The following is a 60948-nucleotide window of genomic DNA, read 5'->3' as shown; positions in this document are numbered from 1 at the left end:
CCTAGTACAGTGCCTGGTATATCATAGGTATCCAAGAAATAGTTCTTGAATAATTGAGAGGATGAAAAGCAGCCTTCTTCAATTTTATTGTATGTGAATATGCTAGTTAGACAATATACAAGTAATAAACATATTTTAAATGTTACATAAACATATTTCCCTTTGGCTTTATTTTGAAAAGAAAAAATATCTTCCTCAAAATTTCAAATTCTGCCCCAAGTGATTAGATTTAGGCAAAAGCTAGAACAAATGACCAATAACCATGAGAGAAATTCTCCTTTAAATTTAACAAAGGGTGGCCAGTTGGCTCAGTTGGTTAGAGCACAGTGCTCATAATACCAAGGTCGCCAGTTCGATTCCCACATGGACCAGGGAGCTGCACCCTCCACTAGATTGAAAATGACTTGACTTGGAGCTGAGCTGCGCCCTCTACAACTAGATTGAAAACGACGACTTAACTTGGAGCTGATGGGTCCTGGAAAAACACACTGTTCCCTAATATTCCCCAATTAAAAAAAAATTTAACAAAGACTTTGTGTTGATGAAGAATGTTATTACTGGGACTACATGAATTTCTCTGAAGAATATGTGATACTTTAATTAATGGATTATGTTGGCTGGATAGAGTGTTTAAAGGGGTCTAAGACTAAATGTATCAAAGTATGGTAAACAATGGTAATTTTCTAAAACTTTTTTTGGTGGTGTAGCTATTCCTAAATCTTTTGATTCAACTACGTCCTGAGAAAGTGAAAAAAAACAACTGATGAAGCTTAGGTAAAAAAGCAACCAACCCCTAAATTTAATCACATAAAATTGAGGGATGAACAATCAGGTTGTACACATAAGTGATTTTGATTTAAGGATTATGGTGGGATCCCAATTCAACAAACTAGCTAAAGACATTTGTAAGCCAACTTGAAGAATTTGGTTATGAACCAGATGTAAGACAATACCAAATAATTATTGTTCATTTTTTTTAGATGTGACAATGGCATCATGTCCATTTTTTTAACATGTACAGTCATGGGCCGCTTAACAACAGAGATATATTCTGAAAAATGTGCGGTTAGATGATTTTGTGGATGTGCGAACATCACAGAGTGCACTTACACAAACATAGAATAGCCTGCTACAAACCTAGGCTGTATAGTTTAGCCTATTGCTCTTAGGTTACAAACCTATAAAGCATCTTACTGTACAAAAAACATGAGATTAAATCAAGCACAAGAGAAAATGATGCAATCAAGAGATGCAGTGCACATGAGATGTATGACGCTGCTGCCAGCATAACACGGCATACTGTTTTACAGTAAACTTGTTTTTTTTAATAAGTAGAAAATGCCAGGAATGTTCATCACAAGATGTACAAAAATTTTTGGTAAAAAAGTCTGTACATACATTAATTCAATAAATATTTATTGAGGGCTTTCATGTATCAATATAAATTTCCAGTAAGTGACACTTATAGAATCCAGGTTTTATGGATAATTTGTCAGACTTAAAAAACTACACAATTTCTTAAGTGATTATTACCATTTGTACCTTATGTGGACAAGATCCAGTACATTTTTAGTCCATTTTCAATTATTTTTCACCAGTCAAAATACAACAAGTTCAAATTTTATTTTAAAATAAAATTTATTGAATACCATAGTGAATTCAATACATTAAAAATTGTTTTTCTTGTCAGTATTGGCACATGATAAAGAGTTTTAAAGCACTGCTAAATTAACACTTCAAAAATTTTTAAATCATGTTCCATAAAAAAAAATAAAGCCTAATAGTGTTATAAAGTATTAATTTACACTTACATATCAAAGTATTAAAAAAAGAATTCCACACTCAAACCAATCATCTAAGAAGTAAAAATTCAATCATATGTAGTTTTAAAAAGGATCTCATTTAAACAAAATATAACAAAAGGTATGAATAGGCAAAAAGTACCAAATTTACATTGACAAGTTTTACTGCAAAATCCTGCAGGTTAACCAGATAAACTTTGGAGAATATATATATATATATATATATATATATATATATATATATATATATATATATATATATATATATATATAATTTAAATCTATCTTCCAAAGGAATAGAAGTTGTTTACAATACTTTTTATGCCTAATCAAAGAAACCAATGCTGACATGCTCCACTTTTTTCTTTCAGTTGCCCCTTAATTGGCAATAACATGGGACTGTTTCAAAATTCTAGTTTAAGAAATAACTGTTCCCCCAATAACATTTTCATAGATACAAAGGATGTCCTTAAGCACAGAAACATTAAACAAGGAAGTTCATGTACCTGGTCTTCACTATAACATGCCCTGTACTCTCTCAAGCAGTTTCTTAACTCTGAAAATTCAGTAATCCAAATCATTAATACTACACAATTTCTTTCAAATTCCAAAAGGTTGAGTAATTTGATTTAGATCTCTTGAAGTTACATAGTATCTTCCTCCCAGGAGCATAAAGTGATTTATATTCAGTATTTTTATTTCGTTTGCATTACTCTCTCAAACTGTTTAGAATTATCCTCTGAGATAATAGATAACTGAAAATATGTTTTTAAACTGTAGATTGGTTATTTGGCATCCCCTTCAATAAACTGAATTCTTTTCCTTGTTAATAGAAAAATAAAGCCTTTCAGACCAGTACACTAGTACGTTCCACCAGCCTGAAATGCAATTACTGTGTTTTCAAAATCTCATTGGTTGAGATCAGGCTGAAATTTTAGAGACCAAGCTTAAATAAATTAGTTCAAATACTTTTTTGTCAAATGTGAAAATGTTTGTTTACACATAAGGCAAAAATTGAAAGAGCAAAAAAAACTAGAAAGTTCATTTGTATTTACTATAAATGTACCATTTCACCAAAATCTCTATGGATATTTAACTAAAATCTATGAATACCAACAGCAGATGGGTTAAATTTTTCTCCTTTCAAAAGAGAAATAAATTTCAGATTCTATTAATAAGGTACTGTTAATCTAAAGAAAAATACAAGCTAGAAGAATATAAAATGTATTAGGATAGCAAGGTCTTTCTTTCCCCACAAATCTCCTATTTATCTTTGCTAAATTAAACTGAAGGAAAAAAAATCACCTATATTACAATTTGAGATATTTAGTGATTTGTTTGATAAGCTACAAAAATGTTCATAGAGAATTTCTAAGTAATAATTTTTGTCAATAAGTAGTAATAAAATATCTTATTGTTTTAAAGACATGTTTAGGTAAAAAACAACTTCTCTTCACCTCAAAGTTATTGGTGGTAGGAGGGCAAGAGGAAGAAATGATGTTGCCTTTTAAAGCCAAATTTCCATCTCCCCTACCCTCTGTTCATTTTGATTCCCAAAATAAACTATTTCTGTACTTTATTGTAATTTTTCCTAAATATTTTCAGCTGGGTTCGTAGAAGGATTAAGTAAAATGGAAAGTTGACATTAAGGATGGAGAAACTTAAGGAATTTCAGTTTTTATTTCTTATTTCTATTTAGTCAATAAAATTTAAATGGCAAACTAGAACAAGGTTTTACCTCCTTGATAACAATGGTTGGATAAAGAATTTGTATCAAAGCACTAAAATTTCAGATTTCTAGATGTAAAATTTTCTTAAACATTCGTCTTAAAACATGGTTGAGGCTTTTGAATATCAGAAAGCTGGGATGAGAATGCAGATAATTTTACTAAAAAAGCTGTATTTTGGCAAACATTTTATTGATATTACAAATAAAATATAGTTGGAGCTTTAAAATGGCACTTAATCTGTTCTTCTTCAGAGTCTTCCAAATAAATTATATTTTTTGGAAAAAATTCAAACTTGATATTATGGGGGTAAAATTAAGATTAACCCTTACTTACCAGATACTTGTCATTTACCAAAAGACCCAGAAAAAGTGGAAAAAGGGCTGTCAAGGAGCTTCTCTTTCTTTAACTTATTCAGCAAGTTAACAATTAATCAAAAGCATCTAATTCCCTCAACCGCTAAATTTAGTTCAAACATCAAAGCTCTGATCCATTTTAAAAGGCATTAATTTTACCTTTTAATCAGTTGAACTGGCTTTAGAATAAAAGATCATGATTTGTTCACATATCTCATACATTATTTACAGAAAAATGCAAATTTCTGCTGCCTTTGTAATCATGTGTCAGTTGGAAATTTCTTAGAGAAAATAGAAATATAATTTGATTATATTTTTAGCAGAATGCTGCCCAGCAGAATGTTCGAGGTTACATCTGTGATTTAGCAAAGAACAAGAAAGATTTTTTCAAGCTGGAAGGTACAAGAGCGACTAATTGGTCTAACCTACTCATTCTGCAGATTAGAAAACTGAGATACAAGTGTCTTGAGCTAAGACAATTTACTCAAAATCTTGTAATGTAATTACATTGAGACTAACACCCTGTCTCCAGTCTTTTGTCTCCAATTCTTTCCTCTGAAGCACACTTTATATATTTGTAAACCACCAAAATATTAAAAGGTTAAGAGGTTTCCTTTGAGGAAAGGAGTGGGAATCAGGAAAAAAACATGTTGGGGCAGGGAGGAATTGTTAGGGATATTACACTCAAACAATGAGCCATATGTATTAATATATAATTTGATAAAAAAATAATTTATACAAAATATCAAGCCTTAGCATCAACAGAACCAAACTTCAGAGATCAGAAATAGCATAGTGAAATTGAATATTAATGTAGAAATTTAAGCTACATTTTCAAGGAAACATCGGACCACAGAAAACTGTGGATTTGTTTTTGTGTCCTTTCAATGATTAGTTCTATATATTATGTTTCTCTATACCTGGAAAAATATTCTAATATAATACATATGCAATTTGAAGCAATTTAGGTTCTCAAGTTTAAAAAAGGACTGGGAATTTTTTTAAACGTATGCTATAAAAATATGCATCTATACATTCCCAAATTATATTTTTCTAAGCTCTGCAGTGATAAAGTCCAAAATTTCATTGTTGAACTGCTTTCTTGCATGGTCTTAAATAGTTATTTCTATAGCGCATAAAATTTGCATAATTCTTTATAGTAAAATCTGTTCAGAAACTCATTTAGGATAGAAATACTTTTATCTATCATTAGAGTTGAAACAGATTTCAGGAAGAAAAGTACAGGGGTGGATCAAGACTTTTTTTAGAAAAATATACTGTATATAATACATTTTGAAAACTACACAGATCATATCCTTTTATTTAATGTGAAGGCACAACTTTAACACAGGTTAAAAGCAAATGTATTTTGATTATTTATGATGTAACTGTCAGTACCAGCTCTTAAAAATATGTATTTGCAAGCATATCATTGAAGATTCTTTCAGATTGTCGATTCAAAAGTCAATTTAAAAAGTTGAACTCTATTTGTCGAAAATCAACTGACACATTATGGCAAGTCCACATAATATTATTGTTGGACATCCTGTTCACCAGCAGTCACAGGGTTTTCTTCATTTGTTGCATAGTCTGGCTGGTCCATCATCTAGGCATAAAAAAAGATGTTAGGAAATGCAAATTTTTAACTTGCTCTCAATATTCACTAATTTGGCAAAAGGATCCCCAATTTTTCAAAATGACACAGAGTGCTCAATGGAACTGAGCACTCCTTTTGGTTCGACATCCACGCTCCTAAAGACATGGTAAAGGTGACACTGAACAATTCAGCAAGCCGAATCATTGGATTCAAGGTCAATTTGATAAATGCTTTCTCTGGATCTTCCACTATTTCCATTTCTCTATATGAATACTGCCCTTCATGGCAGTGGGAACTCCACTACAAAAAGGAAGATATTCCTGATGCTTATTCCAGGACACCATTCTAGGCAGTGTCCACTCCTAGAAGTAGAAAAACTAAAAATGGCCCTACAACTCATTGTGAGAATACCTGCTGGTTTGGGGACAGTATAATCTGGTTAACACCTTGAACTGACCTTAATTTGAAAATGATACGTGAAATTTTGGAAATATTGCATGACAAAAATTTCTACTAAAAACAAATAATTTGAAGGTATTTAAAGGTCAAATGATATCTAAAAACAAAATCACGAACACATTTGCTATAGACTATTTTAGAAGAATTAATTACCAGTTAAACTTTTCCCAAATGATCACTTCAGCTCTGCCCATATTCCCATAAAAATCTTTCCATATTTGGGAATGAAGGAAGAAGAAAGAGCTTAAACATTCTGTGTTTTTACCCTGTTCTTCAGATAAAATTCCTTAAGAATAAAAAAACAGTACTTGATGTCTTTGTGAATATTGTCAAACATTTTAAGATTAGTGATTAAATTTCAGTATTGTGATACACTTTTGTCCTCCTCCTTTATGAAGACTTAGAAGAAAAGACCAACAAGACAAATGTTCCTATCTTTGTAAACTGATTCTAAGAGCTTTAGTGTTTCTTGGAAGAGGAAGGAGAGAGAGGAATCACTTCCAAACAGGGTCTCAGGACTTGCCAGACAAGAATACGACGTGAACTGAGGCTTTCAGCTGACAACTGTCTTAAGTAATGGAGACAGCTTATACAACCCAAACCTGCTGATACTCTATGAATCACCTCAAGTTCCCAAACAATCAGTTTTGAGGCCCTCTGTTTGCCAAAGATATCCCCTATATGAAGGTAATTACATGTTCGTAGCATTTCAAGGGAAAAAAAGCCAAGTCAAGATAGGTAACATATTAAGCATTTTACCACATGAAACTTAAGGTACAATTGTTGAAAGTTGATTTTAGGTACAATTTAAATGAAAGCGGGAAAGGAGAAGCATGTAAGGTATATTTAGTCCCCTTTCTTCTAACAATTTAGAAGCCCTGGGTGTAAGAGGTTGGAGCTGTGGGGAGAGAGAACGGAAGCAGCCTCAGCAGAATGGATGGTGGGGAAATCCTCTTTCTTCCCCAAGACTGTTTACCCTGGCAACTGTAGCCTAATGAAATAATATCCTACATACCCTAAATATAACATGTCTCTTCTTTCCTAACGTTGAGGTACCTCACTGGCAACGTAATCTAATTCCTGAATATAGAAATGTATTAGTGTTTTAAAAGAACACTTTCAAAATCATCTTATTGAGAAGCATCTCTACTCTGTATGTACTTTTTTTTACTGACTTTTCAATGAAAACAATATAGAAACATCATTTGCTGATAGCTCTGCTTATTTATAATTGAACCAATCTCCAGAAACATTCTAATAAAACAATCATTAATGTGGGGTAACTAGAGAGTTGTTGATACTAAAGCAGAGTTGTTCTAAGTATCTCTACTCTGACTTGTCAGTGACAGCTTGTGACTTCTAAAAATAATTAGAAGTACTAGTGACATTTAACAGAGACAAAACCACTGTGTACTGGATATCAACAATTAAAAACTTACTTCTCACCCAGAGTAAAACTGCCCATTGGAGGTGGCTGCATAAATCTAACTCCACTGATTTAGGATTAGAAACAAACAAATAAAAATCCCCTAAAATAATGATTTCTCTTAATTGTTCTACATGCCAAAGTAATTATGCTAGTGCTTGATTTTTCTCCTTAGAGAAAATACACCTTTATTTACTCTACACTAATTAGAACTAATTTTCAGTAAAATCAAATATATGGAACCAAACACTACTCTTAAAGCATTCTAGAAAAAAAAAATTCATAGAAAATATAGTGTTAAGTAGCTTTGAGCTATAACAAAGAATATACAATTAAGATTTCCAAATTAGTGTTATTTTAGTGAAATCTTATAGAAACACTACTTCTTTTGATCAGAGAAATTCATGGAAAGAGCTGGAAGACTCCAAGTAAAATACTAAAGTATTTCTGTGAAGTCTCTTAAGTTTTAGCAACAAATGAGGTATAACTTGCTCTTTGAAAACAACATAGAAAGGCTGTTGGGACTACCCATAACATTTAGAAGTCTCCATGGAAAGTCCTGCTTTTTACCACTACTATTTTACACTCCACTCTAATGTCGGGCATCAGAATGAACCAAATGATTAACAGCATACATGAACATTCATTCCATCACCTGAAATTCTGACTTTTCTTTTATATTACTTGCTTTATACTTGATTATTTCAAAACAGTTGCAAAAACTTTTGGTACCTGCAAAAAATGATTGTGTATAAAGATTACAGACATAGAAGTTTAGTTTAATGCTTTAAAAGTGCCTCACTTTTCAATACCTTGTAACAATTTTGTTAATTTTATGAGGGCTGCTAAAACACAATCAGGAAGCTTATACACACACAAAAGTGACTAAAGGTCAGTGGATTAAGGACTGAACATAATAGTTACTTTGCATGAAGAATTTTAATAACACTGAGAATTTACATTGTATGAAACACTGTTATCAGCACATAGGAGCTAGTATCTTAATGAGGGAGGCATACATATGAGACTACGAGGCAGATGTTAATAAGTATTTAAAGTACAAAGTCTACAAAAAAATATGGGGTAAGGTGAACCTAATTTCAATTAGAGAACTCTTGAATATCTGCTTTGAGAAGGCCGATTTTGAGTTGAGAGTGACCTAAGGGACATTCCGGAAACAGAGACTGGCAATGCTATAAAGATAATGGAGGGAGAGGGAGAGGAGGGAAAAGATTATTATACTGTTAATTTAAGAGACGAACCAGTAACTGCCCGAAGGTTGTCTGCAGGGCTGATCCTCAGGCTTATCCTCATACAGTGCATACGCTGGGTCCATACCTAGTCCCCCTCCATTTTATCAGGTTTGTTGAGGTTCCCTGTTCTACTTTCCAAGCATCTGCCTAGCCCTATCCGACTTCAACATCCACCTGCCTCACCAAGTCTTAGGCTAACTCACCACTATGGATTACACATTTTCTTACCTGCCTGTAGATCCAACCTCATTTTTAGGACGAGGAGATTTAAGAGATTAACTGATTTGTCAAAACCGATGCCAAAGCCAATAATATACTCTCTCTATATAACCTATAATATAATACAAGTGACAACATTCAAGCTAAATTAATTTTGACTTTCAAGGTTAGACAAAAGCAATGAGAGATTTTTCTTTTTCACATTAACGGGAATAATTTTGTGAAGGTATTATATTCTGTAACTTTCAAAAAGGCCTGTTTTCTGGAAAAACATATCCTCTCTTAGCAGCAGTTTATAAGATTCTGCAACTAGCTTGCCTAAAATTTCAGCAAATATCCATTCTTCATATTTTACAATCTAGTGCCCAGTAGGAAAATGACTGTGTTTGACAGAATGTTTTCTCTGAGGCTTGTGATGGCTGTCAATCCTTTCACAAATAAGTTAAAGGAACTAGTTTTAACAAAGACCCAAGGTTTTAATTACGAAACCAGGAAAATGGAAATCTAGTTAATGAATTGAAAATAACAGCCAAACCAACAAATAAACCAAAACATAAAACCCCAATTCCTACAAATAATAATAGCAAATACATGTATAGTGCTTGTGTTGTGCCAGGCACTAGTCTAAGCCTTTTACATATATAACAACCCTACTTGTTACATATATAACAAGTAGGATGATTATTATCCTATTGGAGGAAACTGAGACACCAAGAAACTAAGTAACTTGCCTAAGGTCACATAGCTAATAATTAACAAAATCGGAGTTCAAACGTAGTCTAGCAGCAGATTCCATGCTTTTTATTACTATGTGTTGTTTTATATTCTGAATGTCTTTACCTTTTAAAAGTGAGAAGTGTATAACCAAAGTTCTTCTATCTTTTTTTCAGACACTTTTAAATGGATTTTCCTACCATCAATTGTCTTATTTAGCTACTATGTCACGGGACAGAAAGCCCTTGAGTCGTCACTTCTGGGGCCATTCATGACGGCTTTGTGTCCAGCTGCAATGATCTTTCCCTTTATAGTTAGCTGCCGTGAAGCAGATTATAGTTTTGTTTAAGATAACAATTTTTAAGAATGAAACTTGGATGGTCCAGGGCACAGCATTTGTTCATAGGGAATAAAAACGCATCCCATGGTTGAATTCCTTCTTTACCTATCATCCCCTTTCTCCTCAATAAACATGGAGAGAGAAAAGAGGAAAGGTGCTACAATAAACCCAAGAAAAAAATGAGCTGTAGGATATTTTCAGGACACAATGTTATTACATCTACATATATAAGATCTCTAATATTCAACTATTTTTAGTATGAGTTGGCATAAAAAAGATCTGGAAGTGCTACACAAACTGTTCAAAGTAGCTGCCCCTTCCGGCTAGAGGTGGGGGATAGAGAAAAGTTAGAAAAGGGCCTTCTATGTTTAGACACTTTGGTATTGCTTGTTTAAAAAATACAAACATGCATTACTTTGTAATTAAAATACCAAAAGAAAAATAATCAAAGAAAAAGCAAGGTTAGGGTCTATGTAAAAATTTTAGTTCATTAACTGCCAATAACATTAGCCTGTAAGTTGTTATAATGCAAAAATGACCAGAAGTAGTCTACTGAACATGTTTTCACATCAATTTTGCCCAAATTTTAAATTATTTTCGGGATAATTCACTGGAGAGAAAGTACTGTGTCAACGGAAATGGTAAAATAAAGTATGGTACGTACATATGAGAGAATATTATACAGCCATTAAAATGATTTTTTACAAGGCATTTACAATGAAATAACACAAACATGCTGTGGAGAAACAAGATAGAGTACTATTTAGAGTATAGTACCATCTACTCACCTATCCATTTACCTCAAAGAGCATACAAGGAGACTAACTCACTTAAATCTTAAGAGTGGCTCTCTCCAGGTGGTGGGATTATGGGTGGACTTAATTTTCTTATACTTTTCTACATTTTCAAAACTTTGTGTAACAAGCACATATTTTTATAATAAAATACTTTAAAAGTTATATTAAAGGGGAAGGAAAATTTTATAAGTAAAAATAAAATGCTGGTGATGAAAATAACAAGAAATACTGTATTTAATTCTGTAAGATAGCACATGTGCTCTCACAAACAGTCCCAAATTTAAATTCTAACCTAAGTCAAGACTTAATGCCAACCCTGAACAAAATTTCCCCTATGGCTCATCTTCCTTGCCCTTACGTCATAATGCTAATCAGGTAAGTGCCCTAACAGTAGAAATCTCCTGCTCACAGTTCTTCTGAGTCTTCTCTTCTCCCTCTACGTTCTCACTCACTCACCAAATATGCTGACACTCCCAAATTTCTCTCTCTAGCTAGGTCTGTTTCCTGCACATCAGGAGACATGTATTCAACTGCCTATTATCCCTCTCTTCTTGGTGGTCCTATAGGTACTTTGAAAAGCTCAAAATTGAGTTCATATCTGATATTTAACATGTCCAACACTGAATTCATCATCTTCTTCCTCAAACCTGTTGCCCTTCTTTATCTCAGTCAACAGTATCACCATCCACCCACTCAATTACCCAAGCCAGAAACCTTGGACTCCACGTTCTTCTTTTCTCCCTACACAGAATCTATTACCACATCGCATTAATAAAGTCTCTAAATTTCTCTTGACTTTGTCCACTTGTCTCAGTCTCACTATCTTCCTAATTCTGGCTACTATCGCTTCTCATTGTAATAGCTGCTTCAAGTTCTGTTCCCTCCTTCAATCTATTTTCTAAATTTCTTAAAAGCCTTAAACGGTACCCAGTGCTCTTAGGATAGAATCCAAACTCTTTAACATAGCTTACAAGACCCTACAGGCTTTTATCTGCGCTTCCTTCTCGAGTTTTCATTTCCCACAACTCCCTTACTCTTATTCAGCATTATAGTCATCCTTGACTTCTTTCGGTTCCTAGAATGTGCCATACTGTCTTCCTGCTGAGCCTTTGAAGACATGGTTCCCTCAATATAGAACACATGGCTCAGTTAAAGTCTCAACATAAATTCAATAGTCTTTAAAAAGCCTTCCCCAAATCACCTCTGACTCTGTCATGAAACCATAAGCACTGAGTGTCCCAACTCTAGGAACTCTACCCTTGTACATTTCATGTCACTCTACCCTAATACGTTTATCACACATTATTGTTAGTGACTCTATCTGCATCCCTCATTACACTCCAACTTTCAAGGGGCTGTGAGAGGAGGCCTATTTCTAACTTGTTCATCTTTTATCACCAGCACCAAAAATAGTACCTGGGTCATAGAATTGTTCAATAAACCTTTGCTAAATGAAGAAATAAGAAACCATTTTTTTTAAAATGATGATGAAAAGCACTTTTTGGGATATGGCTTTCAAAGGTTAGTAGTAGAGTGTGTGTTGTAGGACATACTTTATTTTTTAAAATCTATAAAAATAAAAAAACTCTATGTGGGTGTCCTCTTAATGGAAAAGTTATAAACTATCTTACTATTTTAGTCAAGGACCTTGTGATCATAAACTAATTATATGTGTATAAGTACATGTTGAGACAATGGCATTGTGAGGTAGGCAAGGCAGGTATTGTTATTTTAACCAAGTCTCAGAGAAATGACAAGATTTACACAAAACAATTCTATACCAGTGCTTTTTTGAATTACAGTAGTCTAATGATGTGTTAATCATCTCTTGTTTAATAAAGTTGATACTACAGACCAACCACAAGATGGATATGAACTTTGAACTGTTTACCTAACAGAATTGCAGGCATCCACCCAAAGTATCTCTATTTTGTTCGAGTCACCACTGACACGCATGCAGGAGAGTGAATGGAGGGCAGTTTGTTGTAATAGGGCAAAGCAGAGGTAACTGTCACGTGAAGGAATCAATGCCATGACCCTGAACTCAAAGGCTAGGGTTTCCCAACCCTCTTTAATTTCAATGCAAACAAACTTTACTGGAATACCAAGAATATTCATGAAAAGAAGAAAGGGGTTTAACTTCAATGAAGAAACAACTCAAACAACAGATTCTGGTATCAAGATTTTCTCTGTCCTGGAATTTTACAGAAAGGTCAATCTTGATCTATTTAAATCTGAAGTGAGTGCCCTATTTCATGTAGAGGCTCATTTAGATGCTGAAGAGAGTACACTTTTTACCTTCAAAACCTTAGAACGCTTACTGTAAATAGCTAATGTCAGTCTCAAAATTCAGTACTTAACATAGAGTGTTATCTTTCATGAAGTCTTCTATTGTGTGGATTTTGAAAACTCATGTTGAAATGCTGTTTTGGTTTTCCTTGATGCCCTCCTCCTACTCCTTCCTGGTTGTTTTATCTTGAGTCACCAGGATTTTGGCATCAGATTGAGTGGGGACGAGAACTGATGATGTAGTAGGTGGAAAGGAAGGGGGCAGCAGTGGAAAAAACTCAGGACATCCTGAGAGATCCAAGATAACTTCTTGGCATCTAAAAGCTTTGATATGTATAGGCAGTTCCTAGCCAAAGTTAGTCAGTGAATTATGTCATAACTTGGTAACCGAAATATACGTAACATACCTGATAGCTGCTACCTTTCCAGAACTTTTTCATTTCTTTACGTCTCCAAGCAACAATTGAGGCAGTAATAAGTGTGCAAGGTACTAAATAGAGGAGAGCAGGTTGCCCCTTTTTCATCAGCACCAGAACAACAAACGTAAGTATCATGCCAACAGCATAGGCTGCAAGAAAAATACTGAGTATCAGTCATTTGTACATGCTGCCAAAGGTGGATTTTAACTCCCTCACTGAAGTACTAGTTTTCAAGTATTGGAGAACATTTTAACCCTGTGAGGTCTTTTCATAATTTCATTAATTTCCTAGACAGTAATTAGGAAAGACATTCTACAGAGATTTGAAAAGTTTAGAAACTGGTTAGTATTTCAATGATAATTACTATAATCATTTATATAAAGATAAAGATTCAGTGAAGTCTCAATATTCTGTCACTATTAAGGATTTTGAGTTGTTCCACAGTTTAGATAACTAAAATCTGTACCTATAGGTACTAATGGTTGCTTTGAAACATCTTCCTCGTATTAATTATATATAGTTCCTGGACTTCTTCAACAAGAGCATACCAAACATCATTTGATCTTTTCTTAATGACTCGGGGTCTCATTATGAATGCAGGACCTCAGAATTTTGCAGCTCACATACAATTTAATCTACCTCCTCATTTTACAGATGAGGCAATGGAGGACCAGAAAGTTAAGTAAATTATCCAAAGTTGCACAGCAGAATTGACAGTCCTATTATATGCCTTTTTCATTGAATCTTCTTTTATTGTAGTACACTAACTGGTGCTAGACTCTAATATGTTAATGCCCTTAGAGAGTACCACACTTAATGGCCTCAGACTGCTTTTTCTTATTTCTTTACAGTTTTTTTCTTTTCTTCATCTTTTCAGTCACTTAACTGCTCTTTCTTGCTGTAAGGGTAACCATTGCTAGCAACAGCCTTCTCTACTACTAATGTATGCTTTTAATTTACTGGATTTAATTCTACTGTGGAATTGAAAACCTTGCTAGAACAGAATCTAATTGGCTCTGGTGCAGGCCATTTACCTCAGCATAAAGAACTTTGGAGTATGGACTTTGAGGTATTTATTTGATATATTCAGAAATATTAAAGTATTTTTTTGGCTTCCTTCCTGTTCTTATCTGTTTTCAATAATAGAAACAGAGGGATACGTAACAATTATCTCTGCTGTTCTAGGCAAGATATTTGCCATAAATTCATTTATACCGTATACATAGTTATCCATACAGTATTTTCTAAAAATCTAGTATTATACAATTTATTGACTACTTACGTGCCAGGTGTTCTAATAAGCATTTTATATATGGAACCTAATGTATTTCTTTCACATATAATTTTCTTTTTAAACCTCAAAAACTTGGTGATATAGGTAGTATAATTATCCCTTTTTGATGGAAAAAATTTATCATATCAGTTAATGGTGAATAGAATTCAGGACTCCTTATTTTTAGACTTCTACCTTTTCCTATAGATAATACAACTCAACATAATAAAAAAACAAAAAATTTACCAATTGTGGAGGAGATATAATATACAGAAGAAGAACCAGTCTGCTCATCAAATCTTCTGCAGTATGCAATCAACAGGCCTTAAAAACAAAGAAACGCTCCACGTTATTTTCTTAAAACAACTGCAACACAAATTCAACTGTTAACTCTGGCAACAGTATATAATGTATTGTATTTAACCTTCATTTTTGCATCATGAGAACATTAAATACCTCAAATTCTAAACAAAATTTTATATGCTAATTTTTTGTACTTAATGCCATTAAACATTTTCCCAAGACATTAAACAGTCTTTATAAACATGATTTTTTATTAGCTGCTTACAATCCCATATCATGGAGAAAGTTTTTTATATTTCTGTGGTTTCAGTTATAATATTTCCTCTCTCATTTATAATTTTATTGATTTGGGTCCGCTTTTTTCTTAGTCTAGCTAACAGTCTGTCAACTGTATTTATCTTTTTAAAGAACCAACTCTTAGTTTCATTAATCTTTTCTATTGCCTTTCTCTTCTCTATTTGATTTATTTCTGCTCTAATCTTTACTATTTGCTTCCTTCTGCTAACTTTGGGCTTAGATTGTTCTTTTTTTTCTGGTTCTATATGCATAAAGTTAGGTTGTTTATTTGTGACCTTTCTGTTTTCTTGATGTATGTGCTTATTGCAATCAACTTCCCTCTTAGAACTGCTTTTGTTGTATCCCACAAGTTTTGGAATGTTGTGGTTCTCTTTTGTTTGTCTCAAGATACCTTTTCATTGCCCTTTAAAATTTTTGTTTGAGCCACTGGTTGTTTAATCTCCATGTGTTCAGAATTTTCTAGTTTTCCCCTTGCTATTTATTACTAGTTTCATACCACTGTGGTCAGAAAATATTCTTGGCATGATTTCATTCTTCATAAGTTTGCTAAAAAATAATCTGTGTGCACTTCAGAGATTTGTGGTCTAACACATATCCTAGAAAATAATGTGTATTCTGCTGCTGTTGAATGGAACGTTCTGTATACGTTTGTCAGAGTCATTTGGTATATAGCGTTAAGAAAAATTTTTAAATGCAGCATTTAAAAAAATGTATTGCAAGAGCATCAAGGAAGGCAACTTCAAATTGTGATCAAAGTCTCCCTTCCTAGTAGAATAAAATGATTTGGAGTTTTAATACAAAGAGTTCAAAGAAAAATCAAATATAAGCTCTCATTTGTAAACATGAAATGTACAAAAATAACCATTTTACTACCTATTTCTTTTTTCTTTCTTTTTTAAATTTTATTGGGGAACAGTGTATTTTTTCCAGGATCCATCAGCTCAAAGTCAAGTCGTTGTCCTTCAATCTAGTTGTGGAGAGCGCAGCTCAGCTCCAAGTCCAGTGGCTGTTTTCAATCAAGTTGCAGAGGGTGCAGCCCAACATCCCATGTGGGAATCAAACTGGCAACCTTGTTGTTAAGAGCACGCACTCTAACCAACTGAGCCATCTGGGCGCCCACCAGCAGCTGAGCTCAAATTGTTGTCTTCAATCTAGTTGTGGAGGGTGCAGCTCAAAGCCCATGTGGGAATCGAACCGACAACCTTGTTGTTAAGAGCATGCACTCTAACCAACTGAGCTAACCGGCCGGTCTTATATTATATTATGTAAAATCAAGTCTTATAGTAAAATAAGACTGGGTCTTATATTAATTTTTGCTCCAAAAGATGCATTAGAACTGATTGTCCGGCTAGGTCTTATTTTCGGGGAAACAGTAATTAAACACTGTTACGAAACAGTAAGAATGACGTTTAACTATTGAAAAATTGTAAGATAATTTTACTATTTTTATTGGTTGTTTGAATTAGTTAGTCTTGGTCCCTACATAATTAATGAAATAAGAAGCTCTCTGATAGTTTCTTATTATTTTTACTGTATTTGCTATTTAAGCACATTTCCATGTGTTTAAAAAATGGTACTCTTTCCCCTAAAATCAGAATTTAGCTTTTAGAATTAAGTCATGTATTGTCAAAAACTCTGCTGTTTGGGGAAATATCTGTTTGGGACCTTCAAAATTTACTTCAAGAATGTTTTATATACTTTTCCCCCCAATTCGATGCTAAGTTCTAGATATAAGATTTTATATAGCACTTGGCATGGAACTAATAAAATTGGGGATAACTTTAAAGGTATTTAAGAAACCTTAAGGTTACCCAATAGAATGCTCTCCCTGCTGTGTGTGAGTGGAGACTCACCGAACCAAGACAGTTGCAACACTGGACTTCCACATGCCAACTCACAAGGCAACACTGTTAAATTCTCTCCCAACCTACCATGTTTCCCCAAAAATAAGACCTCGCCGAACAATCAACTCTAATGCGCCTTTTGGAGCAAAAATTAGACTGGGTCTTACATTAATTTTTGCTCCAAAAGATGCATTCGAGTTGATTGTCTGGCTAGGTCTTATTTTTGGGGAAACACAGTAGCTTTACTATGTAAATAAAAGATTTTTTTCAGAAGAGCCAGTACTCTTTACCCAGCCACAGGCAGTTAGTACACAGGGAGACTGCAAGAAAAGTGAGGAAGAACAAACTCTCAACTGACTGAGAAATATTAATTACTTCTAGGCTATTTTATTATTGGGCTGGGAATAAGTTTATTCTACAGATAGCCCAGTGAGGAAAGTAATGCAGAACTGCAATCGCTGTCAGGGAAAACAAGCTAAGAGAGGTGACGGACTCCACCACATGCTGTATTTTTTAGTATTAAAGTGCCCTACAAGCTGGTGTTCTAGTAACTTTTTCCTCTTGATCATGACCTTGCCCAGTATTCCTAAACAACTTTTCCTAAAACATAATAATTATTATTATTTTAAAATAGAATAGAAACTATAATACATTTGATATTATTAAATTCAACTTTTAATATATATTATACTTTCTTAAGAAAGAAAGTCAAAATGATCCCAGTTGCTTCCCTAAGACACTTTTTGAGCCATGGAAGATATATTTTGGTTGTTACCAATTAGGCTTTATTTTCCACCCCTTATAATGCTTTTTTTCTTTCTATGTCACTGATCCCAACGCTAGTGATAAGCAGAAATACTTAATACAGAGTAGGTAACTTTTAACAGATACTATGCATTTAAGAATTTTAAACCATCAGTATATTTTTACTAAAATTGATACAAACAATTGCTTACCTGGTACAATAATGTCTCCAAAACCCAATATTGAAACTGGCATGATGCACACACTCATTACTGAGAAACAGGCCAGCTTTGGTACCCTGATGACTACTGGTAACTGTAGTTATTAAAAAAAAAAAAAAGAAAGAAGAAACAAAAGCCACCAATAAACCTCCCAGGAATCTTTATATCTTTTAGAAAGGGAAGGATTAACATTAGAATAATTGTTGTAACATTTTAAAATTGACATTTAGAAGAACTTGAGAACATAAACTAGACACATGTACACTCTGAATGTATAGAAAGCTTGAAAGAAATAGATACGTAGTTTTGGAAAAGTGAAACCCAACACACATGTAAGGTTAAAAGTATTAAGCCAGTATCCCCATAGCTAAGCTTTTTTTTCCTTTTTACCAAAAATAGGACTCAGGCCTTGAAACAGATTTGTTTTTTTGGCAATCTGGATTTTTTTTCCCCAAAGAAGAGTCTTTTCTCAGAGGGTATGATTTAAAGTCTAATGAACATATCTGAAATACAATCCTTACTTTCTCATGGGGAGCTGAGGGTTGAGCAGTGGCTTCCACCAAGTTTCCATCATTCTAGGATGAAACCCAAGTCAATAGGTATTTAATAATTTAGAATAACTAAGAAAAGGGCTATATTTTGTGAGAAATAAAGTTTTACAATACCTTGGCATGCACTACATGACCAATGAATTACACAGGAAGGCAAAATTATTAACAGGACACACATACATACACTGGCAGCCATTTCTGTTTAATTGCCATCGCTACCTTTTCATTATTTCCAAAAGGTCCAGCTGCAAGTTCAACCATGATACTCTCGCCGTTCTAAAATTGAGAAGGAAGATGAAAGAAACTGTCCAATCATTTAAAGAGAACAATCTGCCACTATTCAAAAATGATTTTTGATCCCATGGCTTATGGCCTACTGTAAATTGTGAAAAAGTAGGTTATAGACTTCCTTTTTCCTACAACAGTCTCTGTAGATAGCAAAAATTGGAGTAATCTAAAACAAAATTCACCTAACACACTCTTCCACTTTCTCAGAGCTCAACAATTATTAAAAAACTGACATATACCACACACAGCTTATTCAAGTGAAGTTTTGAGCACTGATTTGCATTGACAACTAATACCTAGCATTTCTAATAGGCTATAAATTTTAAGTGCTTTTAGCTATATTATGTCATATACTATGTGTCCTTAGTCATTTTTAGCAATAACAATTAATAGGAACACAAGAAATACTAAAATTTTTAATATTTTGATTTGTAATAAATATCAGTAACTGTATTTGAACACACATACACTTAACCTCTGACTACTCACTATAATAACAAAACAACGAAGCCAAACTTGAAGAGGCCCAACCCTAAAGACCTTGAGAAGCTTCTGTAGCCTGACTGCTGTCCAATTTCTGCCCTGTCTGCTCTTTATGTCCTAATCAAAACATTAACCTTAGCTGAATTTCCTCCGTTGTGTCTAGCTAAGGTCTTTTTATGTGGGCTGTGTGAGGAGTTCACTAAAAAGTTCTTTCCTGACTGCCACGTGTGCTGTAGAGGGGGGAAACATTTTGAGGTAGCAAGCTAAGATGGTATGAGCTCCCATCGTGTGCTTCACATTATGATAAATATCACCAAAACAGGTTGTGGGAAGATAAATAAATGTTGAATTTTAGAAAAATTTGACTTACTAACTATAATATTTTCCATGTGGGTGGGGTGCCCAGGAGAAACCACTGGAGTGTATTTAAGAGGACTTCACTGATACTTGAGCTGAGTCGAAAGGATAAAATCCCTAGCGACAGAAATCTTTTCCTCATGTTAAGTTTCGGGGTACAGAAGGATTAAGTTACAGGAGTTTAGGAAAATAAACTAATATTAAATACAGTTCCTTACAGTAAACTCCCATCATGTGATTCAATTTCCAGATAAAGAGTTCATTTTGGTTTACTTTTTAATTGTTATTTAAAACATTTACCTGAAGACCATCACTGACATCCTCTCATACATTCAAAGATATTTGAGGAACTATTTGCAAGATGCTATACCACGCACGGTGGTGGATGAAAAAAAGTGAAGACAGGTTCTTACTGCCTGTACTCACGGCCACCTGCCCTGCCAACTCATTAAAAGTTTACAAATACAAGGGTCAAGAACATGTTTAGAATGTTCAATATTTAATTCCTGAAATTTTCAGTCAAAACCACAAAAATCAGAAATTACATATCTGATTCTCATTTTGAGTTATCTACTAAAGTAAGGTTCGATAGCCTTAATAAAAATAAATAAACCAGACTGAGAATGTGTTAAATAAATCTGTAACAGTGAACAGCAAAGAACACTTCAATCTTTTTCACTGGATCGGATTACTAGAAATCACATTCCTAGTCAGTGGGAATTAAGATGGAAAAAAGGATAAAAAATTCCCTAAGCACAGAAGGAAGAAAGAGGGCTCAAAGTCACCTTTATCATGACACTATACCGTTAAAATCCTAAAACTTTTTATGTGTAGGGAATAGTTTGCTAGCATATGCATTTGGTATTTAAAAAGCGATACTATCATTAAAATAGAATGGAAGAAATATTTTTAAAAAGATTTTGATTATAGTTTATAGCTATAGCCACTGTAAAATATGAGTCATATGCTATGACTATGTTGTCCAATGCCAATGGCTTTGTAGAGAGAATGCTTTACTTTCATTATGAGATCTCTGATGGAGTGACTTACAGAGACATTTTATTGAACAAAATAAATTGACACAAGCTAGGACAACTTTAGATAGAAATTTTAAAAATTTCTAAATCAACAGTTTTTCTTATAATATATAACACCACTTCTATGTTTTCATAGATGACTACTGCATGTGAAGTCAATGAGTCAAACGGCTCATCATCAAGGTGTGGAAAGGTGCTAAATGACTTGTCCAGGGTTACAAGTTTACAAGAGCTACACTTTAGGTCTTCAGATTTTCTAGTGTGGTACTCTTGCTTAGTCTCAAATGAGGACTACAGAAATGCAAGTAGCAATAACATATTTTCATTAAATTTGCTGTCTACATTGTCTATAGTTAACATTATTATTTTATAGTAAGAAGAAAAGTTACTTTAAAAAGGGTAAGTAGCAAATTTATAGACATTTTCATGTTCACATCAATCAGGAGACTTTTTTTTAATTTAGCAGAACAAAGGCTTGAAAATATCCTCTATTAAAAGGGCAATTTCAATGACAATTTTTCTTTAGAGAACTAGATTTCACTCCATGTTAAACATCTGCAAAATCAATAACCTAAGAGCAGATTTAAGATTCTTATCTTTCAGCATGTTTTTTGTGGGTTTAAAAAATATCATACCTTTGTGATGAATGGTGTTATGAAAACAAAAAATACATCATAGAGGAGGAGAAGGCCTAGAAGTATCACACATGACTGTTGAAGAAAGAAACAAATTTAAAGGTCAAACTTTCCATATTTATACTAAGAGATTATTTTTCAAGTTACAAATTAATTGTGAACATACATTTGAACACTATTTTTTTTAAAAAGCATTTAATGGCTATTCTATTTGCAGTTTTATTCTACAAAACACATTAAAATTTTTATCTTCTATCCCAGTCTTTAAAGAAAAAGAATGAATCAAAGAAATGTTATTCCCTGATATTTAATCCTGTAAGGATTTTATGAATTTGGCATATTATATGAATAATTAAAAATATTTTAGCTAGCAAATCAATGGTTACCTGGGTCTGGGTATTAGGACTGATTGCAAAAGGGCATGAGAGAACTTTTGAAGAGATGAAAAATGTTCTCTGACTTGACTGAGATGATGGTTACAAAGTTACACATTTGTAAAATTTCAATAAACTGTACACTTCAAATGGGTGCCTTTTATTATACATAAATTAAACCTTAATAAAGTTGTTTTAATAAGAAAAACATTATTTTAGCTAGCAAAGTAGTATACTTTACCTTGAAGTTGGGTAACTTCAGTGTTTTAATTAAATTCAGACAGAAGGCAATCCCCAAGATATCTTGTAAAATCCAAGCCCACCTAAAATCAAAAGAAGTACCTCTGCTGTTTTATCCAGTTATTTTTAGATGGAACTTTTCAAAAGAGATCACTAAAGTAATATAGCCCAGTTACTATGATTTGACTATTCAATAATTAAGCAGCAATTATAAAACAAAAAACCCTCTCATATTCTCCATATTTAGTAATTCACTGACCTAGATTAATGAATACTACTATACTAAGAAAATGCTGAAAGGCTAATTCAGAAGAATGTATATCTGACATAAGTGCGTATTTATCTTTAACCGTTGGATTTATACATGTCTCCTTCTAGAAAAGTAGCTCATAACAAAGGATGTTGGCGTTAATATACGTCCAGATATTACTAGCTAGAACATAAAAGAAATAAGAGCTATGCAATATACTCTATCAGAAATTGATGTGAATAATTATCAATTGATTTATCATACTGAAGCTGCCTGAAAGTGTACGACCTTTGCTCCTAGATTTTAGGCTATTAAATCCTTTGGGCTTCAATAATTTTATTAATAAACCATTAAATAACCTTAACTATATATTTTTTTCTGGTTATCCTTCATGCAAATGGATAGAGATTTATTATATCTCCATCTTTATAATATGAAAGGTAGCATACTCTAGATAATCTTTTGCATTTTGCTTTTTTCCCCTTAAAAATATATTCTGGAAATCACGCATATCAATTCATAGAGATCTTCTTCATTCTTTATAGTTGAACTCCTTTGTGTGGCTATACCATAATTAAGTACATTTTTGAAGTCTTTTTCAGCTTAAATGTTTAAATTACAACTCATATTGCCTTCTCTATATGACATCAAATCCATTAGCACAAGATTGGCTTAAAAACTTTTTTCAAGACTATGGTGTTCTGAGATAAAAGCAAAAATATTTCCATAACAATCATAATGAATAATTACAGAAAGATATAACTGATCCTTAATCTAAAAGCAAATAAACCAAGTAATCATACCTATCTTCATTTCGAAACACAGCCCAAACAACAGCTATTGCAATGCACAGTCCAGAGAGAAAAATTAGTCTCACTTCAATGCTTTTGCCACCACACACAATCCTAAAAAACAGATTTAAATAGGTTAGTTTTATCCTGCAGATGAAATAAAACGTTCATTAAATATGAGAAATGACAAAACAAATGTTAACTAGTCGCAAGAAAGCTACTGAAATACCAATTTAAAAGTCTTGATTTTAAATAAAACAAATGATATGTAACAAAATAAAATTAAATGTTTATCAGTTCAATAGAGGTTTCTGGGATGATGGAAATGTTCTATATCTATGCTGTCCATCACAGTAGCCATTAGCCATATGCAGCTATTCAGCACTTGAAATGTGGCTAATGAGACTAAGGAACTGAATTTTTAATTTTATTAAATTTTAATTAATTTAAATTTAAATAGCCACATGTATATTGAATTGCACAGGCTTAAATAAGACTCCTGCTTTTTCTTGTATTGTTTTAAATTATAAATACCAACATTATAGGCTTCCTTTATTAGAGATACATACGTGCATTGTCCATATGGTATCTTACGAATTAGTGCAGCAAGACAGTTGTACATACTCATTGCTGAGGCTATGCAGAAAATTGCTATCATAACATAAACTAGAAAAAAACAAGACAGTAAATTATATGAGGATAGGAAAAAATGTGACAGGAAAATATCTATACAAGCAATATTAATTCTTTAGCTTCCTCATTGGCTAATGATACTTTCAAAGCAGTGACCATACTATACTCTGAACTGGTTACTTAAACGGAAAATATTTAGATCTTGAGTTTAAGAGTGCGTATATTATGTGTCGTTTGTTTCATTTAGTTCCATTATACACTGGTAGGATTGCTTAACACGTTGCGTACGGATCACGAGAATCTTCGTTTTTTCTGAGCCATGCGTTAAGGACCGATAACGAGAATTTCAAAAGATTGGGCAGAGAGCAGTGAGAGGCCAAGACAGGGAGGTGAGACGAGTGGCCATAGGGAACCAGCTGTGAAAGTGCCTACGGAGCGGGCCCCCAAGGAAGACAATCCGGCCAGGCTCTCGGGAGGTTTGGCCACGCATCATCTGGAGCCCATAGTGGGAAGAGGAAAGAAAAAATATCACACACGCGTGTGTAAAGTGTGCGCATCAAAAAAAGTGAGAAGTGAAACTCGATACATATGCAATTTTTGCCGTGTCCCACTGCACAAAGGAAGCTGCTTTCTGCAGTATCACACCAGGAGGGATTACTAACATCATAGGTGAGTAAATCCTAAAAAATTCCATAGAAAAATAACAAATGACATAGAAGCATTTACGCTTTAAAGAGAAGAGTGCATTTTAAAGTAGTTTCTTTTAAAAACCTGCCGGAACAGAGGGGTATGAGGGATTTAAACCCCGCCGTAGGCAACGTGTTAAGGCGCTGAAGCTAGCTCTACATTTTCTATCATTCAATGATGCAACTGGACATGTTTGTTAAAGATTTCTATGAAGTGAGCTCCAGACATTTATGAGTATTTAATTTTAATGTAAGAAATGGAAGAATTAAAAAATTGTAAACAATTTTTAAATGTAGCTTAGGCGTGAGAACTGACATTAGCCATGCTATCTTAGACATTAGCCATGCTATCTATATTTTCCTATGATGGAATTTAGCTATAATAACTTGATTTGTGGTAAAACCAAATCCACTTAAACAAACCTCTTTGTTATGATACAATACTAAAGTAGTTAAAATTGACAAGTGTTTTTTCTATAGTAGCTATACTTATCTGAGAATTCTTTAAATTAAAAGCATTTTATCTCTTGTTAAAATGAAGAGAGAAATCACTGTATTCTAAAAACAAAAATAATCCATTTTCTGAACTTTACCAAAATTTCACAATGGAAATACAATTTTAACCTGAATTTTTCAAATTCTACTAAATTTCAGAAAACTATAACTTTTCCATAGGTGAGAAAAAGAGAACAATCTAGAGACAGTATATCAGGGATAGCTACTTTCTAAATGGTGATTCTGGACAAATTACTTTTTTAGTCCCTTGAGTCTTATCCTTAAAATATAAAATGTAGTAGTAATACCATGTCCAGGTTATTGTGAGGATTAGGTGAGTTTATATATGTAAAATGCTTAGAACAGTATCTGGCACATAACAAGCTTTATGCAACTGTTCCTTGTTACTTTTTTTAATATTGGTTATATATGGTAATAGTAAGACAGTCAAAGATTGCCAAGTCAAGTTTGGCAAGTCGTCCACCAAAAGTCTCCAATGTAAGTTTTAAAACACTGGTAGAAATAATGCTTTTGAGGCACTAACAGAATTTTAGGTGTCTCAATCACTGTCATACTATATGAAAATGATTAGGCATGGAAAATAATTTGGTTAATATGACTGTCTTTATTTAATTCTTTGAGCATGACAATCATAAAATGGTAAGGGGACTCTCAACAATTTAGTAGAGTCTCATTATTTAATTTATTAAGAAAAGGCAGCAATTTTAGCCATAAGAAACCACTTGGAGGTATAGTAAATCTTGCAATGTCACACAATACATTCTCGAAGTCATAATTAAATCCCCTGTCCTGGGATAACCATGAGGATTAATGATTTTTCTCCTCCGTTAAAGATTACATTTATAAACAGGGTCCAACTTTTTAATTAGCAATCAGTTTAAGGAAATTTCTCATCAAAAATTAAAACATACTTTAGGATAGGATACAGGAATCTCTTTTTGCTATCAAAAATCGCTAATATACTGACTTAGGATCAGACACAAACAATTGAAGTCTATTAAAATAGAAAAATTAGCTGCTCAATGACAATATAATACAAATATCATTCGAGCACCCACTCTCAGCAACAGATGGAAATCTGAGTGATATTCAAAGAATGATTTTTTTCTAATTGGAAATATGTGTCATAGGTCATATTTTTAAATTGCAGGACAGCAGAAACTGAGTAAGCTGAAACAACTTTAGGGCCTAGTATTCTAATCCAGAAAATTATAATAATGTTTTCCTAATAAGCATTGCTGCCTTTGGTGATTTTACATAGGGTTTTGCTAGTTCTCATCAGACACACTCCCTTTTTCCCTGGTCTCATCACCATTGGTCTTTGTGCTATATATTAGCCAGGGATGGCAAAATTCCATCCAATAGGACCATTAAGACTATCTAGGGGTTGAACAAGTCATTACAGTTCCTACCCCTACTTTTTACAGGAAAAAAGTATTAATTACTCTCTAGACCACAGGCAAGTACCTGTGTGTCTTTAGATATGGTATGATCCTGTTTACATAAGTAAAACAAAATTCAAGCAATACAACCTCTTGCAAACTGACAAAAGAATAGAGTAACTACACTTTGGGGGTAAGCACAGGTAATAAATCAGTAATTTGAATAGCTACCAAGAAGTCCTTAGTCTGCTCCTTAGATACTATGCTATCATGCTTTATCTGCAGAGAGGGAAATTTAGAGACCATAGCAATTCTTTCAAATCATCCATCAAGAAGTGTTTCTATGTCAAGACACAGTATATTTTTAATCTGAATATTTTTCATCTCAAAGTAATGGAGAACTAACACTTTTGACAATTTAAAAAGTTAACATCACTTTTTAATTATTCACTTAACTTTTCTAGGTAGAATGCTTTCAAGGAAAAGGTAAATCTGGCACAGTAAATGAAAAGATTGTATGCTAAAAGTAGCAAATATGACTTCTTACCCAACCATTTGTAGAAGAAATAAAGTAAGACCATCATAACACAGCAGATGACCACGAATATTACAACTGTTAGAGGACTAAAAGTTAAATAGTCTTCCTTCTTTTTCCTCATTTCTCTATCTTCAGGGTTTGCCATTGCCCTCATGTTTTCCCTGCATAAACAGACACAGTAACTTAAAAAAAAAAAAAAAATCTCTGCCAAGTACAGTTATTTTTAAAACTCTATCTTTAACACCAACTTAAATTTGTTATTGATCATAAAGTAACATACTTAAAAACAAAAACAAAAACGCACACACCAAAAAGAAATATTTAATCCAGAAAGTAAGAACTCCCTACAATTCTCCCCTCCAGAGATAATCTGTTATTAACTACTAACTTTTGAAACAGCATTTTTTTCTGGAGGCAAAATTGTTGAAACATGACATTTATTATATAAATAAATTAATGTCTGTGGATGTTTATATCATTTAATTTGCAAACTATAGCAATGTAATAAATTTCAGAAAATTACCAATTTTCCTTACACTTATTATCAATTTATACATAGTAAAGTACTTCTAAAATTAGCTTCTTTTAAAACTGTCCATCCACTTACTATTTACTACATGCCTATTCAGTGCTCATTAATGTATTATGAAAGATTCAAAATAAGTTCAAGACATAGCTTTGTCCTACCTTGATTTAAGATACCTAAATATTGTTCCTAATTCCTGCAACAACCCTTGCTAAGTCACACAGCTAATAACAGAGAGACAGAAGTTGAAGAGGAAAGAGCCACAGTGTCTTTTGTTGAGCAGTCTCTGTTCTATCACCTACTATCTTGTCCCAGTTATCTCCTTCTACTATCTGCTCCAGCTCCAATCCCATCAACTCTGGCTACTAAACTGTTATGTTCTCATCGGGTCTGGGCTCAATACAAACTTCACGTTTAAAAAATAGTTTATTTCTATCAAATTGCAAATTTGCCAAACTGCTTATTTACCAATATGCCACTTTTATATTAGAAAATTGTTGATTGGGGTAGCCACCACGTTAAGCATCCGTGATTTTAGGGAGGCTGCCTGGAATAAAAGAAGGGAGAGACACAACAGGACCTCCCTGAAATTGTAGAGCTGGATGACAGAGTTATTAACGTAAGTTTCAATAAAATTGATACCTAAGTAGGAAAGCATGCCAACTTCTGGTATCTATCATTACAAATAGACACATTTAAAGACACTTTTATCTAATGTAAGCCATAATAATGTAAGCCATAATAATGTAAGATTTATATATTTTTATTCAGTGTACTAAAAAGTACAAGGCAATTTCTTGAATGGAAAATGCATACTAGATTTATATCACATTAAAGTACTACAATTTAACTTAAAAAAATTGCACTCTTAGATCTCTCAAGAGCCACATGTAATGGGAGGGAAGCTAAGCTTTCTTCCATGCCATCTTGAGTTTGTGAAGCTTGATGACCAGTGATCTCATTACAAGAGGATTTTAAGTCTCTACTGAAAAGTCTTTATACAGAACCAAGGTAACTTTCCCTTTTGTGTAAGGTGCACCTTTCATTTGGCAGGGTAATTCTGGGTTATGAGGTCCTGTTCTGGCAATTTTCCCTTCCCTAAGCCTTCTCTTTCCCCTTCTTTTTAAATCTTACTCTTTATTTTCTAAATGATAGTTCTTATGTTTTTAATAATTCTACTTTTCATGGAAATTTATTCTTTTTATCACTGATTCATATTCTCTCCCACCCCAAACACACATACACTTACTTCTTTCTATCTTTAGACAGAATCTTAGAATTACCTGCCTCAATTTTAAAATCCATAATCCTACAGGTAAAGGACATCTACTCTCCCAACCTAGAGACTAAAGGCAACAAATTCATTGTTTCTGCCCATGATGATGTTTTATGAATAAAAAAGCTTATCTATACTCCTCTCTGATATCCAATTTTCTTCAGGAGGAGCCTACTCTGACATGTGCATGAAGCTTGCCTTGCTAACGCAAAGTGTATCCATGAACCAGCAAAATCACTTGGGAACTTGTTAAAAATACTAAATCTGAATTTATATTTTAATGAAACCTTAAAACAATTTGTATGCACATTACAGTTTGAGAAGCACTACTCTAAAGAAACAATTTAAATAGTAATGGAAGTATAGGGAGAATCTATATTAAATGGGAAAAGATTTTTAATCAATCAGTAGCTTTTGGTAATTATTTACAAAATTTCACCATATAATTAGAAAGTGATCTTGGAAATCTTATTACATACTGTGCTTCATAAAGAATAATAATGGGAAACAAAACAAAACCAAAAACCCAGTGCTTACGTGACAACACAACTGATACATGTTGAATCATGTTTTCCAAATATGCAAAACATTTAAACCTCAATACTCCAGGAACCTACATCTGTTAAACCATAGGATTTCTCTCTTGACCCAAGTCAGTCAAATTTCAGTATTTTAATACACTTATGGAGCTTTTCATCCCAGAACACCAGATTATACATGCTTCTCTAGCGCACATGGAACATTCTCAAAGACACACCACATGTTGGGACACAATGCTAGCCTCAACAAATTTAAGAAGACTGAAATCATATCAAACACATTCTCTGACCACAATGCTTTGAAATTGGAGATGAAATGAAAAAGAAAGCAAGAAAAACCGCAAATAGGTGGAGATTAAGAAACATGCTACTAAAGAATGACTGAGTCAAAGAAGAAATAAAAGGAGAGATCAAAATATACTTAGAAACAAATGAGAATGAAAATACAACATATCAAAATTTGGGGGATGCAGCCAAAGCCGTAATAAGAACAACATTTATATCAGTACAGGCCTATCTCAAGAAAGGAGAAAAATCTCAAACAACCTAATGTTCCATCTTAAAGAACTAGAATGAGAAGAACGAATGAAACCCAAAGTCAGCAGAAGAAGGAAATAATAAAAATTAGAGCAGAATTAAATGAACAAAAGAACAAAAAGATATTAGAAAAAATTAATGCAACAAAGAGCTGGTTCTTTGAAAAGATTAATAAAATTGACAAACCCCTAACTAGACTCACTAAGGAAAAAAAGAGAAAAAATACAAATAAACAAAATCAGAAATGAAAGAGGGGAAGTTATGAAAGATACCACAGAAATACAAAGGATCATACAACAATACTATGAAGGACTATATGCTACCAAATTCAATAACCTAGAATAGGCAAGTTCTCAGAAATATATAACCTTCCTAGACTGAATCACGAAGAACTTAAAAATCTAAATAGACCAATCAACAGCAAGGAAATTAAAACAATCATAAAAAATCTCCCAAAGAGTCCAGTACCAGATGGCTTCACTAGTGAAAGCTACCAAACATTCAAAAATGATTTAATATCAACCCTTCCCAAACTCTTCCAAAAAACTGAAGAAGAGATAATACTTCCTAACTCATTTTATGAGACCAACTTTAGCCTGATACCAAAACCTGGTAAGGAAAACACAAAAAAGAAAACTATAGACAAATATCTCTAATGAATACAGATGCAAAAATCCTAAACAAAATACTAGCAAATAGAATACAACGATACATTTAAAAAATTATACATCACAGCCAAGTAGAGTTCATTCCAGAAGCACACGGATGGTTTGACATACGTGAATCAATCAATGTAATATACCACATAAACAAAATAAAGGATAAAAATCATATGATCATATCAATAGATGCAGAAAAAAGCATTTGACAAGATACAACATGCATTTATGATTAAAACACTAAATAAAATGGGTATAGAAGGAAAGTACCTCAACATAATACAGGCAATATATAACAAACCCTCAGCTAATACCATACTTAATGATGAAAAACTGAAGCCTTTTGCTCAACAGCGTTGTCCTCTATCACCACTGTTATTCAACATAGTATTGGAAGTCCTAGCCAGAGCAATCAGGCAAGAGAAAGAAATAAAAGGCATCTGAATTGGGAATGAAGACGGTAAATTGTCACTTTTTACAGATAACATGATTCTTTATACAGAAAACCCCAAAGACTCCACCAAAAAAAACTATTATAAACAATAAACAAATACAGTCAAGTTGCAGGATACAAAATATACGTGCAAAAATCCATTGTGTTCCTATATGCTAACAATGACATTTCAGAAAAAGAAATGAAAAATCAATTCCTTTTGCAATTGCAACAAAAAAAGTAAAATACCGAGGAATAAACTTAACAAAGGATGTGAAGGACGTATACACTGAAAACTGTAAGACATTTTTAAAAGAAATTGAAGAAGACACAAAGAAATGGAAAAATATTCTGTGTTCACGGATTGGAAGAACCAACATAATTAAAATAGCCATGTTACCCAAAGCAATATACAGATTTAATGCAATCCCCATCAAAATCCCAATGACATTTTTTAAAAAAGAAACAGAACAAAAAATATCATCAGATTTGTATGGAATCACAAAAGACCCCAAAGCCAAAGCAATCCTGAGAAAAAAGAACGAGGCCTTGAAATTATACTACAAGGTGACAATAATCAAAACAGCATGGTATTGGCAGAAAAACAGACACAAAGACCAATGTAACAGAACTCAGAACCCAGAAATAAACCCACATATATACGGGCAAATAATTTTCAACAAAGGACCCAAAAGCACACAGCAGAGGAAAGAAAGCTTCTTCAATAAATGGTGCTGGGAAAACTGGAAAGCCACATGCAAAAAAATGAACATAGACTGCTATATCTGTCACCACATACCAATATTAACTCAAAATAGATCAAAGACCTAAATATAAGACCAGAAACAATAAACTGCATAGAAAAAGCATAGGAACTCGGGTTCAAAGAGGATTTTATGAATTTGACCTCAAAGGCAAGGGAAGTAAAAGCAAAATTAAATGAATGGGACTATATCAAATGAAAAAGCTTCTGCACAGCAAAAGAAACCATCAACAAAACAAAGAGGCAACCAACTAAATGGGCAAAGATACATGCAAACAACACTTCCAATAAGGGGCTAATATCCAAAATACATAGAGAACTCAACAACAACAAAAAATCCAAAACGGGCAGAGGTCCTAAACAGACACTTCTCCCAAGAGGACATACAAATGGCCAACAGATATATGAAAAGATGCTCAACTTTATTAGCCATTAGGAAAATGTAAATCAAAACCACAAAGAGATACCACCTCACACCTATTAGAATAGCTATTATCAACAAGACAAGTAATAACAAGTGTTGGAGAGGTTATGGAGAAAAAGGAACCCTCATACACTGTTGCTGGGAATGAAAATTGGTACAGCTATTATGGAAACTAGTATGGAAGGTCCTCAAAAATTAAGAATAATATTACCATATGACCCAGCAATCCCTCTTCTGAGTGTCTACCCAAAAAATATGAAAATATTTATCTGTAAAGATATATATACCCCTATGGTCACTGTAGCATTATTCACAGTAGTCAAGACATGGAAACAACTGAAGTGTCCTTCAACAGATGATTGGATAAAGAAGATGTGGTGCATATATACAATGAAATGTTACTTGTCCATAAGAAAGGATGAAATACTGCCATTTGCGACAACATGGATGGATTCTGAGCTTATCATGCTAAGTGAAATAAGTCAGAAAAAGTCAAGAACCATATGATTTCACTCATATGTGGGATATAAAACTGAAAGCAACAAATGAACATGACAAACAAAGCAAAAACTCATAGACAGACAACAGTTTAGTGGTGACCAAAGGATGGGAGGAAGGGGCAGGTAGAAGAGGATAAAAAGAGGTCAAATATATGGTAATGGAAGGAGATCTGACTTTGGGTGGTGACTGACACACAACGCAATATGTAGATGATACATTAAAGAACTACACACTTGAAACCTATATAATTTTATTAACCAATGTCACCCCAATAAACTTAATTTTAAAAAAATAAATAAATTACAAATAAGATTAGCTTCATTTCGTTGCAAATAAGCCCTTTCTAATGAAACCTACAAATCAATTCACAAGGTGAATATATTGTCCTTTATGAATGAAATAATAAGCTCTGAGCACATTTTTTTGTTTAAAGCTCTAATTATAACCTGATCCTTCTATATTATATTGCCTGTTTTAATCTAGAGCCAAAGGTACATAACTGTAAGATTTGGTTTAGGTTGTTATTAAATAGGGAAATTCAAGTTATATGCACATTTGGAATTTCTGTATTTAAACTAAAATATGGACATGCTTAATAGTCTTAGAATTCCTAAAGCATTGAAAAGAATGATGGCTCAAATCAGGAGCTGAAAAACTCCCCATCTTCTCTTGCTTATTTTCTTCCAATGGAAATAAATAGGCATGTTAGGATACTAAGTATCTTCACTTTTCCTGGAAGAGATAATTAAGCATCTTAATTTAAAGGAGTCTTCAATGGAATTTCAATGTTTCCCTGCCAGCAGAAGAGTTCAGAGGAACCTATGACTCCCTTCTTCTCAGCAAAAACTTAAATGACTTTTATGAGGACAAACTCCAATATGATCTTAACGACACTATATTCTGGGGTCAGGTAAAATTTTAAATGTCACATGATTAAAATGATTGTCAAACAATAATTTGTAACCATTTATAACAAAAACATTGAAGTTTAAACTCACAATTCAATTAGTCCACTCCAGTATCCTCCTAATGCCACAGTGAACACAGCAATTACAAAAATAACCACCATCGTGTAGTCAAAGTTAGGCCATGATGGAGAATACATTTTCACAGTAATATTATCTCCAAGAGTCTGAGAGGCAAAAAAGGAGAGTTAAAATTGGGATTAGTTTTCTTTCCACTACAGCATATGGCAGCAATACTCCAATTTTACTCTGGAATACCATACATTAGACCGTCAAGAATACTAGAACTATTTTTAACAATATGATATATTCTCTTGTCAAACTTATGAGGCTATACTTTGGTTTATTAAATCTTGAAAGTGCAGTGCTCCACAGAATCACAGATTTTTAAAGAGGTCAAAACAAATATCCTTTCTAAAGTCAGGGCTCAGAAATACCTTGTGCTAAATAAGAGGTGAATACTTCCTAAGTAAAGACTTGATAGGCCTTTATAGCTTCTTTTTTTTCTTATACTGAGAAAAAAAAGAAGTGTTAGTTTACTTAAAGTCGTAAGACATTGTATGTACTGTTATTTAGATGGAGCCTGACAGGATGTCAGTATTACAACTGAACATCTGAAAAGATCTCTACCTGTGAATTTATTAGTCCGTCTTTTTTTCACCTACTCTGCCATCTTGACCAGAACTCTCCTTTACAGCTTCTTGATAGCAAGTGGAGCATATATAATAGTTTAAATTAGGTGCCGTCCCGGTGGCTCAGGTGGTTGGAGCGTTGTGCTCCTGTGGGCTGCCGTGGGCTGCTGTGCTGCCGTGGGCTACTGTGAGCTGCCAGGGGCAGCTGTGTGAGTGGCCAGTGACCAGCGTGAGTGGGCAGCAGCCAGCTTGAGCGGATAGCAGCCAGCAAGAGCTGCCATGAGCTGCTGTGAGCGGCCGACCAGAGCACAAGGCTCATAATACCAATATGGGCCAGGGAGCTGTGTCCCACAGAACTAGACAGAAACAACGGCTTCAACCAGAGTGGGGGGTGGGGGGTGGGGGAGGCAGAAGAAGGGGAAAAATAAATTAATTATTAAATATAATTGGTTAAAAGTAAAGAGTTGTACTATTTATAAACTTTGTCTAATATGTAATTACTAATTTACCTGCTTCATATCTTTAAAGTCTTTGTAGTTCATAAATGCAATCAGTATTTTCACATCATGAAATTCAGATTTGTTCCCTAAGGGAGGAAACTAAAAGAAAAAGCATTATGAAAACATATGAACTACTAGTATATTTACAGAATAAAATACAAATTATTCCATTAAATGTAAATATTACATCTTTTTAAAGTTATAAAACAAAGTTTCCTGTGTTCTTTCTTAATATTTTTTTATACTTAAAATGGGTCTAGATTATTATATATAAATTATATTTCAATGAAGTTGATTAAAATAAAATCAATTAAGACTAACATACACATGACATATTTGTATCAAGTGTTGATATTTAGCATCATCTACTATCTCCACATTATATATGATAATCAGGCATGTACGAGTATGTCAACTATTTATGCCAATGAAGGAGAAAAAAAGTACTGGTACAATTGTCATTATTGAAACAGTTTTAAGTTAGTAGAAGCCTACACATAGTGTTGCTATTATAATTAACATATCATGCAAATGTAATACATCTACTTCAGTATTTCTAATCCCTTACCTTTTGATTCTGTGTTATATATTCAGCTTTTCATCAGTCAAATATAGCAGGTACTCAAATAACATCGTTTCATTGTAACGATAAGATACCATGTCCTTTCTTAACATTACAGTAAGAGTTCTCAAACAGTTATATCATATATAACACACACACATATAAATATATATATTTGTTCCTAACAAAGTCATATTTACTTTAGGAATAGAAAATAAACCATAAAATTTTCCAATTAAATGCCTAACATAACCAGAATGTATATTTAAAAAGAACCCTACCATTAGATTCAAAACTCAGACCCTAAATCACACACAAAGAAGATAGTTCAACCTGTGAAATTTGATATCATGAGCTCAAAAGAAGTTTTCATAGTTTTATAACTTACTAGGACACTGTTATTGGCAACCAACAATGCTTCAGCACCTCCAATTTGTGCAATTCTGGCTTTTTGAAGAAAATGGCAGGTTCCCCACTGTACCACAACTGCTTTGTTCTTTATTCCGTCAGGAGGAATATCAGAAATGTTGCACAGTGGTGTGGAAGTCAGATTCATCAAACTAATGGAAGTCTGAAAAGAAGAAATGTCTTTAACATGATAAATACCGCATTTCTCCCTAAATGCATTCAGTGACAAAGTATCTATTGGTTTAAGACAAGGTTCTTTTAAATTAGAAATACTTTATGACAATCAGGCTTTGAGGTATTTTAAAATTCCCTAACTTGTTTTTCCCACAGAAAAAAATACTAAAGCAAAGCAATAAAATTTAGTATCATATATTACAACTAGTTTGTACAATAAAACATAATAATCACTCATTTTCACCTTTCAATATTTTTATGTTTACAAATAAATAGTAACTGTGATTTACTTACTGCATTTTCTAAGGTACTTGGAAGAGCTGTCCAATGAGGATTATATAACATACAATAATCCTTAGATGGTGAAGATGTGCCATTTCCAGATGCATGCAGGATTGCTTCCTGAGCAGCTGTCTAGGACACAAACAATAATTTTCACACTGGTGATAATTTGGCTTGCCAACAACTAAGGATTTTAATAAAGCTATTTACACACAGGTTTGACCACATTTCCTAAAGAGGGAAAGTTCTTTCAGTGAATTTCTTTTTTCTTGTTTAAGGAAATACTTCAAGTATTTATATTTGCCCAGAACACATTCTTTGAGGATGATAAGTCACTTTGTTATGCAGATACAATTACGGCCCTTGTTATAAGGACCATATCCCAGGGAGGATATGACTGTGATAACTTCAGTACTCCCTTCGGAGCCTGAAACTCTCCTTCCCAATCTCTTAGGTGTTATTATTTCATTGTTTATGTTCTATATAAGAAAATCCACTTGAAATCCCCCAATCTGTCATACTTCCACACTCTAAGTGTAACAATGGTTAAAAAGAAAGGTACATTATTATTTCTAAGTGCTATCTTTAGAAAAGAACAGAGGGTAATCCTGTAGATAAGTAAGAGGATTGATTAGGTTTAGATTAAACATTTTTGAAATGCATACTCTGTAAGTGAAATGGATACTTCTTATTGCATACAATAAAATGGCACATGCTCAGTTGGTTAGAGCGTGAGCTCTGAACAGCCTTGCTGGTTCAATTCCCACATGGGCCAGTGAGCTGTGCCCTCTGCAACTAGACTGAAGACAACAAGCTGCCGCTGAACTTCCTGAGGGGCGGTTGGATGGCTCAGTTGGTTAAGCGCGAGCTCTCAACAACAAGGGTGCCGGTTCCATTCCCACATGGGATGGTGGGCTGCACCCCCTGCAACTGAAGATTGAAAATGGGATTGGACTTGGAGCTGAGCTGTGCCCTCCTCAACTAGATTGAAGGACGACTTAGAGCTGATGGGCCCTGGAGAAACACAATATTCCCCAATTTAAAAAAAAAAAAAAGGCACATAATGTCACAATGTCCCCCTATTAATGATGCCAAGTTTGATTAGTTGATGAACTTAGTAACTGCAAAATTTCTCCAGTGTCAAGCTGTATTTTTCCCCCTTTGTGATTAGTAAGTAATCTGTAGTACTCAATGAACACTTCCACCTCCTCTCACCTAGTTTTTTAAGACTCCGTGATGATCCCTGCCTGAATTTCATTATATATATTATACTGGGGGCTGCAAAATGGTGAATGTTTTTTTAATACTGTCATTCCTTCTACATTTATTAGCTAGTATTCTTTAAAAAAGAGTTTTATACTCTTTCCTCTACCACCTTTTGTTTAGTATCACTAGAGACTCATTGATTTTTAAAAATTCACTGTAGTGTGATTGCAATTATTCACTTGATGTTCAAATTGTCCCAAATTTAGCCAGTAGAGCTTCTTCCAGCTGGCTCTTTGTATCCTTTTGACAAGACCCCATTAATCTTGGAGGACATCTTTTTTTTATTGGCACAAGATGTCCTAGGCTGACTTTATCCTTTACCTGCCACAGATCTGGAACCAGCCATTCTACTAAGCTCCTTTTGGAAAGGAATGATATTTTTCAGATCAGGATTTGCGTTCTCATTGTGCACAATGCTACTGAATTGCTATAACCTTTACAATAGACAATTGGCAGTATCAATCAAAATCTTTTAATACATAGAATCCTCTCATTCATATCCTACAGATGTTATTACACAAATGCACAAAGGTAAATGTATAAGGATATTCACTGCAGTATTGTTATAGCAAAAAAAAAAAAAAAAAAAAAAAAAAAAATCAACAACTTCCACCAATAAGGAGCCCATTACATTCTGGTATGCATAGTACACAGCTATTAAAAGGAAAGAACTAGGCAAGATGGAGGCTTAGAGATTTAAAAAAATAGTAAAATATCTGGATTTAAAAAAGAAAGAACTAGCTAGATCTACCTGTAGAAACAGATGTCCATAGTGAGAACAGCAAGTTCCAGGAAGATATTTATAGTATAATCCTATTTTTATAAATAAAATGACTCCTAAAGCTCCTTATACGTATCAGTACATTTATGTATCTGCATATTTATGTGAGCTTGAAAGAGAATGTGGAGAGAGACACAAGAGGCTATTAAAAAAAAAAAAGAGAGAGGTAGACAAAGGCAAAGGTGAGGGTGTGAAAAGACGGGAGAAACTTAAAAATGGAAAAAATATTCAAACACAACAGAAAGGTATAAAGTCCTTCTCCTCTCATCCTGGTTGTCACAGTCACACTCTTAGGGGTTTCTTTTATATCTTTCCAGACATTATCTATGAATTTTTAGGATATACATATCAAATATATATAGGTTGTTTTAAACATGAGATATACGAGATCATATGACATATACTGCTCTGTAGCTTTTCTAAAATTAAAATTTTATATATTAGATTTTCCATATTGATACAGACATACTATCTCCTTTTACATAACTGTAATATATTCAGTGTTACCTTTATAATTACAAAAACTAAGAGATTAGAAAAAAGCTTAAATGTCCACGGAAGTAGATGTCCAAATACGAGTAAGATTTATTGCAATAAAGGGATTATAATCTTCCCTACAAATAGCAGAAAATTAATCACTGGTAAAATAAAAGCAAAACTCATTGACATAGGAATTATTAAAGCAAACACAAATTTTAATGGAAGATTAGTACAAAAGAGGAAAGTATAGCCATACATATTGTAGAATAGTTAGATTGAATGTGGAGCATGTGGCAAACTTCACAGCAAGTTAACAAAACTAAGTAACTTCAGCACTTCCACTACATTTTAAAATATCATAGTAAAATTTCTCATAGAGATTGTATATCTTCAAAAATTCAGTTTATTAGCAATAGATGTCACGAGTTTCAGAATTAGAGACCTGGGATATAGAACAGCAGTTTGACTATTTACTGGCTACGAGTATGTTACAAGTCATTTAACTTGTCTTAAACTTCAACATGCCCAGTTTTGAGATGACAATAAATGTCAACCTGATAGAACTGTCATGAAGATTACGTTAGATGATGTAATTGTTTGCACACATTTAAGCTCTCAATAAATGGCAACTACTATTATTAATAATACATCTAGCACCTTGCCAAGTACTTGTACCATACAAAAGAAATACAAAGTAATTAGTGGTTGCTTAGAATTTGGTGAAATGTGGGAATGGGGGTAATAGCTAAAGGTTATGGGGTTTCTTTTTTTAAATAATTGGCTTTATTTTTTAGATCAGCTTTAGGGTAACAGCAAAACTGAGCAGGAATTATGGAGTTTCCATATACCCCCTTACCACACCATGCACAGCCTCCCCCATTGTCAATACTGCACCAAAGTGGCATATTTGTTACAATCAATGAACTTACACTGACACATCATTACCACCCAAAGTTCATAGTTTACATTAGGGTTCACTCTTCGTGGTGTACAGTCCATAGGTTTTGGGAAATGTATGACCGGTCTCTACCATTACAGTATCATATGGAATACAGAATACCATGTTTTCCCGAACATAAGACCTAGCCGACAATCAGTTCTAATGCGTCTTTTGGAGCAAAAATTAATATAAGACCTGGTCTTATTTTACTACTATAATATAACACCAGGTCTAAAATAATATGATATGATATGATATGATATGATATGATATGATATGATATGATATAATGTAATACCAGGTATAATACCGGGTCTTATATTAGAGCTGATTGTCCAGTTAGGTCTTATTTTCAGGGAAACACGGTAGTTTCACTGCCCCCAAAATCATCTGTGCTCTACCTATTTGGCTTCTTTCTGAGGTGATGTGAATATTTAAAAACTGACTGTGGTACATATCTATGAACATACTAAAAACCACTAAATTGTACACTTTAAATTGGCGAATTGTATGGTATGTAAATTATATCTCAATAAAGCTGCCCCGCCCCTCCCCCCACAAATGAAACGCTAAATTGTACACTTTAGAATTTACACAAGAAATTATAGTTTCACTGGGAAAGTTAAAAGCAAATCTGAAGGTGAAACGGATTAAAAAGTACAAATAGCCAGTAATAAAAACAGTCACGGGGATGTAAAATAAAGCATAGGGGCATATAGTCAATAATATTGTAATAACTATACATGGTGCCAGATGGGTTAGACTTACCGAGGTGATCTCTTCATAAGTTATATAAAAATCACTATGTTGTACACCTGAAACTAATATAATATTGTATGTCAAATGTAATTGAAAATAAATTAAAAAAAAATAAAACCTTAAACTGATAACCACAAGCAGAATGTGATTAAAGAGTTTCTAGTAAAAGCTTTAGCGGTTATGAGGGTGATAAAAGTGCAAATTCTTAGCCTCTATTTCAGACCTACTGAATCAGAAACCTTGGGCAGTTTATTTTTAACAAGTCCTTCTGGAAATTCTGCTTGTTAAAGTTTGAGAACCACAGCTCTAGGAGCAGTGCTTCTCAAGATTTAATGTGCATACATATCACCTAGCGATCATATTAAAAATCAGATTTTGATTCAGTAGGTCAGTACGAGTGTGAGATTCTACAGCTCTGACAAGCTCACAGGTGGTGCAGACACTGCTGGTCTATGAACCACACCTGGAGAGCAAGGCTGTAAGACAACAAAGTAATGGAAACCACATTGCTGTGAGTGAATTAAGTTGGGAAGCATAGAGAAAAAGGCTTGAAATTCAGTGTCCCTTCAAACGGTATAAGCACAAAATCAGGTGAGACTCGTCCCGCGCTGTGAGATCATCTGACAAGGACCCTGTGGTGCTGGGAGGGCAGGGAACCTTCCTCCATAGCCTCCAAGTTAGAGGCTCTGAAACATCTGAATTTCCCCCTGTAATCAACTGTAGTCTGGTCTTCTATGGCTAATCAACTTCTAAAAGACATTTGTTTACATTTTCAATCAGTAATGACAATATTCTCTTAGTAAAAAGCTCAGTATCAAGAGTTTGAAGGGATTTAGGGATAACAATTGAATCTCTTCATTTTATAGCTCAAACAGGTCCAAAATGAGCAAAATGAAGTGGCCTCTGGGGGCAGGATGAGAATGGAGCTCTCCAAAACCCAGAGCAGCAGCCTTTCAACCCTGGTGTCACTCTGTTCCTTCATGCAGCCAGATCCCCAAGCACCTACCACATAGCCAACCATCATGCTCCAGTTTAAACACTGGTCACAGATATCTCTGCATTAGTCAACTCCCTCTTCCATGACACTGGCATGGGTCTCCTACCATCATTCAAATTCTTCGAATACCCAATTAGCTCCTCCCACATCTTAAATATCCCAAACTCGAAGTCCTTTCTTTGTAGTCATCAAAATACCCACAACTCTAGGATTCTAGAGTTTCATGGAATTCCTTTCCTTATGACAACTGCTCCTTACCGCTTGCCCCAAATCCTCCCTATTCACGCTGGTTCCTACAACCACTGGTCATGGAATCAAGTGTCCTTCAGGGCCATCAAACCATCCATCTCACACCAGCGCCTGTACATAATGCATTTTACTTGATGCTCACATACGAGGAAAGCAAGTTTACCAGCCCCGCGTGTGAAACAGTACTTCCTTTCTTCACTCAAATTAACCTCACCTAAAACTTCACGGGATGCCTGTTGTTCATGAACAATTCCTAATTTACTTCAGCCAGATAACTTGATTTCAGTCATATTCCATCATCTTCTTTCCAAGTCAAAGGATACTGATGGCTAAATCTATCTTAAAGTTATAGTTGCCCATTCTTTTGATAATTTTTCTCCTAAATAGCTTTTGGTAGGACAACTGTCAAATGATTACCAAAAAAAGTCTGAAGACCTATAACGGTGCATACTATACTTACATCCTTGCAGGTGTACTGTCTCCCCATTTCCCAGACCAATCAGACCTTACACAGAGGAACATGTGTAAGGGCCTTTATTTCATCAGTGTACTTACACTGAGTCTTGCTCTGACTTTTAAGTCCCTGCCTCATGGGCCTACATCCATGCTTTACACTCCAGTCTCCTGGTATTTTCAACCATGGGCATTTGAATTCCTGGCCTCTGTGTCCACAGCCTCCTAATGCTGACTCACCAGCCCAGTATTAACCTACTGTAAACAGGCCTGTTCTGCTCCTGTCCAAGCCAACAGCACAGCTCGAGGATTCTTCTTTGACCTTGGCTCACAAGTTTGGTCAATTTGTCTTCTACCCTTTTTACTCTTTCAGAAGGTATCTTCCAGCACTGGATCTATGTTCCACATTTAAGTCTTCACACATTCCTTTTGAATATAACATTTCTCTCGCTAAAAATTTATCTAACATACTACCCCTACCCTGATATCTATGCCATCCATTGGGTCTGTCAGGACTCTGTATCTTGGCCCATTTTCACCAAGATTAAGCTCCGAACAATGCAATGTTAACCTTTATCCACATATATATTTAATTCCCTTAAAAAAACATTAACAGATTAGTCACAGGTGGTTCTTCTCTTTTCCTGGAGATGAGTAATCTGCACAGCAATTTCTTACTTTTTATTACAGATCAGAGCTTCTTGAACTTTAATGCTCTTGTTGAAGTGCAGATTCTCATCCAGCAGGTCTTAGGTAGGGCCTATGATAGTGCATTTCTAACAAGCTTCCAGGTGATACTTTGATGTTGATCCACAGAACACATGGTTAGACTTCATCATGAATAACAGTGAAAACTCGCCAATCTTCTAGACTTTACTGAGGTCCTTCTAGGAATTTTCTCAAGAGGTGACAGTCGTATCTGTACCCGCAGTCTGCTGGTATAGCCAATGTTCATGTTTTGGCCAGCAGTTCCCCCCTTTCACTCATAAATTCCTTCAAAACTTTTCAGCATATGCCTTACTGGGTCCCAGCTTCCCCATATCCCTCTCTGTCAATTAAATCTGGTTTATATTATTTGTATCGTCATCCATTAGATATACTTAAGCCTTCAGTTTCAAGGGGCAGTATGTGAATGTGACTGTAACTCTCCAATTAACCCCCTGCAACCTTTCTTCATAAAATCTACAAATTAAACTGTTCCTCTATTTTTAAAACACCAAATATGAGGGCTGTGGCTTTTCTTTACAAACCTATAGTCCCTGAAACAGAAGACATACTGTTGCAGTATAATAATCCCTGAATAATAAATGCCCAGGAGCTACAGTCACCTGCATTACCTTTACACTGTGGCAATGCAGGAAGTGTCCCTTTCTTTACAATCATCTTTCTCTTTACGTAGGAGTGAGTTTTAAGTCAATAGTAATACAGTAAGAGTTGAAAGAGTTGGGGTTGTGTGTCTGAATGACACAGGCCTAAATAACTTTCTGATCATTCACTATTATATATTTTCTATGCCTCTTTCCTCCCTAATAACTTACATAATCAAGACAATCTACATTGTTTCTACTCCTACTTCCAGTATTTATGGAAAACTTATGGAAATGATGCACTAAAAGTGACTACACCCAGACACACAGAGATTAAGTATAATCTTATTACTTAATTAGTGGCTCAGTGGGAGCTAGGGCATCAACCAGGAATCAGAGTAGTCTGTGGGTCATAGGAATAAAGCAGAGCCAGAATCAGTCCTCATACTTGGAGAATCTGGGGACATGCAATGTACAGGCTAAGAGGTACTAGGTTGTAGAGAGGAGACAAAGTAACCATTCTTTCATTCAACAGTCTGTAGTCCACTAGGTGCTAGGGGGTATTGTAGAGAATGAGTCAGATAGGGTTTCTCCTTCATGGGGCTTATATTCTACTTGCTACCTAGATCCAGCCTTCTTCCTGGTTGTCCATAAATAATCTTACTACTTAACGACATATCTCAGCTGTTAGAGAATTTATGATTTACACTAGAATTCACAAACTCAAATGCTTAAAAGGTCAGGCAGGTAATATAAATGCACAAATCAGAGCTGACTTAAGACCAAAGAGCATGCTAAAGTTTGGCAAATTCTGGCCTAAGGCAATCAAACTTTTTTTTTTTTAAATTAGTATTTTGGGGTAAATGGCTATACCTGGAGGTGTTATGGTCTAGATTTTTATAAACAGACTCAATTTCAGGTGATTTTGAACAAAAAATGTATCAAATACATAATAAACATGAAACCTATCAAATACATAATAAACATGACTTTTCCTATCTTTAAACCAGTGCCCCAATGATCTCTGAATTGCCTTTAGGGCCATTTCTCCCTCTTGGAGAATAATGCATCTTCAAAAGCCATGTAGTTCTATCATCCCATCTGGTCAAATCCAAGAAATTCAACAACCTTTCTTCATTTTGCCCCATCTTTGTCCCCTTTAGTTCAAACTGGCAGTGTTTTGTCTCACATAATCCCATTGAGACAGGTTACTTAGCATGTTGTTAGGTCAACAGGGAGATCCCTGATGAAATAAAAGGCAGCCATATCCTGAAACTCCAGGTTCTGGAATGTCTCCTTCACTCCAGGACAAAGATATGAGAACACACTTTGAGGTTAATAAATTATCTCATAAATCCCTTTTGGCTGGACAAAGGAACAGATCTGATAGATAGGAATGGGTTCGTTAATCCCTTTAGGATCTGATAGCTAGGAATGGGTTGGTTCGTTAACCCCTTTAGGGTTGGCAAACAGGACAAACCTGATAAAGAATTCCATTAGGCGGCACCAGCCCCCTTCCCCAAGCAGGCAAGGGAAGGTATAAAAGAACTTTCGCCTCAGTCACTGGACACCCCCATTCGGGACCCCCTCTCGTTACGTGAGCTGCGACTCTTTACTTTTAATAAACTATCCTCTTTTACAACTCCTCGCCTCTCCTTGGTCCGTGCTTCCATTCTTCAGTTTCACGAGACACGATCCCAGAAAATATCCTATATCACCATAAATTTGTTATCAAATGCTTATTCAGCCACATCCTACTGTTCTTTTCAGAACACGCTTTCTCATTTTTTGCAGTATGGATAGCCTGAGAATTTTCCAGATCTTCAAATTCTGGTTCTTATGAATAAATAAATTGAGAAATTTACCGAATCAGTTTTGTCATATATTTTTGATTCACAAAAGAAAATCATTAGCACATAATTTTGTGAAAAAATATCAATAAATGTCAAGAACCCCTGGGTTCTAGACCTCTTTTTTATGACTTCGTATATGATCTAGGATAAGTCATAATCTTCCTGAAACTTCTCAGGATTATTTTGAGTTTCAAAGATGATACATACGTAGGAGTTGCATTTGGGGAAGAAGAAAACACTGCCATCAGTGACTTAGAAAGCAGACAATAGGATGCAGAATCTACAGACAGATCAGAGGAGAAAAGATAAAAGAAAAATTGTGAAGAATCTCAAAGTTAAAGGAATGTGACAAAACCAGCATGTGTGAGCTCAGGCTGCCGTAACAAAATACCACAGATTGATGGCTCAATCGATATTTATTTTCCCACAGTCTAGAGCCTAGAAGCCCAAGATCAAGATGCTGGCATGGTTGATTTCTGGCAAGGGGTCTCTTCCAGGCTTGTAGAGATGGCTGACTTCTCAAAGTGTCCTCACATAAGGAGGGAAGGAAGGAAGGAGGGCACGCTGGGCAACAATCCCATCATAAGGGGCCCAACCTGATGACCTCATTCTAAACCTAATTATCTCCCAAAGGCCCAATCTCCAAATACCACATTAAGGGGAAGGGCTTCAACATAAGAATCTGGGAAGCACACAATTCAGTCCACAGCATTCTGCCTCTGGCCCCCGAAATTCATCTTTCTCATGCAAAATACATTCATTCCATCCCAAGAGTCCCAAAAGTCTTAATTCATTCCATGATCAACTCTAAACTCCAAAGTCTCATCTAAATATCATCTAAATCAGATATGGATGAGACTGAAGATACAATTCACCTTGAGGCAAAACTCTCCTGCTGTGAACCTGCAAAACCAGATTAGTTATGAGCTTTCAAAATATAATGGTGGGATAGGCATAGGGTAGACATTCCCATTCCAAAAGGGAGAAATCAGAAATGACAAAGGGATACTGGGACTAAATGACGTCCAAAATCTAGCAACACAAATTCCATTAGATCTCAAGGCTCAAGAATAAACTTTTTTGGCTCAGTGTCCCACCTTCCAGGCCCACTAGGGCGGCAGCATCACCCACATAGCTCTGTGGGGTGGTCCCACTCCTTTGGCTCTGTGGAATTCCACGCCTTAAGGTTCCCAGCAAATGCCCAAGGCTTGTTGAAAATGAGGCCGTGGCCCTGATGCTCTCTCAATAATTGCCTTCGAGACCATTTCTCCATCTTCCTGAAGAATAATGCATATTCACATCATCCCATCCTGTCAAATCCAAGAAGTCCAACAACCTTTCTTCATTTTGCCCCATTTCTGTCCCCTTCAGTTCAAACTGGTAGTGTTTCATATCATATAATACCATCAATTTGTTATCAAATGGTTGTTCAGCCACACCCTTAGTGTTCTTTTCAGAATAAGCTTTCTCATTTTTTTGCCATATGGATAGCCTGAGAATTTTCCAAATCTTCAAATTCTGGGTCCTTTTTGCTTAACAATTCCTTCTTCAATTCTTCTTTCTTCTTTTGCAGTCAGGAGGAACCAAGCTACTCCATCAGCAATTTCCTTAGAAATCCCCTCAGCTAATATCCAATTCCATTGCTCACAATTCTTTCTTCCACAAAACACTAGAACACAGTTCAGCAAAGTTCTTTGCCATTTTATAACAAGGACTGACTTTCCTTCATTTTGCAATGACATGTTACTCATTTCTGTCTGATACCTCACCAAAATCGCGTCTAATGTCTGTATTTCTAGCATGCACCTCAAACCTCTTCTAGCCTCTACCCATTACTCAGTTATAAAGTTGCTTCCACATGTTTAGGTATTTGTTACAGCAGCACCTCACTCCAGGTACTAAAATCTGTCTTAGCTTGGGTTGCCATAAGAAAATAACCATAGAGTGGGTAGCTTAAACAGAAATTTATTTTCAGTTCTAGAGACTATAAATCTAAGATAAAGGTGCCGACATGGTTGGTTTCTATTGAGAGCTTTCTATCTGGCCTGTAGATTGCCACCTTCTCCCCATGTCTTCACATGGGGGCGGGGAAGGAGAGACAACAAGCTCTCTGGTGTCTTTTCTTATAAGGCCACCAATCCTACGTATCACAAATGACCTACCCTCTGACCTAAATTACTTCCCAAAGGCCCCATCTCCAAAGATCATCATTTTTGGGGTTAGGGTGTCAACATGAGTGGGTGGGGCCACAATTCAGTCCACAGCACAGCAGCTCAGCCTGTCTCTCTCTGATAGTTTGGGCAGCAGAACACACCTAGTGTACCGTGGATGTTAAGAGAGGCGGGCAGAAGAGAAGGAATTAAAGAAGATTCTTTGAATTGGTATATGATACCAAAGGAATACAGATTTCTGCAAGAGATTTTTCTGCTGGGGGTCCCGATGATCACTTCACTGTAGTAACAGAAAAGTCTATATAACACTTCACATTTCTTGAAATTACGAAAAAATGAACAGAAATTTTGTAAAAACATTATGAAAAAGATTTTGGATTCTTCAGTGAGTTTGGAAGAAATTTAGAAAACAGATCCAGGCCACACCTCTCAATGTCTTTGAAACAGAACTCGGTGACCATGACCAAATAACACTATGAAATAAAGGTCTAAGAGTGGGGCTAGGGGCTGGGTGCACTTGGGAAGCGTCAATGTGAAATGGAATTATGGCAAGGCCAAGAGAGAATGAACTACCTGCCAGGCACACTTTTAAATTCTAGACTTAATGTTTAATCGGTTTAGAATATATTAAAATAACCAGATGTGCAGCAGCTTGAGTTCCATATACACAGTACGGTCACCGATGCGAAAAGGAGAAGGTGAGGAGGGTAGGCTACATGATGATGTTGAAGGGTCTTTCCAATATTAAACCCTCTGCCTCTTCTACAAGAATGTGACAGTGGTTTCTGGAGATGACGTGCTGCCTCTAGATAAGTGTATTGGCCCCATTCTTACATGACTAAGGGGAAAGAGGTCCAGCAGTGCCAGCTTCAAAAGCCCAGGAAGGAAAAATTAAATGATTAAGCTGACATTATTAATTCAAATGAACTCAGGGAGGTCACCTAGAACTGTAAGATTATGGAAGAGGCATAAACACGGACTTCAGGGAGAAAAGGGTAACAAAACAAACAAAAACCACCAGAGTTGTAGGAAAGGCAGTAGGTATTCAGTAAGTAAGCAAAGAGAGAGAGCTTTTGCTGAGGAAAAGGATGCCAGATTTATTTGAGTTCCTAAAACAAGGAAAAGTAATGAGAAAGAGATCATTTCAGAAAATTAAAGGGTCAAGGGGAAAACCAACCGCTGAGAAATCAATAAAAAATAGAAAATCAATATTACTAGTTGGCACTGAAAATGATGTTTATTGAATTGAAAAAGATCTTGTTGGTTTTATTCAGTCACCAGCACAGTACGTGGCATATAACAACAGATGCACACTAAATAAATACGTGTGGAGTGAAAGAATGTTACTGAGTCCTGTAAGACTTCAGAGCTAGTTGCCCCAAGATGTGCCTTTGTGGTATGTGAATTGTTTTGAGCTAAGGGCAATTTTCGTTGTGGGCCCGGAAAAACACCTGCCCCTCCTTGACTACCTGGAAGAACTTGAATTAGGGGCCTTGGAAGATTATCACAGATAACCAACCTCTTTTGACCTGTCTGTACAGCAGGGCAAACTTCTATTTGCTAAACGTCTCCTTTTTCTTATCACCATCTTTAAATGACCTTTGAAGTCCCTGAGTCATCCTACCTCATTCCTAGCTCAGAATGTCTTCTATATCCATTTTTCCCTTTCTGTCTTCGAATCTTTCGTGCATGTTGGGGTCTCCGACTCTCCTGTATGCAGGGTTCCCTATTTTCTCCTGCTAATCTGTCTGATGCTTATTTGATTATTAGACCAGACAGAAAAACCTTGAGGGTAGAGGAAAGATTCCTCCTCTCTCACAGTCCCCACAACCCTGGGACTGAGGAGTACGGAACACAAGATCAATACAGTAAGGTACAACAAAACACATACATGCAATACAAAAATAAAATCTAGAATGTGGGAGCGATAGGCTAGCTACAATTTAGAACAAGGACAACTTTTAGATTTGTGAAGCCCTTGAAATTATATGAAAATTCTGCCTACATTTTTCAGTGAAAGGGTTCAGAGCTTTCATAAGAATTTCAATGAGAGTTTATGAACAACTGATATATTATTAGGTTGATTACTAGTGCTGAGAAAGGTTTAGTGGGAATGTGATAGAGAACATATATTCCCTGCAATTAGCTTAAGACATTGAAATGAAAATGAGTGCAAAAGCACTCAAGACAAGTTTTATATCTAGGTTATAGTTTTTTGTGCATTTACATACTATCTGAATTTTTTTTTTGGGCATATCCAATTACATGATAAACAACACCTCAAAGATTCAGTCTAACACTGCTACTTTGTTATTCTCTTTATATTGTACTCCCCCCAAGCAATTTTTAGATACATTATCTCATTCATGTTACTAATGTTGCCTAGCAAATTCTCAATACACCAAAGGCACTAATACATTTTAGGCTTTGATTTTGGGTTTCTTAAAAAATATTAATGACACTTTCATATTGAATATGTTTACTAATAGTAATCCTTTGAACCGGAAAGTACGTAAAACATACTCTTTCAGAGAAGTACACATTCTAATAGAAAGAACTAGACAGGCATACACCCTACAAATTCTGCGTAAATAAAACTCGTAAAAGTTTCCAACCTGAAATTCCCTAAGTGAAACTTACAAGAAACAAAAACTGAACCACTGAACTCTGGTTCCTGACCACCCACTGAAGCTTCTGTTGTTTGATGTTGAATTTTAAAACACCACTTTTCTGCAATTATGAAAAGAAACTTGTGGACACATATTTGTTACTCTTATTTAACCTACTCCTCTCTCCTTTTAAAGTAAGCAGAGAACTAAAAACCACTAAAGTCATTACACTTTGGTGTGTTCTTTTAAAAGTTATTTTAAATTATTATTACCAAAGTCCCCCAAAATGGAATCAAATAAACCCTTCCTCCTACGTATTCAGGAGGAAGAAAAAAATCTGGATTAGAGCAATTAAATTAAAGTGCAGTCCTTGAACTGCTGACTTTCCTGAGGTCACGTACATTTTTTCAAGAAGGAAAGAGGTCAAGCAGCTGTTGGACAGACTAGACGATAAATCTCAGAGGTCATTTTTAAATGCCCGGAACAGTGAAAAACTATAGAGAAGTACCAAGGTCAAGATAGCAGGAGGGGTTCCGCAGAGAGCTCTCTGGTGGGCAGGTCCTTTGGGGGTTTCAAAGGACAGGACTGGTGGCGGGGCGGGGGGGGGGGGGTGGAAGGCTGGTGGGAAGAATGAAGAAGAGGCTGGAAGGAAAGGGAGTAATGGGAAGGGGAGGGGAATGAGGGAAAACCAGGGGCAGGCCGCGGAGCCGCCAGCAGAGCTCGGGCGGGAGCCCAGGAGGTGGGGAGGAGAAGACGACGGGAGCCCCAGCCCAGCCCCGCCCCGCGGAGGCCGGAGCGCCCGCCCGCCCGCCCCTCTTACCAGCCGGAGCAGGAAGCCCCAGACCAGGGCGGCCGCGGCGGAGGGCAGCCGCCGCTGCGGCCCCATTGGACAGCTGGACGCCTGGCGGCGCAGCGCTGCTCGGCCGGCACGGGCTCCGGGTCCTTCCGCGGGGCTGCCTCCGTGACCCCGCCGGACACGGGCGCGTGGCGGGGTTTGGCCGGTGCCGCCGCTGTTGCTGGGGCGGCCACTGCTGCGCCGACTTCCTTTTCCGGCCACGCCCGTAGGACGCGGAAAGCCCCGCGCCGAGCACTTGGAGGCCGGAGTCCGCGCGCGCCGTGCCGCCCGCGGGCTCCCTCTGCGTCCCTGCGCGGCCTGGCCTCGCGTGGCGGGACTGGGCGGGGCTCCTTTAGGCGGCCCGACCTGAGCTCTCCCGGGAGTCTGCCGAGGCGAGGGACTTTTTCGAGGCCCTCCGTCTGTTGGAGGTCCCCGAGTGCTGCTCTGTACCCCAGTAACTACCCGGGTGCTCTGAGCCTAATTCATCTGCTCAGCAGCAGGTCCTGGCCACTCTCCCTCATATACCCCAAATCCGTCCACCTCCAAAATCGCTGCAACCACCCTATCCAAGCCACCACTCTCCCCTCCAAACTAGGCTCTGTTTCCACTCCTGACAGTCCAATATCCACATAGCAGTCCTAGAGAGATCTTTTTAAAAATATAAATCACATTCAGACCAAAATCAAAACTCTGGCCTACAAAGTTTGCATAATATGGTTCCTGCCTTCCTCTCTGACGCCATCCTCACTGCTTTCCCGCAGGGAGATGACTTTAAGTTTGCTTTAAGTCACAAGATTATGCCTTTGGTTTGTGGCCTTTGAACTGGTGGAATGTTTCTTCCTGCTAGAATGTCCTGTCCAAATACCTGGCACTTGGCATTCACCTATCAGCTTAAATCTTAACTTCCCCAAAGGGAACTTCCTGACCTAACCCAACCTAAAGTAGCCACTCACTCACTTTCATATCATGATTTAATTTCTCTACATAGCCCTTTCACTCTCATATTCTCTTGCTTATCTGTTCATTTAGTTACTATGTCACCTTCCACTCGCTAGCAAGGAGTGTCTTTGCTTTCTTCACTGCTATATCCCTTATACCTATAATTTTTGGCATAAAGTAAGTCCTCAAATATTTGTTCAGTGAACATTCAATACCAAACACTGAACAGAATGCTGTCCCTGCCATCCCACAGCTCAGAGTTTAGTATAGGACACAGATGTGTGAGTAAACACAGTTCAGGATGAATAGTGACTCTTTTATTTGCACAAGATGCTATGAGAGTATAAAAGGGACACATAAAAGGAGTGCCAGGAAAAATTCCAACTTAAGCTGTCTAGAACAGTGAGCTAATTTTAGCCAGGCAATGGGCAGGGGAAGGGAGAGACTTCCAGGGAGAGTGAACCATTAGTGTCAAAGCCAAAGATGACAGTGCAGGAACTGCAAAACTCGGGCTTGGTTGAAGTTATGAGTAGTGAAAGATGGCGAGAAGGCAGAGACCAAATCACAAATAGATCGGGACAGCCTATTGGGACTTAAGCCTTCATGTAGTTGGTGTTGGAGAGCAAATGAATAATAAGTAGAGCATGACAGATAATGACGGTTTTACAAAGCTCTCTGTGGTAGCAGGTGGGGTGGCAGATGTATTGAAACATGGCAAAGTGGAAGGAAGCCAGGAAATCTGTTAGGCAACTGTAGTAAACAAATTCAGGCCAGGCACTATGAGAGCCTGAAATAAGACAGTGGCAGAAGAAATGGGGAAGAGGAGATGGATCTGAAAGATTTGTAGCAGAATTTGGTAACTGAGAGGACATGGGGCATGGAAGAGAGCAGGAGTCCCAGGATCCTGCCGTAGGCCATTTATTGAGATGAACATCACAGGAGATGAAGGTGGTGGTTGAATGTGTGAGCAAGGGGGAAATACTTTTGGACATAAATTTGAAAAGCTCGTGGGACACCCAAATGTGAATGTCTGTAGGTTAATGGCTAAGTGAGTTGGTCCAAAGCTTACCCTGCACAATGAGGCCAGAACTCAGGTCTCCTGCCAGTCAATCCTAGACTCTTCTCATACTTTCTAGCTGCCTAAGGCAAGCCAGGTTCCCTGTTTGTAAAATGGATGTAATAGACTAGATGATTTCATCTCTACGTATTTCCTTCTGCCCATCATGGCCCATTGCCTAGTGAATCTCCAAAGTCGCTACTGAGGCTGTCTGAAGATCTCTGGTTTTTCTGTCCATGTTTATGCCCATTTTTCCTTTCGATCAGTGGAGAAAATGACTACCTGCAGCCAAAGAACCTGCGTTACAAACTAGTTCCTTGTGCAATTTCTTTTCCTGCTTTTCGTTTTCTCACCTGAAAAATGGGGACAGCACTATTTGTTCTGCCTGTCTCATGATTATCATAAAAATCACATGATTTATACTTTGGGTAAAATTACTCTGAAAATTAAAAAAAAGAAGAAGAAGAAGAGGAGGAGGAGAAGAAAAGGAGAAGAAAAATAGAAGTCTGTGTTATCGTGTGGTGCAAAGTGTTAGCACTGTTTGTCATAATTCTTCTGCCAGAATGGTTTCTCCTTGGTCAAAGTCTCTGTGCAGGATGAAGTGAAGGAAAGTAAGAGGGTTAATGGAAGATTAAAGGATTCTTTAATGACTTTACTACTGGAACAGCTGTTAAAGTTTATTTGGAGTATGCCTCTGTTACACATGAATTTCCCTGCAAGTATTAGGTAGAATAAAAGGTACCTGGATAATTTTTAGTCAATATTTTTCATCTCTAAATAAACTATATATAAAAACCCAATTACGGAAAATAAGTATAATAGATTAAAGATTGTTTTAATTTCTAAATATATGTAGTTAATGGAATCTTTTTCCAGTGTTAAAAGATGGATTGTTATTGTTTGTCAGAACCTTTGTATATTCTAGAAAGTGGCCAGGAAATATTGGCTCCATTTTACAAAAGAGAAAACTGCTAGATTGACAGCAGAGGAGGAAGAGCTAAAATCCAATTCCCTGCCCCAACACACTAGATCATTCATATAACCTGTGGTGTGCCGGTACTGCACAGTGTTTTTTACATAGGGGACACTGATGAAGTGTTGGTAATGAGCCCCAAAGACTTTCTTGGGCAATGCGGAGAATTACTTTAGTATAGAGCAGTGATTCTCTATCTTGACTATTACAATCACATAGGAGAGTTTTAAAGGATACCAATGCCTGGGTCTCACTACTCCCCTTTCCCCATGCATGTCTTAAATTTAACTGGTCTGGTTGTAGCCTGTGTGTTATAATTTTTAACTCTCCTCAGGTAATTATAATATGCAGCCATGGTTGAGTAACTTTGGCTTAGTCAGAGATTCTTGAAATGTGGCTCCTGAACCAAGAAGTATCAACATCACCTGGGAACTGTGAGAAATGCAAATTCCTCCAGATCTACTGAATTAGAAACTCTGGGAATAGTGCCCAGCACTCTGGGTTTTAATAAGCCCCCTACACAATTCTGATGCATGCTAAAGTTTGAGAATGATTGGTTTAGAGCAATGTTCCTTAACTCTTGCTGCATATTAGAATCATCTGCAAAGTTAAAATAAAAGACAAACCCTATGCTCCAATATTAATCACACTGAAAGGAAAAACAGACAAACCCATACTTAGAGTTAAAGATTTGAACACTTCTCTCTCAATATTTGAAAGAACAAGTAGGCAAAATATCAGTCATGATACAGAAGTCTTCATCAACACCATCTAATTGGCATTCATAGAACACTCCACCCAACAACTGCATAATACATCTTATAATATCTTCAAGTTTACACAGGACCTTTGCCAAAATAAACCATATGGCCATAAACCACGTCTCAAAAAATTTAAAGTTTTCAAATCATACAAAGTATGTTTTTTGATCACAACAGAATTAAATTAGAAATCAATAACAGAAAGGTATCTTGAAGATCCTCAAATAATCAGAAACTGAACTCACATTTCCAAATAACCCACGGGCCAAAGAAGGAATCACAAGGAATTAAGAAAATATTTTGAACTGAATGAAAATGCGAACATGACATATCAAACTTCTTGGGCTGCTTAAAAGGAAAGTTGTAGAGAAAGGTATGACCTTTTTAAAATCAATGACCTAAGCTTCTACCTTAAGAAACCAGAAAAGAGAGAAGATTAAATCCAAAGATGAGCAGAAGAAAGGAAATGAAAATATCTGAGCAGAAAGCAACAAAATAGAAAAAAAAAAAAAAGGCAATAAAGAAAATCAGTGAGACCAAAAGATTGGCTTTTTGAGATTGATAGAATTGGGAAAACTCTAGCCAAACTGATTAAAGGAAAATAAAATATAAATTACCAATACCAGGAACAAGAGAGGGAATATTATCTTCAAGCCATTGAAAGGAAGAAGTAAATATTATAAACAATTTTATGCCAATACATAAAACTGACTACTTAAATGAAATGGAGAAATTCCTTAAAAGACAAACTACTCAAACAGAAATAGATATTGATCAGATTAGTTGTTTTAAAAATTGAATTTGTCATCAAAACCTTCCCACAAAGAAAACTTCAGGCTCACATGGCTTTAATGGTGAATTTTACCACATATTTAAGGAAGAACTAATACCAATCTGCACAATTTTAAAAACTTGAAGAGGAGAACACCTCCCAACTCATATTATGAATACAGTATATCTTTTTTTTTTTTAAGAAGACTCTTTTTTTATTTTTTTCAACAGGACTTTATTGGAGAATAGTGTATCCTTCCAGGACTTTTTCCAAGTCACGTCGTTGTCCTTTCAATATTAGTTGTGGAGGGCGCAGCTCAGCTCCAGGTCCAGTTACCATTGTTAGTTACGCAGCCCACCATCCCTTGCAGGGGTTGAGGAGTCGAACCGGCAACCTTGTGGTTGAGAGGACGCGCTCCAACCAACTGAGCCATCCAGGAGCTCAGTGGTGAGCTCAGCACAAGGTACCGTGTTCAATCTTAGTTGTAGGGGGCGCAGCCCACCATCCCTTGTGGGACTCAAGGAGTTAAACTGGCAACCTTGTGGTGAGAGCCCACTGGCCCATGTGGGAATCAAATTGGCAGCCTTTGGCATTAGGAACACGGAGCTCCAACCACTAGAGCCACCGGGCCGGCCCAGATCCAGCATATCTTGATATACAAAACCAGACAGATGATATAAGGAAACCACAGACCACAGTGAAGGAAATCATCAACAAAATGAAAAGACAACCTACTGATTGGGAAAAGATATTCATAAGTGATACATCCTACAAGGGTAAATATCCAAAATACGTAAGGAACTCATACAGCTTAACACCAAAAAAAACCAAAAAAAAAACCCCACAAATAATCTAATTACAATTTGAGCAGAGGACCTGAATAGACATTTTTCCAAAGAAGACATACAGATGACCAACAGACACACGAAAAGATGCTCACCATCACTAATCAAAACCACAGTGAGATACCACCTCATAACTGTCAAAATGGCTATCATCAAAAAGTGAACAAATAACAAGTACTGGTGAGGATGTGGAGAAAATGGACCCCTCATACACTGTTGGTGGGATTATAAATTTATGCAGCCACTATGGAAAACAGTATAGAAATTCCTCAAAAATATTAAAAATAGAGCTTCCATATTACTTCTGGGTATTTATCTGAAGAAAACAAAACACTAATTTGAAAAGATATATGCACCCCTATGTTTATCACAGCATTGTTTACATTAGCCAAGATTTGTAAACAACCTAGGTGTCCATCAATAGAAGAATAGGTAAAGAAGATGTGATATATATATATATATATATATATATATATATATATATATATACACACACACACACACAATAGAATATTATTCAGCAATAAAAAAGAATGAAATCTTGCCATTAGCAAAAACATGGATGGACCTAGAAGGTATTATGCTAAGTGAAATAAGTCAGACAGAGAAAGACAAACAGCATATGATTTCACTTATATGTGAAATCTAAAAAACAAAACAAATGAACAAACAAAATAAAACAGAAACAGACCCATAGATACAGAGAATAAGCTGCTGGTTGCCAAAGAGGAGCGGATAGGGGAAAAAAGAAAACTACAGACCAATATACTTCATGAACACAAATGCAACAATCCTTAACACAATTTTAGCAAACAGAGTCCAACAAAATATTAAAATAATGATACATCAATCCTAATTAGGAATCATCCAAAATATGCAAGAGTGGTTCAATATTTGTAAATTAATCAATGTAACTCACCACATCAACACCACAAGGTCAATATACAAAAATCAATTGTATTTCTCTATACTAGCAACAAACAATTGGAAATTAAAATAGAAGATACCGTAACATCAAAAACTATCAAATACTTAGGGATAAATTTGGCAAAAGATATACAAGATAAACTTTGAAAACTACAAAATGTTGTAAAATATTAAAGGAAACCTAAATAAATAGGGAGATATGTTCATGGATTAGGAAAGTCAATATTAAGATGTCAGTTCTTTCTAAATTGACTTGACTTCTAGAAATGCAATTCCAATCGAAACAACATCCAGATTTGGTTTTGTTTTGTTTTTGTAGAAACTGGGATGCCAATTACAAATATATATGGAAATATAAAGGAGCTAGAATAACCAAAATAATTTTTTGAAAAAGAACAAAATTGAGGACTAAGCGTATATTGCGTTGTATAATGTGCACTTTTTTGCCCAAATTTGTGAGGGGAAAAAATAAGGATGCACATGATACATAGGTAGTACTAATTCCATATCTATATAAATGTTTTTAATTCTATTATTTATGCTTATGAGTTAAAAGTGTAACTCTAGAAATCAATAACGATATCCATATGCAAAATAATACCCTGGAATACAATAATTGGTTTTGTTGAATTTACGATGAATTTGCAATGACGAGGAGTTGTTGGCCTTATATGATGTATAAATATCATAAATTTGTTACTGGTACATAAATTTCTTGTGCCTTGTATCTGTTCTTGTGTTTTGTAATTATTTGTTACATAAAATTTCTTGTACCATACTATGTTAAAAAATAAATGCTAAAATTCCTTTAAAATACAAAAAACAAATACCTAAATGTAAACAAATAAACATTTGAATTAAAAAATTAAAACAAAAGATTTTTCCCCCCTGAAAGTTTGAACCAAAACTGTGAGTGTATATTATACACAAGAGAGCATTATACATGGCAAAATATGGTAAATATCTGATTTCAAAATTTACTTAAAATTACAGTAATTGAGAGAGGTAGTGGCATATATATAGACATATAGATCAATGAAACAGAATAGAGTTCATAATTATATATATTATATATATGTCATATATGAGGTCAGACAATTAAGTTTGCGAGCTCATCCTAGAAAAAGTGCTACATATCTCATTGCTGAATATCACCAGTCACTTTTGAAGTACTCCCCTTGGGAAGCTATGCACCAACACCAGCACCTAGTCCACCCTTCAAAGCAATTTTGGAACTCTTTCTAGAATGGCCATCAGAGCTGTCATATTATCCTTGATGTCCTGAATCTCATCAAAATGCCTTCTTTTCAATATTTCCTTTCTCTTAGGGTAAAAAATCAAGTCACTGGAGGCCAGAACAGGTGAGAAGGGAGGGTGTTCCAATACAGTTATTTCCTTTCTGGCTAAAGAACTCCCTGAACTGATGCATTGTCATGATGCAAGAGCCATGAATTGTTGGTGAAAAGTTCAGGTCATTTTTGTCTAACTTTTTCATGTAGCCCTTTCATACTTCCAAATAGTAAACTTGTTTAACTGTTTGTCCAGTTGGTACAAATTCATAATGAATAATCTCTCTGATATCAAAATAGGTTAACAACATCGTTGCAACAAGTTCACAAACATAATTGTCAGACCTCGGTACGGTAGTTCTGTTTTTAATTTCTTGAGGAATCTCCACAGTTTTCCAGGGGCTGCACCATTTTATATTCCCACTAACAGTGTACAAGTGTTCCAATTTCTCCACACCTTCATCAACACTTGTTATCTTTTGGGGCTTTTTGAAAATGGTCATCCTAACAGATGTGAAGTGATAGCTCATTGTGATTTTGATTTGTATTTCTCTGATGATTAATGATGTTGAGTATCTTTTTATATACCTATTAGCCATTTGTACGTCTTTGTCACGTGGGACAGCCTGCGGGGTCTCTGCTCCCGCTCCCCACATAAGAACGCAGGATGTGGTGAGGCCAAAAAGGAACACCCATGGAGCCATAGGTAGGGGAGTCATACCACTATAGTCTCACTGGAGGCTGGATTCACATGACCACGACGTGCAACCTGCTGTCCGCTTTTCTGCCAACTGACCGACTCTCTCCTCGACTCCCCTCGACTCAACTCCCCAACATAGCCAAGGCAGTTATATTAGTGGTCAATGGCTCAATGGTTACAGCTGACGGCCAACTAGCCACAGCTGACGGTCATCTACTACCCGAGCCAGCACCTTTCTACGTGAGGCCGAGAGCCTGGAAACTGCTCTCTGGGGCTCTGTCCCCACAGTCTTCTTTGGAGAAATGTCATCTGTTCAAGTCCTTTGCTCATTTTAAAATTGGGTTATCATTTTTTTTTACTGTTGACTTGTAGAAATTCCTTACGTATGTTGAAAATTAACCCTTTATCAGATATATGGTTTGCAAATATTCTCTCCCATTGTAGGTTGCTTTGTACCTTGTTGACTGTTTCCTTTGTTGTGCAGAAGGTTTTTAGTTTGATGTAGTCCCACTTGTTTATTTGCTTTTGTTACCTGTGCTTTTGATGTCCTATCTGTGAAATCAATACCAAGGCTAATGTCATGAAGCTTTTCTTCTGTTTTCTTCTGAGAGTTTTATAGTTTCTGGTCTTATGTTTAAGACTTTAATCCCTTTTGAGTTGATTTGTGTACTTATCCTTCTTTAAATGAGAATAATTAATCTTACCACCTTAGTTTCAGTAATTACTTTGTCCACAGATTAAAAAGCTGCTTAGAATTTCTTGGTTTTGTTTTTCTGTAGAGACTACCTTGCTTTGCTTAAATGCTTTCCTCCACTAATACCTGTTTATGAGGCATTTCTGCTTAGTAGCACATGTAACTCAAATGTGTCCTGGTTCACAAAAGGTATCTAAGAGCAGACAGGTCAAGTGTCAGCTACGGTTTCATCACAAAATCTTCTCTTTACCTGTTCAACATATATTTATTACTGTTCTTGACAGACCTGCCTCCCCATTGGAATTTTATAAATCACTGAAATATAATAGATAATTCCTTTCTATATGAGAGGTGAATTTAAATATTAAATTGAATCTCAGCATGCAGAAGAGTAGTAGTAAATGGAAATACTGGGCGAAAGAATTTCATAAAGCTCACAGTTGTCAGGTAGAATGTGACTAAAGGCGATAAACAAGGCTATGGTCACCTTCTTTTAGGAAATCTTTGTAAGCTCTCAGCAAGGGAACTTCTTGAATAAAAAGCCATGCAATGTTTAATAATAATGTCTTATAAACTGTTATTATTATTATTATGATTATTAAGCTTGTATTTATACCTGTGTTAAATACTTTGCATACATTAGCTAATGTAATTCATTTTAAGCAATTTCATGAGATAAATTATTACATCCATTTACAGATGAGAAAATATAGAGGTCAAATTATGCCTATGAAATCTCCTTGCAAGATATGCAGCAAGAATTAAATATAATCAGACTTCTGGAAAGATGGCAGAGTAGGAAGCACCAGGAATGTGCCAATTGGATTCCCATTTATATCATTGTAGATGCTCAATAAATATTTCCCAAGTTAAGAAAAATTGACAATAATTAAAAAGCTTGTGTTGTGATTATGAACACTTTTTGGTTTGACTAAATTACCTCTGAAGTGTTTTAAGTTGAAACATGTCTAGTTTTTTGAGCAATAATAGCTGGATCTAATTTTTCAAACAAAATCAATTCATTGGATTTTGATTTGCCTAGAAAATCTGAGAGTCTCTTCATTAACTGGTAACAAGAAGGAAGAAATTTAAGTTGCAGATTCAATATTAACATCACTCTTTTTGATCATAAGAATTGTTAAACCCCAGAAATATTTTTTAAAGTTATGCAACTTTCTGAAGAGTTTAAACTGACCAAGTGATTCCCTGATAAGAGCTTGGATTTTTTTTCCTTCCAAGACACATTTCTATACTGAAACTGAATAAGGA

General features: G+C 35.5%; 1 protein-coding gene across 3 annotated transcripts; it reads right to left on the bottom strand.

The window, feature by feature from the left end:
• Positions 1-3700: 3700 nt before the first annotated feature.
• SPPL2A (signal peptide peptidase like 2A) lies at positions 3701-51476 on the bottom strand. Of its 3 annotated transcripts, XM_074327749.1 has the most exons (17): positions 50708-50842; positions 40258-40310; positions 36035-36150; positions 35547-35729; positions 34606-34695; positions 33498-33631; positions 26851-27002; positions 23656-23752; positions 23099-23200; positions 22047-22128; positions 21432-21506; positions 18851-18907; positions 18602-18655; positions 18072-18174; positions 14918-14995; positions 13387-13547; positions 5177-5491 (listed from the first exon to the last, which is right to left on the bottom strand). In XM_074327749.1, exons 3-17 carry the CDS (start codon positions 36083-36085, stop codon positions 5417-5419), a joined length of 1494 nt encoding a protein of 497 aa, XP_074183850.1. In that variant the 5' UTR covers positions 36086-36150; positions 40258-40310; positions 50708-50842; the 3' UTR covers positions 5177-5416. The 3 variants fall into 3 exon arrangements, with proteins under 3 accessions (XP_074183849.1, XP_074183850.1, XP_074183848.1); XM_074327747.1 differs by lacking the exon at positions 40258-40310 and having other exon boundaries at positions 36035-36154; positions 50708-51476; XM_074327748.1 differs by lacking the exons at positions 18602-18655; positions 40258-40310 and having other exon boundaries at positions 3701-5491; positions 36035-36154; positions 50708-51476.
• Positions 51477-60948: the final 9472 nt, after the last annotated feature.

The sequence above is a fragment of the Rhinolophus sinicus genome, linkage group LG03 (genome assembly GCF_036562045.2).
Source record: "Rhinolophus sinicus isolate RSC01 linkage group LG03, ASM3656204v1, whole genome shotgun sequence".
In the NCBI taxonomy this organism is placed as follows: domain Eukaryota; kingdom Metazoa; phylum Chordata; class Mammalia; order Chiroptera; family Rhinolophidae; genus Rhinolophus; species Rhinolophus sinicus.
Note: the sequence above shows the minus strand (reverse complement) of the source record. Positions and strands in the feature narration are given on the sequence as shown.

Coding starts and splice junctions, on each gene's coding strand:
- SPPL2A (XM_074327747.1), bottom strand. CDS start 50,773: ATGGGGCCGCAGCGGCGGCTGCCCTCCGCCGCGGCCGCCCTGGTCTGG. Junction 33,632..34,605: donor ACTTTAAAGATATGAAGCAG/GTAAATTAGTAA, acceptor TTTGCCTCTCAG/ACTCTTGGAGATAATATTAC. Junction 23,201..23,655: donor ATACCATATGGACAATGCAC/GTATGTATCTCT, acceptor TCTGTTTTTTAG/GATTGTGTGTGGTGGCAAAA.